The sequence below is a fragment of the Carya illinoinensis genome, chromosome 10 (assembly GCF_018687715.1).
Source record: "Carya illinoinensis cultivar Pawnee chromosome 10, C.illinoinensisPawnee_v1, whole genome shotgun sequence".
Classification (NCBI taxonomy): domain Eukaryota; kingdom Viridiplantae; phylum Streptophyta; class Magnoliopsida; order Fagales; family Juglandaceae; genus Carya; species Carya illinoinensis.
In genome coordinates, this window is record NC_056761.1 from 19,862,474 (window position 1) to 19,934,562 (window position 72,089).

General features: G+C 36.8%; 2 protein-coding genes across 6 annotated transcripts; both read right to left on the reverse strand.

Moving 5' to 3' along the window:
- Window positions 1-20,429: 20,429 nt before the first annotated feature.
- On the reverse strand, window positions 20,430-26,730 carry LOC122279114 (G-type lectin S-receptor-like serine/threonine-protein kinase At4g27290). The gene is made up of 7 exons (XM_043089459.1): window positions 25,230-26,730; window positions 24,260-24,394; window positions 22,018-22,175; window positions 21,669-21,879; window positions 21,281-21,518; window positions 21,048-21,198; window positions 20,430-20,931 (listed from the first exon to the last, which is right to left on the reverse strand). Exons 1-7 carry the CDS (start codon window positions 26,503-26,505, stop codon window positions 20,623-20,625), a joined length of 2,478 nt encoding a protein of 825 aa, XP_042945393.1. The 5' UTR covers window positions 26,506-26,730; the 3' UTR covers window positions 20,430-20,622.
- Window positions 26,731-28,900: 2,170 nt separating this feature from the next.
- Window positions 28,901-34,742, reverse strand: LOC122279113 (receptor-like serine/threonine-protein kinase SD1-7). Of its 5 annotated transcripts, none has more exons than XM_043089454.1 (7): window positions 33,240-34,741; window positions 30,564-30,737; window positions 30,274-30,464; window positions 29,980-30,190; window positions 29,657-29,894; window positions 29,411-29,561; window positions 28,901-29,321 (listed from the first exon to the last, which is right to left on the reverse strand). In XM_043089454.1, the coding sequence occupies exons 1-7, from the start codon at window positions 34,522-34,524 to the stop codon at window positions 29,010-29,012; spliced, it is 2,562 nt and encodes an 853-aa protein (XP_042945388.1). In that variant the 5' UTR covers window positions 34,525-34,741; the 3' UTR covers window positions 28,901-29,009. The 5 variants fall into 5 exon arrangements, with proteins under 5 accessions (XP_042945388.1, XP_042945390.1, XP_042945391.1 ...); XM_043089456.1 differs by lacking the exon at window positions 33,240-34,741 and adding an exon at window positions 31,248-31,439; XM_043089455.1 differs by lacking the exon at window positions 28,901-29,321 and having other exon boundaries at window positions 29,467-29,561; window positions 29,653-29,894; window positions 33,240-34,742.
- Window positions 34,743-72,089: the final 37,347 nt, after the last annotated feature.

The following is a 72,089-nucleotide window of genomic DNA, read 5'->3' on the forward strand; positions in this document are numbered from 1 at the left end:
TAACCCTACAAAATTACATGACAGCATCTAAAAGAACGCTAGATTGAACAAATTTTGACATGAATACCATGATTGCAACGTATCATCAATAAAATAAGCAAGTCAAGCCAGAATATTAGAAGCCTCATTCCCTTGACGAACAACATGGAGAACTTCAGATGAGTTGAAACAATAAAAAAAGTTTTTAATCTCAATGATCACAATCCCTTGTTTGGAAAAGTTAGCTTCATTTGAACAAATAGTTTCAACAATAATAAGCGAGTCACCTTCCAAAATCATATGCGAGAAACCCATATGAAATATTAACTACAGACTCCTCAAAGTTGCTAAAGCTTCAATATCATCAACTTCAAAAACCCCATACTCTTTACGACTTGCAGCCATCAAGACATTTCCATGATCATCTCGTAATATAACTTCAATACCAGCTGATGCAAAAGAGTGAAACAAAACTCCATCAAAATTAAGCTTCATCTTACCTTGAGCAGCAGCTTTCCTAGAGAGCACCTTTTCTTTATGCAACACTATATGATACTTCTTGACATGAAGATAACTCTCAACATACCCAATGCAATTATCAATTAATTCAAGAAGACAACAATCATCGTTCTGGAAAATTTTAGATTCGTATATTTCCAAACACCTCATGAAATGATAATAAATATAGGAACTAAATTAGAATCAGATTTCATCAATACCCATACCAACTCTGAAAAGCACCAACTTGATGTAGATGATGCAGAATCTGTGAGCAGTAGACTGCCCAAGCCCCATGTACTATCGGTCAACCACAAAGAGCATGAAAAACATCTTCCCCCCTCAACTTGCAATGAACACATAAAGCTGAACCAAGAATTCCTCGTCTCAACAAGTTGTGTCATGTAGGTAAACTATCCTTACATGCCCTCCAACTAAAATTCTTCACTTTACTAGGCAGCTTTAAATTAAATTCCAGAAGTTTCTCCGAAACCACTTAGGTTCTGCTTGGCCACTGAAATTTTTCATATAAGAATTTTGAGTTTTAAGATTAAATATTGAAATATTATATTTTAATATAATATTATATTTTAATATTATTATTGTATTAGAATTTGAAAAAGTTGAATTGTTTATTATATTTTCCATAGAAATTTGAAAAGATTATAATGATGAGATAACAATTTTATATTTAAGATGAGAATTTTATGTGACCAAACAATACCTTAATAGCTGCTGAATGAGAACTTTCAGGTCTAACATTTGAGAGAATAGGAACCTTCAATTTTGGTAAAATGTGTTTGGTCCTCTCTCCCCGTTCCCTTTCTCTCAAAAAAACCTAAACCTCCAGAGCTTTCGACGGGGTGGGGAGCTTCGGCTCCTCCGCGCCCCCCCCCCCCCCCACCACCCTCTTTCCCTTCCCCTTCCCCCCTCCTTTTATCTTTGGTCTCCTTTTTCTTGTTTTCGTTCTTCTATCTTCAGTTTCAGCTTTTTGTGTTCTCAGGCAAATAAAGGGGAGTTACTGACAGAGTCATTCCCAGCCACCGACTGTAACAGCCCGCTAGAAATTCAATTGTGAAATTTCTATTAACTTTAGGAATCTCGTGAAAAACCCATAAGTTTTCACGAATCCATTAATCGTATAGGTTTTTGTCTAACTACATAGTTAGTGTTATTATTTACTATGGTATCAGAAGTGTATTTTTGATTATTGGAGATAGTTAGAAGTGTCAAAATGTATTATGGTTTGTGCCATTAGACTCGGAGGGTTATTTAAAGTCTTATGGCGCAATAACATTTTTTTCATATTTTCGGACAAAACGTCTGTTCAAAACTGTAGATATTATTGGATAAAAAGAAATATCTTGAGGTAATTTTCGTGAATATTATTGGGTAAAAATATTTTGAGTTGATTTTTATAGATATTATTAGATAAAAATATCTTAAGTTGATTTTTGTAGATATTATTGGATAGAATATTATGAGATAATCTTTTATAGATATTTTGGGTAGGAGAAAACCACACTTAACTCTCAACTCTAGCCTTATCACCTCCCTTATCTCATCCATAAATGTGTCCAGCCAGCACCCATGAACTTATCTTCAATTACTCCTTCTAATAAAAGATTATCAAACACTCTCTCTCGGACAGATTTTAGGAGATCTTTTGCATGCCCATTTCGAAGTTGTTGTAAGTGTTTTATCATAAAGTCTCCTTCATATAAGTTGTTCCTTTTTGAGTCTAGTTTACATGGATATCTTATTTGCCCCATTTGAAGATCATTTGGTCAGTCAAATATTGTGTAAACTATAGAAAGGTCATTCTGGGAGATAAACTGGAGAATATGTTATAGTTTGGAGTTTTTGACCAAGCTAATGGATAGATATTGGTCCGAAATTTTTATGGAGTATTGTTAACATGTATATGTGACTATTGGTTGAGGATTTTTGCATGATTAAAGGTTTTGATGAAAGATGTTCTTAGATTTAGAAACTTAGAAACTGGAAGAGGAAAAACAGTTTCTGTTTTGAGAAAGTTTAACTCTTTGGTGGTCTAAACCTATTCTAATGACTTTGATAATTTTATTGGAGGATCCTAAACATCTTATATACATGTTATATTATTATTTTGAAGATATTTGATATTAGTTTCAAAGATATGAAATTTTATGCAAAGAGATATTCAAATAAGTCAAAGTGTGGATATTCTTGGCTAAATTTATGTTTTGGTTAATTTCTAACCATATGATCTTGAATTAGAAGCTTATATATGTTTTAGGACATCTTTTTAAACCATGTGATGGTTTGGTTTGAAGATCATATATTTATAAGTCATAGATCAAGAGATTTATCAAAACTAGTTGAGGGAAAAGTTTATGTTTTTGGACTAAGTGTAAAACCAAAAACTCCAAATGTTATTTTGTGATTTTGGTGACTTTAGTTTGATGATTTAAAGCATGGTTGATGTTAGGATGATATTATGAATATGTTAGAAGTAAGATTTGATTTTTTTGAAATTCTTGGAGATGTTTTGATTTAAGGTCAAAACTTGTGATTCAAGTGCTTGGATCTTTTTACAAAAAAGTTTGGTGTTGATTATTAGCTTTTTCTAAATGGATGTTTTTAAGTATGGTTTTGAACTTAGGATTGGAAGATGTTTGTTGCAAAATTTTGGTTTAAGCATGAGTTTTGAAGTTGGAAGGAATTGCAACAAAAATAAAGGGAAATGGCCTATGGATGTTTCGACCATAGTGTGTTCTTCATAGTTGTGTTTTGTTTTAAATTTTTCTGAGTTGATATTTAAATTTAGGACAAGATTTACATGAGGAATGTAAATTTTGGAAATTTTTAGAGTTAGTATGCAAAATCCTTAAGTTATGGGTAAAACGGTCATTTTCCCACATGTAGAGAGTAAAATGAAAATTTTACTCTTTAAGTTAGTATTTTCCATATTTCAAATTATTAGTGATTTAGTTCTAACTTTTAGAATCACTAATTACAGTTCCTCGTGATCGCACTTGAAGTTTTATAAGAAACGCGGAGATCGAAGTAAGTTAGCTTTTAACTTACTAGCAGTCTACTGTGTATGTGTGCTAAGTAAAAGAATTACAGTGTATGTATGTATGTTATCATATATGTCATGCCATACCAAGTTATCATGTAATTGTCTATTATACAGAATTTATTCTGTCATCAATTTTTTTTCTGTTACACAATATATTCTGTCATGTATTACTATACATTACAAATATGTCATGCTAAATATGTTGTTTGTTATATGTTATGCCATGTTACGAAATGTTATTATCTCAAGTTGGTTATGTATTTCAAATTATGTTCAAGTCACGTTATGTTACGTCAGGACTTCAGTCCTTTCATATTCCAGTCACGTTTCATCTTGAGTATATTCAGTTTATGTAGAATACATGGGGCCACAACAACTGTGGAGTATGTATTTAACTGCATAGTGATGTATAGAATACATGGGACCACAACAACTGTGGAGTATGTATTTAACTGCATAGTGATGTATAGAATACATGGGGCCACAACAACTGTGGAGTATGTATTTACACATAGAATACATGGGGCCACAACAACTGTGGAGTATGTATTTTTAATGTTAAGTCAAGTTTGTGTAGAATACATGGGGCCACAACAACTGTGGAGTATGTATTTACACGTAGAATACATGGGGCCACAACAACTGTGGAGTATGTATTTTTCATGTTAATTCAAGTTTCAGAACAAGTTCATGCTAAGTCAAGTTTCAGATCAAGTTCATGTCAAGTCAAGTTCAGTTCATGATTCAATTTAAGCTATGTCAATTATGCTATGTTGTACGCTAAGTTATGCTTTAATTACTTATAAATTTGATTATGCATTTATGCTTTTACTGTCATATATGCATCATTAGTCTGTATGGAAGTTTTTTGTTAACTTGCTGAGATTTATAATCAAATCTCACTGTGGTAGTCCCAACTACCATTCCCCCCGAATGGTAGATCTTGTTACAGGACCTGAAGGAGGATCATGAGCTGACCAACTAGACACAGTCGACTGAACGACGGTGCGTCGTTAATGTTAATATAGTAGTTAAATTACTACTTGTACGATGGAGTTGCATCTCCAGTACTTTTGGATCATAACTATTTTGGAATAGTGCTGTGATCTTAGTTATTCAATGGATCTTTATGTATGAAGTATGTTTTAAGTATTGGGATATTTTCAGTTTGGTGCATAGTATTGCTAAAGAAAAAAAAAAAAATTATCCGCTGCGAATATTGCATAATGTTAGATGCATGTTAGGATTATTGCATCTTATATGTCATGAACGGGGGCAGGTAACCTTGTGTTGCATGTCTCGACGCTTCAAATGTCCGTCCGATCCCAAACGGAATTTGGGGGCGTCACACCGACCGCCAACACGAGCCCCACACAGACGTTGGCCAGCCGCCGATCTTCAAGACCACCGAACGCGGCGCCAAACGGAGGGGAGCGTAGCCCGCACGCGCGGGATGGAGTCCCGGCCTGAACCAGATCGTGGGGGTCACGCGCCATCAGGGAGCCTCCTGCCGACTCAACATCTGGTTATTCCGGGACCTTAGATTCCGGGAAATCATCGACCGGCCGTCGGTTCTCCCCTAAGAGTGGTTTTTGCTCAGCGAGCACCACTGTTTGTGTTTTTTGTCCGTCGTTTCTCTGTTTTTTTTTTCAGTTGTTTGCATGGTTTTTTCTTTCTTTTTTCTAGTTTTTGGGTCTGTGTTCCATGTTCAAACCGAGCGGGGTTGCGAGCCTTTTGTTCGGACACAGCTTTGGGCTGGTGCTGGTGGAGCATGGCAGTCGACGTTACGGCCGGGGGACATATGGCCGACCTCTGCAGTGAAGGTAGTGTGGTCCGTACGCGAGCTGGGTACTCGTGCTGTTCTTGGACTCCTAATGCCGACGCCTGGGGTGGGTGTGCCGCCGAGCTCACGCCGGTGCTGGGTTTACGTGGCTTTGTTGTTTTGTTCATTGTTTTGCTATGTTGGTTTGTAGTTTATTAGTAGTTTTAGATGTTGGCTTTTGGACTTAGTGTTCAAAGCGGTGGTGTCCCTTATTCCACCTCCATGGGAGGATGGAGGGGCTGGATATTCTGTATTATACAGAATGCTCTCTCGTTTTAGAGAGGTTAGAAGTTGAGACAAAGTCCGTCACTTAGTGTGCGGGGATGCTCCAGTGCTGATGCATAGTTTGACTTATAGTTTGGATTTTTCTGTACTCATAAGTCACATATGTAACTTCGTTATGATGAATGAATGAATTCACATTTTCAAAAAAAACATTTGAGAGAATAAGTTTAAAGCTGAATGATACCCTAAATTTACAAAGTAGGCCCCATTCTTAGTTTCCGACCACATAATTCTATTATCAACCTGTTTGGACAACAAAGGAATGGAACATATAGAGCTGGCAGCCACATTAGCAAGAAAAATTGAAAGCACCAATTCCCTATTCCACAAAGATAAATTCTACATTAATAAATAATCAACAGTGGTATCGGGCTTAATAATATGCTAAGTAGATTGAGGCAGCAAATGAACATTCATGGGCAGCCATCTATCTAGCATGAGATGGACTTTGTCACTCTTACCAACATTCCATATACATCCAGCACACAAAATCTTCTTAGAAATAAAAATGCTCCTCCAAACATAGGATGGCTTTCTAGATAAACCAGCATACAAAAAATGCATATTAGGAAAATACTTGGCTTCAAATACCCATGATAACAAAGATTGTGGTTCTGTAACAACCTCCACCCTTGTTTAGCAAGTAGAGTCAAGTTAAGCACATTCAGATTTTTAAAACTTATCCCTCCTCTAAATTTCGAATCACACATTTGCTTCCAACTCAACCAATGCATCTTACGTTTTGAATTTCTTTTTCTCCACCCAAAATGAGCAAACATAGCTTCCAACTCACCACAAAGTCTCTTAGGTAACATAAAACATCTCATTTTTTATGTGGTAATGCTTGAACCATTGCTTAGATTAAAATTTCCCTTCCAACTTGAGGTAGTAACTATTCTTTCCACCCTTGAAGCTTACCCCACACCTTCTCTTTCAAATCTTGAAAAGTAATAGTTTTACACCTCCCAACAAATGAGGGAAGCCCCAAATACCAGGAATGATGCTATAATAAACAGACATTCCAAATTGCCATAATAGCTGAAATATCATCCTCGCTCACATTAGGGCTTAATAGCAACTTGGTTTTATCCAAGTTCAATTGTTAACCTGAAATAGATTCATAAGATGCCAATAGCATGAGTGGCTTTGCAAAATAATAAGATATCATCTGCACAAAAAAAAAAAAAAAAGGGACTAATAGCAGGTGCCCGAGAACAAACCTTAACACCATTAATCATCCAACAATTATTAGCATACATTAGTAGAGATGATAAAGCTTCAATGCATAACACAAACAAGTAAGATGACAAAGAATCACCTTGATGCTAACCATGGAAAGGAACAAAAGAAGAGGTAGGCACCCCATTCAACAAAACCTGATATGAAACCAAACTGATACACTACTTCACTAGACTCACCCAACAATGATGAAAATCAAGTTTCAGCAAAACTTGCTCTAAAAAATTACATTCTACCCTGTTGTATGCTTTACTCATGTCTAATTTCACAGACATCACTCCCTGACGACCGTCTTTTCTATTCTTTATAGCATGGATAGATTTATACGCTACCAACACATTATCTGTTATTAAACGTCCTGGCACAAAGGCACTTTGACAATCAGAGACCACCATCGGTAAAATAATTTTAAGCCTTTTAACAATGACTTTAGTAATTATCTTATAAACCACATTACATAAACTAATATGCCTAAAATCTTTCATAGTTTCATATTTCTTCTTCTTAGGAATAAGCACCACAAAAGTCTCATTAAGATTTGGAGAAACATACCAATTACACAAATAACATAAAACAGATTTAGTCACCAAGTTTCCAACTGTAGTCCAATATTTCTGAAAAAATAAAGGGGAAATACCATCAGGACCTGTGGCTTTCATGGGTTGCATCTAAAATAATGCAAATTCACCTCATCCTCCGTGTAAAGGCTTTAATAACTCCTCATTCATCACAGTAGTTACTTGTAGTGGAATTACATTAAGAATAGCTGCCATATCATAAGGGTTAGAAGTAGCAAACAACTCCTCAAAATAATTATTGACAACAGTTTCCATAGCTTACCCCTCATGCCAAACACCCTCATTATCGCATAACTCACTAATGTAATTTCTGGCCCTTCGTTGTGATACCTTTTTGTGAAAAAATTTTGAATTCCGATTACCAAAATCCAACCATAAAACACAAGAATGGTGCTTCCACATTAATTCATCCCTTTCCAATAACATGTTGATATCATGATGTAACAACTTAATTAAAGTCACAGAAGAACCAGAAGAAGAATCACCAACTGCTCGAGACAACTCCAATATTTTATTCTTCAATTGAGTGTTAATCTTACCGAACTGGACAACATTCCACACTTTCAAACCCCTTCAACTTGAAAGAAAAGTAGTACTTAAACCACTAACAACATCCCCACTATCTACCTCATGCCAAGCACTACTAATAGTTTCTGCACACCCCTTACTTCCAACCCACATTGCCTCAAATCTAAAAGGTTTATGCCTAGACCGCTCCAAAGAACCAATCGTATTCATAACCAATCAATGGTGATCAGAATATGAATGCAAAAAATTATTAACAGTAGCATACAGGAACATTGAAAACCAATCTGAATTAGTAAGACATCGATCTAGATGCTTCTCAATCAATACACCACCCTCTCTTAAATTACACTAAGTAAACAAAGGACTCTCAGAGTCAATCCCTTGCAATCCACAAAAATCTAACGCATTACAAAAACCATGCATCTGACTACTTGGCAGGGCCCTATCCCCTATTTTTTTTCATAATTAGAGATGATCTTATTGAAATCACCAAAACATATCTAAGGAGTAGGGGTCCCCATTGACAGATCCTTCAGCAAATTCCACACTAAACTTCTCTTACTAACATCAAGATGACCATACACAACAGTAATATGACTCTTCAATACTGTGACATTATCCACTACCAAGGCATCAAAATGATGTTTAGAGTAGGATAATAGAGTTAAATCCAAATCACTCTTCCAAAATAAAACCAACCCTCCACTACGCCCCGAACAATCCACCGTCAAAACCCCAGAGAAACCCAGAATGAATTTCAACCTTTCCATTGAGATAGCATCAAATTTGGTCTCCATAACAAAGACCAAATTGGGATCTTCTCTTCGAATGAAATCATGAAGAACACAAACTCCCATGGGTTCTTAAGCCCACGGGAGTTCCAACTCAGAAACTTCATGGTTGTCGATGGGGCTGACTGGCAACCTTCGTCGATACCACATGAAGATCATTCAAATAGACCGCATCTGAGAATTTAATTCTCTTACCATCTCCAATAGGTAACCCATACACATAACCCAAATCACCATCACTTTTAAGCAGTAAAATCTTTGAAGACGTACTTGGAAGAAGATCAAATGCCTTCATCCCCTGACATCAAGGTCTCCCCTTTCTCTTCACATCAATGTCCAGTGCCCTAGTCGACGAAGCCTCTGCATCACAAGCCCATGAGTTTCCTTCACAAGACACAGTAGAAACAAGGGCCAAATTAGAATCGTCATTAATGTCCTTCAGAAGACATGGGCCATTAACATTGATTGGCCCAGCAAATGGCCCAATCAAACCTGCAGCACCTGAAGACTTCAAGCCCGAAACAGATGGCCCAATAGTAATAGCTAGTTGTGAAATAAGCCCAAAGTCTAAGGTAACATCTTCGCCTGATCCATCTCCTGAAAAGTCCACATTGATCGTCTTCAACCTTGCCTGACAGTTACCATCAGTAGTAACTGTATTCTTCTGCAACATCTTTGTCAAACTGCCAACATTGGACTCCATGACTCGAGGCTCCTCATTAAGAATCTTCTACATTAGATCACCATCACCCAAACGACCACCCAGATCAATGTTTTCCTTAGGAACTGCATGTGACACCACTCCTGAAAAGGATTTACATAGTTAACCAAAGTGGGTACTTCCTTCTGCACATAGCCATGCTCCATATGGAAACTCATCCTTCTCAAATAAACTCCTCTTAGCCACCCATAACTCACAATCTCTATCAAAATGGACTAATTTCCCACAACAGTAACAAAAATTAGGCAGTTGTTCATATTTTAGATGGACCCTGAGCACCTCACTGGTCTTTGAACAAAGGGTGTTTAACACAGAGCAATGGTAGTCTAATATCAAGCTGAATTCATACCCTCAAAAACATTCCCCAATCAAGAGATTGGTCAAATCAACGTCTTCCGCATTGCCAATCGACTCCCCCACACTACAGACTATATCAAAATTCATCCCCATTAATGGTAAATCATACAATCTAACCCAAAAGAATGCAAAATGCATTTTAATTCGTAATGCTTGTAAATCACCAATATAGTCCATAAATAGAACCAATTGCTTATCAAAATATCATGGACTATTAAGAAAAACATTTTCTTTGTCATTCTTATCAGTAAATTAAGCAAGAAATACATTTTCCCCCAAATTGAAGAATTTTACCCCTTTCATTGCATTCCAGACAGTGCGCATCATAGACTTTAAAGCCTCCTTCTTGTAGAATTTACGAGTGAGTAAACTGAATATGAGGCAATAATTCTTATAATTAACAATGGACTCATGTAAAGAATCCTGAATAAAAACATCAGACACCTCAACTTCAGACAAAGAAAACCTCTACCACTTCTCAACCAAATCATCCTCCATCAGCTAAACAAAACACCCAGTTAGCCCCCAAAAGAAAAAACCATGTACAAAGACAAGGAGACAGACTCTCAAAACACAGCAAATAGCTGACAATGAGAGAAAAACCACAAAACCCACAAGGTGGTTACCAAAGTTCCATAATCACCACAGCAAACAACAGTTTATAAAATATTATGAAGAGCCGCTTGTTTATTGGAAGTACTTTTGATGATTTAATGAAATTACATATTGGATCCTGAGATGAGAGTAATCTGGTGAGATGCCAGACGTGTGCAAAGTTATTTTTTATTTATATTATGTGGAAGTCATTCATCAATTTTGGTATCAAGAGCCGAAGTTTTCCATTGTCGACACCATGAACACACAAAGTAACAAGCACCCCAACACCACCCATTTTATACTGTAACAACGCGACAACCTCCTACTAGAAGTGATTAATCAATTGGGTTCTTTTAACAAGAAAGTTGATGTAGTCTGGAACCATGTGTTTGATAAACTAGAAGGATCAAGTGCTAATAAACAGGAAGACACAAGTGAAAACAGGGGACCAAAATTACAAATAGAGGGGGACGACCATAACGAAGACCACTCACACACACCACCCTCCATGCCTTTCTAAGGATCCCGATGGATGCCGCAAACATATAACGGTGAAATAATTTTACAGCATGTGTGGAATCTATCATGAACCAAGTGGAATTTCTCAAAGCGCACCATGATGAAGCCACAAAATGAATTAGAGTGGATGTATCGGATGAGGGTGTCGACTACTCTGTTTTCAAATCCTGCTTTGTGTTTGAGAACAAAAGAGAATTGTTGAAGAAAATCTACCCAACGAGCATGCTTGGAATTCAAGTGCTTTTGAGATTGGAGGTGTCGGAGTGAATCATGATCCGTGTAAAGGAAAAATTCTCGGTGGATGAGGTAGTGTCTTCAGTGGCGTAATGATTGTACCAGTGCATAAAATTTCAAGTCATAGGCCCACTTTATAGCGTACAATATATTGTCGCTCCGTTTTAGAGACGCGGCTACGGATGCTTAGTTCATGAAATTTATTAGTATAATCATCTATTGAACTCACCCCCTGTCTCATTAATAGTAGCTCTTCAAATAACATCTCCTCATAATCGATGGGCAAGTACTTCTCTTGTAACTTTAGTTTCATCTCTTCCCAATCAGTAATGGAAGGCTGATGAAGTCTATGCAAATGTTCTTCTACACTCTACATCCAAACTCTTGCTTGCCCCTTTAACTTCATCCTCAGAAAGCGGACCTTGCGATCAGTTGTGTTGATGGCATGTTTCACAGGCTTAAGGGCAGGGTTCTTAACTATAAGGGTCTTCGCTCTCGTGGCTTGCAATCACAACATGGAGGTCGGCAGAGGGGGGCCCTAGGGTAGCTCGGGAAGCTTCTGATGCCTAAGTTAGTGATGATCTTCATATAATATTAGAAAGCGAGAGTTTAGCAAGCGAGTTCTAAGTAACGAATCCCCCCTTTACCTGATGGTTGGGGGTCCTTTTACACCTTACTTCAAGGGTCAAGGGGCCATGCCCAGCGGCCTAGGTGGAGGGATGTCCTCTTGGAGTCCCTCCCACCATGCCTCCTTTAATGTGGCATGGCCTTCTGGGTGAAGTAATTAATGCGTCGTGATTTCTTGGTGAGAGCTTTTAATGTAACGTGATCCCCTGATGTTGCTTTAATGTCCAGTCCCCTCCATCTAGCATGTTCACTTCCTTTTTTTGCTCTTGTAGCCATCTATGTTCCTTACGTAGCGTCCCATCTCCCAACTTGGATCTCTATGCTTGATCTACATGGCTCACAAGCCTCGGTCGGGTTGCTGAGGGGCTCTGTGGACCTAAGTATTGCTTTTCAGGCCCTTTGGGGTGTGGGGTGCCCCCTTAATGTTTGATATGAGCCGACTCTCATGCTAGAAAAAATCTCCCCAATAGTTACCGTGCCAATTCTTATTGAACCTGGCCAATGGGAATTTTTCTACTTCTGCCTAATATTGCCACTTGTCTTTCTTATCCGGCTGGCCCAAGTGAAAACATTTGTCTTTTGATCACTCCACGTGTCAGACCATAACCTTTATTTATCAATCTCGATGCAGTTCCCAGGGATCTGATCCCGGTACTTGATGACAATCATTCCCTCTTTTCTACAATGATAGTTGTTAGATGTTTTCTTTCTTTAGGTGCCATGTGCATGCGTGAGACTTGAACCGTTTTCACCTCCCATACTCCCTAGCGTATTGAGAGCTAATTGTCATGACTTCTATAACTTCTGTCATAGTCTTGCCTTTCCCATCTCATTTCATTTTTTCTTCCCTTGCTTCTCCCTATTCTTTATTTTTCACTGCGCTCTTACTCTCTAGATGGCCACCTGCAAATCTGTTGAACCTACGAGTTTTGGCAATCAGTGCAGTCCTCAGGTAGGTGTCTCGGAGCTGGATTATGCTGGCCACTTTTGGCTTTCAAAGGCTTCCTCCAGATTCCTTCAATCGTTGATCTCGACCTACCACATTCCTAATACGGTGACCTTCGAAGTCTCGGCGCCCCATGAAGGGGTTGTTGGCACTACGTCATGCATCGCTCTCTTCCCTAGCATGTTCTCCTGTGGGTTGAGACTGCCCTTCCCTCACCTAGTTTGTGAAGTCTTGCATTACCTTGTGTTGGCTCCTGCCCAACTCCATCTGAATGCATGGCAGATTTTGATTTGTTGTTGCATCCTATGGTGGCGAGCTTCATTGAAGTCTGACCCCAAGCACTTTGATTTAAATTTTAATGAGTTTCTCCTTACTGGCAACATGAAGAGAGGTGCTGGGACATCTGTAGTTTTAAGGGAATAAGCGCCCTCACAGTGTTAGAGTCACGGTACTATAAGGTCTCGGACTGGACCAGTAAGTTCCTTTTCGTGTCTGGCCACTAATGGGAGTTTCAGTTTGTCAGATTAGCCGTGCTGAGTTTTTGATCAGGGCTTCATGGGGTGTCATCCCCAGCGACAAGGTTGTGTATCTAGCCATGCATCCTAATGAGCTGCATCGCATCGCGATTGTTCAGAATTAGGCGACACAACATCCCATCCTTGTCCACTCAAAGGTTCTCCTTAGGGAGGATAACCTTTCTGTGTTCCTCCTTCGTATAGGTCACATTATTCCTTCTGCCTGGGGCATCTCCATTCTTTCGTTGTGATGATCCGACATAGTGAAGCATTGGACATGGAACATTTTCTTGCCTTAGTAATAGAGGGCCATAGTAATTTAAGGAAATAAGAGGCTTCGTAGGATTATTTATGGATTTTAGTCCTAAGAACTCTTAGTGTAATTCGACTATAAGGGAAAACCCAAGCCCACTTGGACTTTAGCCCAACATTGAAACCCTAATGGTATCTAGAGTTGATAATGGGCCAAGGGAGAGAGAAGAGTGTTAGAAAAGCCCAAGGGAAGGCTTGCACGCCTAACCCTAGTAGCATTGCCACTTGTCACCAATGTAAGGATGCTTCTAGAAGAATGAAATGCTAAGAGGCATTCGGCCAAGCCATCACACATGCCTAGCATCTTCTAGAAGGGCACCTTTTCAATTTTCAAAAGAAATATGCATAAGGAAATGGCACATGGGGAAGACCAAAGGGATTTCCAAGAAGGGTTTGTGAGGGAAAAACCAAAAGACAAGAAGGATGTTTCAGTTTCCTCCTACCACATGCCCACCCATGAGTTTTCATAGATCTTTGCCAAGTGTCAACCATGCAAAGAGTTTTTAGAAGGCAAAATGAAAGGACATTCGCACAAAAAGACCCTCTTAACCCTAACATCTCGGCCACCACACTCACATGCCACTTGTCAACTAAAGTTACAACAAAAGGCTTTGGGAAGTGGAAGGTCACCTAGGGAATGCGCATAGAAGAGGAAGGATCTCCATGGGGAAGAGAGAGAGCGAGAGAGAGAGGCGGCATCTAGAAGACTTCACACTCCTAAGCTATGTGGTATCAATGCAACATCTTGTTTTGAAAAGAGGAAGAGACTAGTGAGTAATTTTACCTAATTGCCCTAAGGTACATTGCACTTAGACACTTTTGAAAAGGACATTTGAGGTATTTGGCCAAGAGGCGAGGAACCCCACACGCCACCTCAAGCTTTGGTCTTTACCAAGGCAATCTCATGATGAAACTCAAGGGACATGGATGGCAAATGGGAAGGAATAAGGGCAATGTCATGTGTCCCTCATGCATTGGATTTCAAGTGACCAATAAAATTTTGTGGGGAAGTTCTATATAAAGGGGAGAGAGCTACACGCCCAAGGGTTTTCTTTTGCCATTTTTTGACTTCTCATGTTCTCACCTTCTTCATTCTCTCTCTCACAAGCACTCAAAGTATTTCTCACTTTCTCACACTTTTCTTCTAACCAAACAAAGGAAAACTACCTCCAAGAAGATATTTTGGCTTAGTAAGGAAGAAGCACGGTGAGATTTTCCTTCTTGATTCACGTACACACCCACACATAACACATTATCAATTCGTAGAGATGAAAATCTCTAGATAGTTTCAGTTTTGACCACACACTCACAATTTTACACTTGTTCTTAAGGAACCAACTAGGGTTTTCTAAGGTTTGGAATGAGCCAAATAATAAATAGTCCAAATCCTTAATGAATTTGGCCAACTACTTGTCTTCTCACCTTATTTTTGAGTTATGGAGAAGAACATAAGAAAAGGGGAGACTTCTTGACTCAAAACCCTAGAAATCGATTGACCTATTAGAGTTTAAACTCGAGTGGTAGCCATAAAATCACACACACACTTTAACCCTAAGGATTAGGGTTTTTAGAACCCTTATTCTAACTAGTTACACTTTGATTTATAGCTTGCTATTTATTAATCTCCGTGAATTTTTGTAAGTATACACTCAACTTACTTCTTGTTAATGACTTTTGTGTAAATCCTTGATTTGTTTCTATTACTTTGGTTACTATTCTTATTTGCTTGATTGAATACTCTAACATGAACTTAGAATATGATTATGGAATGTGAATCGGTTTATGATGAAAAATGGTGATAAGATTCCTTACATGTTTTGATTTTGAGGAAAATGATATTGATGTTTTAAGACTTGTGATGATTCGATTTTACCATACCTTAAGTGACTTGGATCTTGTTCAAATGACATGATTTCATGTCTTGTTTTACTATGACATGATTTCTAAGTATCTTGGATGAAGTTTGAAACGTGCTTAAATGATGATTTTCCATGTTCTTGTGCATGTATATTTCAGCCAAGGCTAGTTTACCTAGTTCCATGTTTGTCTCAATATCTTATGAGTTCTATGTTATCATGCCATGAATTAAACATGTATGCTTGGTTATTTTATGCATGGTATCTCATATGAAATATGTCAAATACTAGCACACATGTCTTAAGTATCATGTCACATGCATTTGGGAAAAATGATTTCAAAGAGAAGTGTTTTCAAAAAACAAAAAGGTTTTATTTTGGAAATGAAGTAGTTTTTAAAATTTTTTATCACAATCCCAAATGCTAGGGTAGGGGAATGTCTTAGTAGAACTCCTCTGTCCACTCTAGAGTGCTTAAGAATGGAGTGGTATCACCTAGGCCGACAAAGAACCGTTGACATGTCTCCGATGGATTCTTTTAAAAGAATGTCAGAGCGGGATAACGCCTAACGCTAGTGGGTGCACAAGGTATGTAACCCAATATAGTAATGTCGAGTTAATAAGTTAAGTTATGTTAAGACAGTCATCACGATGCACGAACTAGTGATGGTGCGGTAATTAGCAGGAACATGCGATGCATAGAGGAGTCGTGATGTGTCCACAAGTGTTATAAAAATAAGGCGATGTGCCAATATGATATGATATGAATCACATGATGTGAATCATGCAATATGATATGATATGTTCCAAATCACGTGATTAACTAAGATATGTATGATGACGAAAGTATGTTTTTCCAAAAATATTAGGTCTTTGTTACAAGTTTTAAGAATGGTCAAAGCATGAGTCTTAGCTCAATCTCAGTTATAAGTTATGTACATGCCCATGTATGCATTGCATGATATACCTATTGTATGCTTGTGTTAACTATGGTATATTGTGTTATTACTTACTAAGATTTCTCAAAATCTCACTGTTGCAATTTTCCACTATCATTAATTTTTTGGAATGGTAGAAGTAGTTACAGGTACACCCAATAACCCCGAAACATGAATCTAGACAGTACCATGATAGAAGACGAGTACACCATTTGGGGGTGTATACGCTTTGCAGCGGCTGCGTTGGATTGCACTATTCCATTTCTCCAAGAATGATTGAAGTGTTTTCATGACCCTAATTTTGATGTTTTGCTTTTGGATCCTTTATGGGTATTGAAGTTTTCATAGATTTTGGACAAAGTAACGCAACTTCTCAAGGAAGCTAGTGAAGCCTATGTGAATGGAATGGGGTTCATTATGGAAATAAGACTCCCATCGCCAGAAATGCAGAAGTCGGCGGGAGCTTGCTTAATTCTGTCTTCTAATGGATCCCTAATAGTGGAGAAACTGCATAATGAGAACTTAGAAAGGTTTAGGTGGCCTGCTCATTTCTAGAAAATGAATCTTTTGGTCCCATATTTTGGGAAATGCAAACTCTTACTATATTTTGAAAACTCTCTTTGTTATGGATGTTAATGATGGGACAAGGTTAGGGTAAAAGTTTTTTTTTTTTGTACCATGTAATTTGCAATTGCCAACGGCATTGCTTAGATTCTCTTTACATTTTTACTGTTTTACACTAAATATTTATTGCATACTGCTAGAATATTTAGGAGTATTGTATATTATATTTCATGTACGAGGGGTGTGTAGCCTTGTTTTGCACGTCCCAGCATCTCAGTCATTGCCAAATCCCAAGTGGGGGCTGGGGGCACCACATCCGTCCTCTGCATTATCAAGAAAATAGGCCTCGAGCCCTCCCCTCGAGGGTAAGGGGAAGAAGGTTTGCTCAGAAGTAGGCAGGGATGGGAACAACCCTGCTTTCCCATAGACTTTCACCCATGGGAAATTGGCACCGAGCATCTCAGCCCCTTAGTGCTTGCGTGACCTCTCGCTTCCTCCTTGCTTTTAGTAAAGCCAGCCTGGCGTCTTGGGGAGAGAGAGTTCCCCGATCTTGGTACAACCGCCATTCCCCCTTCTTCCATAGCATTAGTCGTCGAGCCCACTGCGATCTCTGACCCGGGGGCTCCTTTTGTGCTGCAAAGCAGTGGGACGAGTCCCAAAGGGGGAATTTGGTTCAGATGCACTTCTGGGGAGCTCTTCTGGACAAGGCACCTCACCAATGCCATGTGATTGAACCTCTTTTGGAGGTGAATGCAGAGTTTCCCCTTCTTTAGCGTCCACCATTCAATCCCTGGCTGAGGATCTCAAATCTGAGGAGGTTACGAGGGATCTTGCAGCGGAGTCGGAGTCTGCTTGGGAGGGCAGGTCGGTTCGGAGGTCCCCCCGAGGTGATCTCTGTGGGAACGTTTGAAATTTTTGGATCCCAAAGATGGCACTACAGTTAAAGGCTTGTTTCATAGGCCTAAGGGTCGGACTCTTAGCTGTATGGGTCTTCGCTCTCGTGGCCTACAATCACAAAAAAGAGGTCGGCAGAGGGGGCCCTAGGGTGACTCGGGAAGCGTCTGATACCTAAGTTAGCAATGATCTTCAGATAATATTGGAAAACAAGAGTTTAGCAAGCGAGTTCTCAATAATGAATCCCCCCTTACCTAATGGCTAGGGGTCCTTTTATACACGGCTTCAATGGTCAGTCGGCCTTGCCCTGCGGCCTAGGTGGAGGGGTATCCCCTGGATTCCCTCTTGCCATGCCGCATTTAATGCAGCGTAACCCTCTGGGTGAAGTAATTAATGGGGCATAATTTCCTTGTGAGTGCTTTTAATGTGGTGTGATCCCCTTATGTTGCTTTAGACTCTAGTCCCCTCCATCTGGCGTATTCATTTTCTCATGTTGTTGGTGTAGCCATTAGCATTCCCTACATAGCATCCCATCTCCCAAACTAGATCCCCATGCCCAACCTACATGGGTCGCTAGCCCCAGACGGGTCACTGAGGGGCTTTGCGGGGCCTAAGTCTTGCTTTTCGGGCCCTTTGGGGTGTGGGGAACCCTAATGTTTGATCTAGGTCGTTCCTTTGGGCATGAGGCCCTGGAAAAAGTCCCCCCAACAAGCCATCATCCTAAACCAATCAAAATAGTCCTCTAAAGTAGTAACCCAGTCTTGGAAGGCATAAGGATCTAGCTTCTCATGAAAATCAGGTACATCCATTCTAATCCGTCGCAATTCTCTTTTGTTCTCAAACACAAAGCAGGATCTTAAAACAGAGTAGCTGACGCAATTAGCTGCAAGATCACTCTACTTACCACCCTCACAACTACCACAACGGCGCTTGATTCCATTAAAAGTGGAATCAAGCAGAGTATAGCGCTAATCCCAAACTTGGTCCCATATATGCGAGTTTGCAAATAGAGCCCTCAGCATAGCATGCTGACTTTATCCATACCGATGAGTTCATTTTCTTCTGCAATTGACTATGTCTACCAAACACAAGCATTCGAGCCTTCATTACCCGTGAATTACATTTTGGAGGAATCATAGTCCACTTTGGCCGAGATAAAACCATCCAACTTGTTGAGGAAACATTTTGGTGGCCTAGCCTCAATTGAGATGTCCAACAAATAGTGCAATGTTGTCGAATATGCCAATTATCCAAGGGCTAGAGACAAAACACGGGGGTGTACACCCCTCTCCCGATACCAGCTCAAACATGGGAAGATATTAATATGGATTTTGTGCTCGGCCTTCCTCAGACCATATGAGGACACGACTTTATTTTTGTGGTCATCAATCGATTCTAAAAAATAGCCCATTTCCTCCCTTGTAGCAAAACGTATGATGCCTCTCAGGTTGCTACCATTTTTATTACCGAAATAGTATGTTTGCACGGACTACAAAAAACTATCACTTCAGACCATGATGTTAAATTTGTTAGTTACTTTTGGAAAACATTTGGGCAAAAACCAAGACGAAACTTTGGTTCCCTAGTGCCTTCCATCCCTAGACCAATGGGTAGACAGAGTCGGTCAACCAAAGTTTGGGCAACTTGTTACTTTGTCTCGTTACCGATCATGGTACCACTTCGGATCTTCTCGTTCCACACACAGAGTTTGCATACAATAACTCTATTAATCGCAGCATGGGTCACCCGCCATTTGAAGTAGTCACAGAACTTAAACCAAGAGCACCATTAGATCTTGTGTCAGTGCCCTTACCACACAAGGTAAGTGAAGGGGCTACTGATTTTTGTCGGCACCTTGAAAAAGTCCATCAGGAGGTACGTAGCCGTGTAGCATACAAGCAACACCTTGATTCCCATCGCAGGCACATTGAGTTTTCACCTGGAGATCTAGTGCTCACGCATGTTTCGCCTGAAAGATTTCCACAAGGAGCACTGACCAAGCTACATTCCTGCAAAGCTGGACTCTTCAAAATCTTGCGTCATTTGGGTCCAAATGCTTATCTACTAGAGCTACTCACAGACGTGCATTTTAGCCCCATGTTTAACTTGGAAGGCTTGACTGCATACCCAGGAGATGATACCATGACAGCTGAAGATACTACCACTACCATGCTACCTAGGACTACTGAGCCTCAAGAAGCCATCGAGGCCATCTTGAATGATCAAATAGTGTCCACTCGGCGAGGAGGATTCCAGAAGTGCGCAATTTGGTGAGAAGCAGAAATGTGCAAGTTCTATTTTATTTATATTGTGTACGTAGGGATTGCGTCACTTATATTAAAAGATTAGTTTATAAATTCATTTTTGAAAAACTTTTGTCCACTTTCTTTAAATAAAATATGCAAGACTGTAAATATAATTTTTTTTTTTTTTTTTTTTTTTTTAAGACGTGCATTCTAGTCTACAATTGCCTATGCCTTCTCACAAAAAAGGAAATCACGTCCATAAAAAAAATATAATAATAATAATAATAATAAAGCAGAAATTGTCAAACAATTTAAACAAATAAACTATAAACACACTGACACCAATATATTTTATTAAATCTTGGAAATTTTACCAAATAGATTTAAAGTAATTCCTTTGTGGATATCTTGAGTGTTCAATATATACAAACTACGGATCTTTCTAAACTATTGTAAACAAAACTTGGTAATTACCAATATATATATTTTGAAAGAGGTTAAAATCCGCTTGTTCTATCGTCCATCTAACATTGTGACAGTCAGCTCATTAGCTGTATGAGGATTTTTCCCGCTCGATGATGTATCCATTCCCTTAGAGGAACCTTCTATACAAAAACCAGGTTCTTTGGGTTGAGGCACAATTGCATTCTCATTTGACAACATTAGCAACACAGACGACATCGTTGGCCTGTCTTCCACACGTTTCTGTACGCACAAAAGACCAACTTGTATGCATCTGACAACTTCATTTACAGAGTATGGCTCCTCCATCACTGCATCCACCAGTTCCAATGGAATCCCTTCATTCCACAATTTCCATGCCTGAAGCAATTTTTAATAACTGAATTTGTCAAAGTAGAAACCTGAAGTCCATACCAATGAAATATGCAACTTATTTAGCAAGAGAACTTGGAAATTACTTGGTTTTATATTCTTACATGTCCAAGCAGGTTGAGGTCATGGTCAGGGTGCCAAAATCCCCAGTTTTTCTTCCCGCTTATCATCTCCAACACTAACACACCAAAGCTGAAGACATCTGATTTCACTGAAAAGTGTCCGCTCATCGCATATTCTGGTGACATGTAGCCGCTGCATACAAATACGTACAAGAGTTTCAGCATTATTTGTAAGACAACAGAATGCATTTTCAGAATATTCTTAGGAAACATACTATGTTCCAATTACTCTCTTGGTCATTTGCTGCGTCTGTTCTGCTCCAAAAATTCTTGCTATTCCAAAGTCTGAGATCTTGGCATTCATCTCACTATCTAGTAATATGTTGCTTGCTTTGAGATCCCTATGGATGATTCTTAGCCTGGAGTCTTGGTGAAGATAAAGCAGTCCTCGTGCGATTCCCAAAATAATGTGAAAGCGCTGGTTCCAGGCCAGTAATTTCTTTCCAGTTTGATCTGGAAGAAGCATGTATTCAAGAACATTCAGCCTCTTTTTTTTTTTTTTTTTGTTAAATATTAACTGTCACTTATTGAGCAGCATGCATATAAACAAAACATGCACTCCATTAAGTAGGATGAAACATATCAAGTGTAAGATGCTCGAACCAAAGAGAAAGCAGTCCAAGCTTTTGTTGGGAAGGTACTCATAGACTAGCATCCTTTCTTCTTCATGAATGCAGCATCCTAAAAACTTGACAAGATTCCGGTGTTGAAGTTTTGCAATCAAAATAACTTCGTTCTTAAACTCTCTAAGACCTTGTCCTGAATCCTGAGAAAGCCTCTTCACTGCAATTTCTTGTCTGTTTGGTAGCAATCCCTATGAGAATGTCATGTCAAAACTTAGCAAACCTATGAGACAAAAGGAAATACATAGCTTCATCCTCCCAAATTTGATATTTTCAGTTCCTTTTGTTTCTACATTATAATAGTTCCAGTACTCTCATGATGAAATTACCTTGTAGACAGGCCCAAAGCCGCCCTGTCCAATCTTATTTCTAAAAGAGAACTCATCGGTAGCAGTTGACAGAGTCTCCAGACTAAAAAGAGGCAGCTCAAGGTCTTCCTCCTGAGTTTCTTCTATGAAATCTCTATAGGGATTGTTTAAGCTTTCTCCTGTTACAATACAAATTGATCAGCCGAAGGAAGATAAATTTATTACACTTTTTGTTGTAGCATACTTGAGCAATCCCACCATAAATATATGCAAGGTAACTCAATCAGTCAAAGTAAATAAGGATGCGAAACACTTCCAACTCATAGAGTTCCAGAATTACACTAAATAGCTCAAATTCAGATAATTTAACAGCAGATACAAAATTTGACAACAGATTTCTGGCACTAGACAAATTCTGAAACCTGGCTTTACACAAAACAATTATTGGTGAAAGAATGGTCAATCTTGAATACTAACAATCATAGGTGAAAGCCAGGTTTTTATAAAATAATAACAATAAAGGGAAATTACATTTTTTTCACTCTCGAACTACCACTATTTTTTTAATTTTCTCCTTAAACTATCAAAACTGGCAATTGACATCCTAAACTACCAAATTTGAAAATTTAGACCATTACTTAAGAGTTGACCTTTACAATGGTGCCACATGTCCTCTTTTTCGTTGATTATAGTGGTTAGGTCTTAACCAATTGTACAAAGTCCCAAAATTTGGTAGTTTAGTGTCATTTATTAGTTTGGTAGTTTAGGGTACAAATTGGAAAAGGATTGTCGCTTATGCTGCAAAGAATGATTCTCCACAATAAATAACAGCATCTCTCTTTCAGCACAGTGCTATCAAAACTAGCAATTCACATCCTAAACTTCCAAGTTTGGCAGTTTGCACTCTTACTTGATAGTTGACCCTTATAACTGTGCCACAAGTCCTCTTTTTTGTTGATTATAATAATCAGATCCCCTTAAGTTCTTGCCCGAACTTGAGAGCCTCAAGTGGGAGAGGAACATATAAAGTGAGTCCTACAACATGTTGCCCACATAAACATTTTGGACTGAATTAAATGAGCAATAAATGTTGTACGGTCCACTTTATGCTTCTCTCCTCTCCCACTTTAGGCCCTCAAGTTTGGGCAAGAACTTGAAGCCCTTGAGTCGGGCCTTGATACCAGATCTTAACTAGTAGTACAAATTTCCCATATTTGGTAGTTTAGTGTGTTAATTATAAGCTTTGATAGTTCAGGTACAAACTGAGAAAACGAATGGTCATTCATGGTTGCAACAATAACAAATTACTGCATTCCCTTTCAGTACAGTGCAACAAAACATCTGGTAGAAGCAGGGGAAATCTGCAGCGACAAACCTGATTATCAAATAGAAATTTCTATAGGTAAGCTCAAAACATTTGAGACATGACTCAAGCCAATACTGTGAGTTGACTGAACATATACGGATAAACATTCAAGGAATTCTAAATTGACATTTTCCCGACAAGTTATTCATTCTTTTATCAACAGCCTCTACCACAACATCCACGTTTCTCCTCATGGACAAGCCTTTATCAAGTGTCATACACCACGATTAAGAGCCAAAAGCTCATAATTATAAGAGCTCACCCTATCATGCAAGCCATATGCTCCTATTTACACTCCACAAAAGGTAAGAATGGTCAAGAGTCAAGACTCAAGAGTCAGGGCCCCTTGTGGCCACCACATAATCATTGCTTATGACATTCATTCTGCCAAACTATTGTCTCTGATACCACTTTTAGTGATGAAACACTTTGGAGAGTTTCCAGTGAGGCCATGATGTACATGTTGAGACACCAACATAAAACTACAATTTGAAGACAACGGATTGAGGTCTAACTGTATTATAAAAACTATCACATGTAAACTTAATAGTTCTCTATAACAAAATCATTCTATGGTTAATGTGCCATACACACATTTTGCTAGGAACAAGGGGCATCCAAATAAAAGTAGCTTCTTTATATTATTAAGTGTGTTCCACTCAAAATTCCTTGTGTGAACCAAAGACTCCTCGTATGCATACGTAACAGTGGGAATGTATTAAGATAGGAGCAAAAGTAAGCAAACAAAGAGCTTCAATCAATATCTGAACATCTATCTGCCAAGAGAAAAAAGATCTTAACATTTTAGTGGTCAAGTAGGGTCAAAATTTGTGATATTTTATCAACCACTTCCACAAAAATGACAATACCATGACAGTTTATTAGCTGCTGTTTTACCTCTTCTCTTGGCTCTTATCATTCGAAAAGTACACCAGCCAATGCCACCAAATAGAAGCATCCCAGTAATTGCGCATATGACAATGATGATAATCATCTTCACTCGTTTATTCCTCTTAGCATCAGCAATTGACTCTGGACATCAAAGAAGTTGACAGCGTAAGCATTTTGCAAAATGACGAACACATTGTCAGCAGCATCAAAATTTCTTGAAGTTTTAACTGACTTGGGTCATATTCTCAAAACTTATGCTAGCATAACAGACTAGCACAAGGTGCTGCATTTTGTGGCTTTAGATGTACAACCTTCCATATAAAAGACGCATACAAAAATTAAGGCAAATACTAAGGAGCCAAACACCCCTGGAATAAAAGAAAAGGCTGGATTGAAAACAGTCTGGTTAAGCCAATGTTGGCCCTTCATTATAAAGTCTCAGGGACCAGTGGCTCCTTATCCACTATCTAGTTCATCAGAGCAAAAAGACTTTTACAATGTGCCATGCAGATTCTCTGGGAAAAAAGAATGATGCAATAAGATGATTAAAAGCAATGCGTCCGCTAATTTTATACACAACTACAGGAGAATGTCAATAGCCATGAAGACCATATCCTGATATCACAACTTTGATTGTTATTTTGAGGAATAAATTATATCTTTTCCTCTATGTACCATCGCCTCTGTGTCACCTTCCCTCTCAATCTTCAACCAGACAAACTCCACCTCCATTTATTAAAAGTAGTAACTTCAATTTGCCCCTCCCTTAGAATTAAACACTGTTTCGGATGGAGGGGACAAATTGACATTGAAACGTCAAAATAAGGTCCGTTTAGTTGAAGTTTGTGGGTAAGAAAAGTGATCTTCACCTTCATTTTGTCCCTAAAACCTGATCTTTGCAGGTTGATCCGTATGCATATGTGAACTATTCTAGTGCAAGAACTATCACAAAATATCTTTTATGAAAGTTACATACCTATTTCCTTTTTGGCCATTCGAATATAGAGATCATCCCCACCACTGGGGAAGTTTCTCATATCAACCAAATCAGCAAACCACATCACACAGTCTCCCCCATTTCCATGGATATCTATCAGAGTAAAAGCCATACACGAACAATTCCTCGAGCACTCGGCCTCGCATTCCTTAAGGCTCAAATTCCTACTAGCCGACAAATGTGAATAATCAGGCAACTTCATTCCTCCATACTTGACAAACCCATCTCCATTTTCACATTCCAAGTCCCAGTTCCTCACACAGCCACCTGACCAATCAATCCTTGACCAGTCTTCCGGCGACTTTGGCGTAAAACCTTTCAAGCATTTACAGCTAGGGCCATCATTGTAACAATTACCATAGGGCCCACACGTCCCATACCTATCACAACTGTCCCTCTGAAGGTTCACCACGGCCACCCACTCATTGGTACTCTTACTCCATGTTAGGTACTGAATCAAGCCGTCTTGAGTCACCACAAACCTTGACAAAAGCGACGCCTGATCTACAACCTCGAATGTGTAATAAACTTCTTCACGGCTTGAATTGAATATGGGTAAGAAGACAGGGTTGGACCTCAGCTCATTGCTGCCACTGAACCTGACTCCATCCCAAGGACCCCACCTGTACTGCTTCTGGGTCCCTTTGCTGAGCACAAGCTGAGGTGTCTCAGGTGAGTCTAGGCTGAAACTGAAGTCTCCGGCAGATGGATCATTCGCGGACAACCATGATGTCATATTCCGGTACAGGCCGGTTTTCAGGTTCCAACCTAGCTTCATACCTGGCAACAAGGTGTCGGTTATGTTATCAAAACTTTGCCAGACATACCCCTCTGGATCATGATTGTTTTCCTCTCTCAAAACAAGATTGCCATTGTCCAAGAGCTGCAAAATGGGGCTCTCTAGCACCCTGGTGGAATTCACAGACCAAATGGTCTCTGAATTATTAGCCAAAAGTGAAAATCCATTTGAGCCCATTGACAGTGATCCTGATAGGTCGGTTATTGAGTTATTTCTGTTGCCGACCCAGACCACGGTGATAGTGATATTCTTGTACCAAATGCCCAAGTACCTATGGCTAGAACTTCCCGGGCTAAAGAACCCAACCTCAAAGCGCTGCCCAGAGGAGACCAAGGTTTGGCCATCTTTAAGCACCTGATTCTTCGTCAAGCTGTCCGAAACTGTTGCTGCTATTGAAGGGTGAGAGGCCGAAAATAGCCAGAAGCACCACCATGAGAGAAACAGCAAAAAACTCATTTTTAATTATGGGAAAATGGAGGACTTCCCGGTAGAGAATAACCATAACATAATCATGGTGCACGAGTCGGCCCTGGGTTCTGCGGCGTCTCATTCTAGAGCTCGAAAAGTCAAAGATAAACGAAGACCGGTTGACAAATTGGGCAGCTAACTGCCCATCCCACAGCCAATTTGTCATAATATATATAAAATCACCGGGGGAAAATCTCCACGCCATGTGATCGCCCATGGTTGCGTGGCGGCACAAGTCCCGCAATCAGTTTTGACTAATGTACCCGTTGACATAATGTTCACCTTCCCAGCTCCTACCTTCCATTAACGATAATTTGTCAATCCAATTAATTGCCTAGATTGATTTTCTGTCTCGACGATAATTTATTTATTTTTTGAGAATTTTTTTGTATGGAAAATGATAGTGGAGTTCATATATTTTAATTTTTTTTTATTTTTACGTAATAATTAAAGAAATAATTATTAGTAAAATTATATATATATATTAAAAAAAAATATTTATAGTAACGGTACGCCTAGGATAAGTGCTGACCGGCTAGCGCCATCCTTTTCATAAAAATACTTAGCTTGTCCATATTTTTACTGTTTTAACTTTGATTAAATTAATCCTTATACTTTTAATTTTGTTTGATTTATTTTGTAAAGATAGATTAGTCCCTAAATTTTAATTTTAGTTTTTTTACTTTTTATATATTCAACTTTGATTGAAGTAATCATTCTGTCACTATCCCGTCACTCAGCTGTTAAAAACATGAGTAAGCACTAATAAATATTTGATGAACGTGCACCATATTTTTTAAAACTAAAATAAAAAAAATAAAAAAAAACATAGAAACAAAATAAAACCATAAAGTCCTTTCAAAATAAAAATAGAATCTTTTAAAAAAAATAATGTTAAATATAGTTATAGATTGTGTAAATACCGTATTTTTTTTTTTAAAAGAGTAGTGTTTAACATTAAAAAATTTAATTTTTCATATGAATATCATATTTATTCACATTTTCTAAACTAAGTACGTGGAACTTACATATTCTATAATAGTAAATATAATTTCACATACTTAAAAATAATATTCATTTTAAATTGAAGTTCTTTTTTTTTTTTCCAAATGGTATTTTTAATATTTTTTGAGTTTTAAAATATGATGTACACGTGTCAAATACTCATTGGTGTTGACATACTTCTTTTTTTCTCAAGAAAAATGAGAGGTGGGGGGCTACCAACGTGGCAACCCTCCCTGATTATAGGAGCTCTTTCTTGCTGCGAAATATCTAGTTTGAGCCATAATTACTGCACCAAAGGCAAACCTGTTACCACAGCACCCCTAAAGTATCCAGTTGGTCCAAAGCTTATTTCATAGCCTAAAGATAAGGCTTTATTATTACAAGTGATTTCAACTTACATCCTGATTCGAACTCGTGACTTCGAAATCATGAAATACCAACTCGTACCAACTAGGCTACCACCTTGGCCGTGGTGTTGACATACTTCTAACAAACAACTTTTTGTTTTACATATTTACTGGTATTCTAAACGTTTAAATCATGGGAAATTCAACTAAATTATGTTATTATTTTAGTCGGTACATGAAAGCACAAGTGGAGACAAATACTAGCTATTCAGACAGCCCAAAATATATTAAAACAGCAGCCTTGTTTATTAATAGATAGCAAAACTACAATAACTAATATAATAATTGTAAACTACTTTATAACCAAGTCTTTATCAAATAATAACTAAGATAATGAACTAATCGTGTTGGACTTGGCCTTTGATAGGATGATCCTAGACGAATATGAGAGGGTGATTGAATTATTTCTTTTTCTGAGGAGTATTTGGGTAAAAGATTTGAACATAATAACTATAATATACATGATTACATGGTTCTATCTACCATTTGTTTGATTGAGTGTTCTGAGGAAACTAGAACTAGCCATGCACTATCCATTCTTGACTTTGAAGTTGTTCTAATTATTAAATCTTGTGATGTCCCAGAAGTTCATGATTCTGCAGAAAAACTCGTACCCCTTTGGTGATCCTCACGCTTTTTTTTTTTTTATAATTTATTTATTTATTTTGTCAACGTTTGAGCAAATTCGAGGATCTTAAGTGGAAGAGAGATGTGAACCATTTTGCATTTCTATGATGTCTTTCCCATTTGAGGCTTGAAATCTTAATCCTCTTTGTCATTGCATCATGGAAAATTGCTTGAAATTTCAATTTTGGGGTTGGCAACGGTCGGTCCTGCGGGGAACATTTGACTAACATGACTTGGACATGAAAGTTCTGCTTTTGCTTGCAGATACCGAAACACCACCTCCAAGAGATTGTGACTGAACGTATGTGACCTTCATTTTTCTATTACAATTTTTATGGAATGAATTTCAAGAGAAATTGATGTAAGGTGTATTCACTGATATGGATTAACAGGGTTATACCTTACAAGAGGTTCAAAAATATAGAGACATCCTAGATTGAGCCTCAGCTCTGACTACCTGGCTTCTAGCATTGTAACTGTGACATTGTTCACAGTGCATGATTCTTCTTGTTTACTAGATGAAGAAGTAGTTTCAACAGGATTCCTTCCTAGGCAGAAGCCAGGCTGTTTCGGCTGGGGCAATGTCGCAGTTTCACTGCTCAACATCAACACCACAGATGACATGGTAGGCCTGTCTTCCGCACGCTCCTGGACACACAGCAGGCCGACCTGTATGCATCTCATCACTTCAGATGGGGAGTATAAATCACCCAAGGATTGATCAATCAACTCCAAACCATTTCCTCCTCTCCAAAGCTTCCATGCCTGCAGCAATGTGATTTTAAATTTTTAGTTAGTGATACAGTTCGGTGAAAGATATGTGATTAGATTGACGCAATGTTTTCTTCACTTACATGTCCCAGAAGGTTTAGTTCATTGTTTGCATAATAAAAGCCTCGGTTCTTTTTTCCACTTATAATCTCCAACACTAGAACTCCAAAGCTAAAAACATCAGATTTCACAGAAAAATGTCCATCCATTGCGTACTCTGGAGACATATAGCCACTGCACAAAATATATATTTATAGGAATGATGAGAATTGTGAAGAAGTTGGAGTTTGGTCCAAGAAAGGCTAGAGAGATCTTGTTATCGTACTCACTATGTTCCAACAACTCTCCTTGTGTTAGCTTCTGTCTGATCCTTGCCAAAAATTCTGGCCATGCCAAAGTCTGATATTTTTGGGTTCATTTCTCCATCTAGTAAAATGTTACTTGCCTTGAGATCCCTATGGATAATTCTAAACCTAGAATCTTGATGAAGATAAAGAAGCCCTCGAGCAGTACCGCATATGATATTAAATCGCCTTGGCCAATCCAGTAAAGAGCGTTTTGCTTTATCTGGAAACCATTGGGTATTACAAATAGGTAAAACAAGGAGAGCACAAACAAAGATAAACTCATACAATGCCAAACAGCGACTTACCGAATAAGACATAATCCAGACTTTTGTTCTCCATGTACTCATAAATGAGTATCTTCTCATCTATATCAACGCAGCAACCCAGCAATCTAACAAGATTTCTGTGCTGAAGCCTTGCAATCAATCTAACCTCATTTTTGAATTCTTCAATCCCTTGTCCAGAGCTTTTTGAGAGCCTCTTTACTGCTATTTCGTGATCTTCTACCAACCTACCCTGACAAAGCCACATAACTATTGTCAACATTACATTTTGAGAGCCTTTGTGATTTCAATCCAGGGGAAGGATGAATTAATTACCTTGTAAACAGAGCCAAAACCGCCTTGTCCCAGTTTATTTTCATCAGAAAAATTGTTTGTCGCCATTGCTAGAGTACTAAAATCAAACAGCGGCAATTCTAGGTCATCTATGTTGCTCTCACTCGAGTACTCCTTCTTACTTGAAATGACAACTTCATTTAACAACAAATCCTGGCTTCTTTCACGAGGACCTGGTTTAGAGAATGTAAGAAGAACATTTAAGAAAAGGTAGTGACTTCATTTCACTCTCATTTTGCTCGCAAAAGATTATAAACTATAGATTTCTATACCCTTTCTTCGCTCTGTCTTTTCTTTCCATATCATTTGCAATCCCTTCCTCTTCCGCACAAAGAAGACTGTCAATCCTGACAGTAAAATGACAATGCTGACCGTAATACCTATTACCATGATTATTTGTTTCGTCTTGTCAGAGCCATGCCCAGAGTCTGCACTTCCGCTATAAGCTGAAACAAACAGATTTGTGTGAGTCGCAATAAATGTATAAAAAGGCTTCTTATTGTTTTTTTATGCGTTCTTCATCACGTCATAGCGTTAAAGGGTTTTCACAAGTTTGTATGGAAATGTGCAGATAATTAGCACCGCATTAAGAGAAAGCAATGGCATAATTACAACCAGAAAAATCTCACAGTACCGTTATAGCTAGTTGTATTTTTCAGACAAAACAATGAACAATCTTAGTTAACTTGCATTATTCCAGTTGCACCCAACACCATAAGATATGAGAAGATGGATAACAGTTTTCAAGTACAAGAATCATTCGAAGAGTCAAAGAACTTTATGAAAACAATCCAATAAACAACTCTACACCCAGTACTTGAGGCATCACTTTCGATTGAACAGTCATACAGAATATGATTATTAAAGACAACAGAAGCCATGCAAAAACGATAAGAATCCATGAGAAATTGTCCGATCAGGCGACTTTAGAAACACATTTCCAAAGTAGCAGATACCTAACTCACTGGCAAAAGGGCCATACAGTTTCAAAGACATATCACATCATCGGGTCAAATTCTAATTCTTTCCTTTGACATGGGACAATTACTATGCCCATGTGCCAAAAAATTTCCACTCTGGGTGCTGGAAATGACCAAAAGGAAGAAGAAAGCAAAAGGCCAAAGAGCCACTAGAGACTAATATGACATGGTTTGCTGCTACAGAGTTAACAACAAACAAATATAGAGACTTTAATACACAGGACAAACAGTGTGGGGCATTATTGATGTAAGTTAAGATGGCGTGTAGCTGCATGGGCATATTTGGCAATAAAAAACTTCACTTTTCTTGGAAACAAAAATCACCCACAATTTCAAACTCTTTTTAAAGGATAAATAATTTTTCACTTTCTCTAAGATATATTTCATCCAATTGTTGCACTAACTGTCCAAATTCAACCAAAAAAAAAAAAACACAAAAATGGAGACTTTACACCCTCAAACTACCAAACCCTTGACATATCGTGTCTACCATCAACTATTTTTCATCTACTTTAATGCTCAGAATTGAATGAGAAATTGAGAATACAAAATTTAAATTTTTTTATAGTTAAATCGTGTAATAATTTGAAAAATAACGGTAAGGAGTGGTGGGTGCTGCGGGACAGCAACCTCTAAAGTCAAAAGGGACGGCCCAAAGAGCGTCAGGATTTGGACTCCAAAGGGCCGAAAGCGTTAATGAAATGTGGGGCCCTAAGTAGTAGTTGTAATCTGTGTAACTCTCTTCGTGGGTCTACCTATCTGCTTTTTTTGTTGTGTCGACCAAAATAGAATTAAAGAAATACTTTGTTTGTATTACACAACCAATCAAGGTGAAAAGTAAAATTTATCTTTTAAATGGAGGGGAGACAGCCACTATATGCCATCGAACACACGCACCTTAATCACCGGTAGATATTAGATTTCCTTTAAGAAAGCATGTCCCAAATTTCAAATCGTGTTTGAAATTCAGATAGAATAATCTTTGATATAATTTTGGATGTGTAAGTGGGCGTACGCCTTTTAAAAAGAAGTATGAAACTTGCACACTTCTATAAATATTTTCCTACAAAATGAGCATATCTAGTACTTCAAATTAATGAATAGTAGGACTCCTTGTGCATAACATGCATGTGACTTTAGCAGAACTCTTGTTGATGTTGGGGTGAACATTGCTTGCTGTGACCTCTGCGGTCTAGCTAGCCTATAAATTGGATCTAGGACCATCAAAATGGTGGGTTTGGTTTCAGATCTAAACAGACGGTAGCTTTAAAACCTTCTGGCGGAATGCAAAATAAATACTTACTAAAGAATTTATGCCATCTGTCTCCGACTCTCCGGTTATTATCAATCATAAATTCTACTTTTATTATTGTCCTTTCAAATCTCCCTGCCTTATGTTTCAATCCGCATGAGAAGAATCATTCTCGGTACAATAGAAAACAAGTAACCCCTCAAATTTATGTCTGCAAATGTTAAATTTTTAAAAAGAAGATATATAAAGAATTGAGGTTTTTTATTAAATATTTAATATTATTTTAAAAAAATTAAACCAACAGTAAAAAAAATTCTGATTCATAATATTATTTTTACTTACTCTTTAAATGTTAATTACATATTATGTAATTGACTAAAATAAAAATTTTATATTAAAAAAAATAAATAATCAATTATATTAATAGAGTGAATACATAAAATTAACTATACATAAAATTTTTAATAAAAAAATATTATAAGTAGTAATATTTTTCGGATCTATTTCTTCAGACTGAAATTCTAAAATTTTGAGGAAAACTTGATTGGTACATTATGCCCATATTGAAAAATAATCTAAAAGGTTTAATAGGCTAATAGCAGAACCGGTGCAGCATCTAACTCAGTATTAAACGAAATTAAATTAAGGCATAGGACAGAAAATATAACACATAAGAGTAAGAAAAAGATTAGGAACAAAGGCAGATCCGAACATACCAATTTCAGATGCTGCCAATCGAACGTAGAGATCTTGGCCACTGCCCTCTGTGTAGGCTCTCATGTCTACGAGCTCACTGGTCCACGTCACACACCCAATTCCTCCATCGTTGATCCTGTAGTTAGCATAAGCAGTGCAGGAACAATTCTTGAGACACATTTCTTCACAATCCTTGAGACTCATGGTCTTGTCCACAAAAGCTGTCGTTGTCTCCGGTAGTTTCATGTTTTTCAACTGCAAGAATCGGTCACTCCGACAACCCAATGTCGTGTTCCTCACACACCCTTCAGACCCATCTCTCAGATTCCACGCCTGCAAATTCTTGGGAGAAAACCCTTTCATGCATCTGCAGACAGGCGACGCGTTCGTGTCGCAGATGCCATATGGGCCGCACTCTTTGTAGTTATCGCATTGATCTTTAGGGGCTTCCCAATATAAATTCCACTCCTGGCTGCTCTCGATCCACGTAAATCGTTGGAGATAACCGGTTGAATTCATAATCAACCGGGAAATTAGAAACGCATTTGTTATGGAAAATGAGTAAGTTACCTCGTGTTCGTCCATTACAAAGCTGAATTTGAGACCGTTCAAAGGCGCCATTTCCGGTACCCCACTGAACCTTATGCCGTTCCAAGGCCCGCTTCGGTACTTTGGTTCTTGATTCTTGAGCAAGAAAATTTCCGGAAATCCATGGACATCTAACTTGAATGAGTAGTCTCCCGTTGAAGGGTCCTCCGAGCTCTTCCAAGAAGTCAGGTTCCAGTCGAAACCAGAGTCGAAGTTCAACCCCATCTTCATATCCGGTAACAGAGTGTCTGTAGGATAATCGAAGCTCTGCCATAGATGCTTTTCGGGGTCGATTTCGCTCGTTTCTCGGACCACAAGATTTCCTGAATCTAAAAGCTGTACAACTGGATTAACAACTTCCTGGGTTTGCTTGGACGACCAAAGTACGCTCCCAACACTGTCGACGACAACGATGTTTCCACGGTCACTGATCTTGAAGGTGCCGGAGGATGAGTTTGAAAGTGGGTTGTCTTTGTTTGCAACCCAAACAATTGTTTTAACAGGGATTTTCTTGTACCATATTCCCAGGTACCACTTTGAGTTGCCTGGATCGAAGAATCCCAGCTCAAAAACCTGGCCGGGGGAGACAAGGGTCTGTTCATTTGTGAGTGATTGAGTTGCATTTAGGGAGCCCAGAGTGAGAGAGATGACTACTTTGGGGAAGAAAGTGAGGCATAAAATGGTAAAAAAATGGATCAGCTTGGCGATATCTTTCATAGTTCACTCGGAGGGTTCTCTTCTCTCTGAAACTGAGAGCGTTTGATTTTGGGGGAGATTTCGTTTTCTTCTATGTTGTTGAAGCCATCTGGTTTTCTTTGATAGGTAGAGAGGAAAGAGCTGTGTTACACAGAGCATGCTGGCCTTGGCCTTGTTTATTTTCTTGGTCCTCCTTGTGCCTTCTTTGAATTTTCTTGGTCCTCCTTGTGTCTTCTTTGAATAAGAATTTTGGGAATACGACGGCGGAAATTAAAAGAGTCTTTTGTCTGTATCATGGGCTCCAAAAATAACTTGGGCTTGCAAACTAATTCCACAGTTCATGCTGACTCAGAAAGATTCCAAATTTAAATAATTTGATCTTATTTTTATATTTTTATTTTTTTTTATGAAGAACTACGAAGACTGGTAAAGCAACACGTTTTCTCATCCGGGTAAACTACAAATTTTGGTAGAGCAGTGCTGCATCCGAGGATGTAGCACGAGGTCGGTCAGGAGATGACGATTTTTTTTTTTTTTAATTTTTTTATATTTTTAAATATTTTTTAAAAAATAAAAAATTCATAATATCATTAAAAAAAATTTTAATCATTAAATAAAAAAAATCGAGACGGAAATTTGGATCCCACATACGGTAGATATAGCATTTGTGGTCTTGGTAACATACTCCCATTACACGGATAAAATAAACAAGAACGTACCTCTTTTATAGGTAGGATGCAATTTTGTAAAACTTTAATATTTAGAGGAGCATATTAGCAGGATCATGATTCTTGTCTCATGTTATTGATGTAAAATACAGGCTTATGGAAAAAACACCTCTCCCTCTTTCTCTCTATGAAGGGAGTTTGTCCTCTCTTCCACTCTTCTTTTTTTTTTTTTTTTAATTATTGTACTTATTAATGCATAATTTACATAACAAATAGGAATGGAAGAAAGTATCATCGCAGTCCCACGATGGAGATTCAAACGTTCATACGATACTCTGGGCATTTATCTATAAAATAAATAGTAAATAAGCAAATAAAAGATAAATAAAGAGAGATATACCGATTTACGTAATTCGGTATAAAATCTATGCCCCCGAGTCGTTTGGGTATGAAATCCACTATAATAGAGGATTTTATAATCCCTCATGGCGTCACGTATTTCTCAATGCAATAGAAGAATTTAGGATTTCAGGAGGTGAAGATTATGCCTCCCTTTAGAGAAGATCATTTGGAGTCACTGTGTATGGTGGAGGCAATATGTACAAAAGTCGTTGATAGTCTGTAGCTTTTACCTTTTTGTATTTGAGTCAACCTCTTTTGGCTTGTCTCTTCCTTGCCTTATCTTTTAACCTTATCTTTTCACTTGTTATTAGTGATAGGTTTTCAATGAGCTAGACCAGTCAACGTTATCACTAAGAGATGCCCGCGATTCTTATAGTTGATTTGCTCAATAAAAAGATCTTGAGAATCTTCAAATCAAGCCGTGATAGAGATATTTTGAAAAATTATAGAAAAATTATGGAAACATGTCCCTAGTTTTCCGTTGTATACATTGGTGGTCCTCGAGGAGAATCCTTGAAATTTATATTAAGGGCCTTCGAGGATGGGCCTCTAGGAAGTGTATTTATAAGAACGTTTGCCTGATAATCAAGTGCACTAATGATTTTAGGTAATTGTTTATCGTTAGCAAAGAGCATGTATTTCTATATTTGATGGGCCCCAAGGTGGACCAAGTCGTAAAGATCATTTGCAAGTTTCAGATGGGTTAATTACAAGATCAAGAGTTAGGAAGATCAAGGAAGCTATGCATGGATGGGGGTGCAATCCACTTGAGACATGTTTAGCAAGAGCCCAACATTCAAGATGGGCTTGAGAGGAGGAGATCTAGTTTTCATCCATGTGATATGCTACGAAAGACACGACTTGGGCTTATTGTTATTGAAGACCTTGGACTTATTTATTTCAATAAAAGAGCTTATTTTATTAGTTTAGAATAAGTGGGCTTGAGGATGTCAGCCCACACATATATCTCATATTTGTACTGAAATAGAATTTTTGGGAAGACCTTATATTTTGGCCAATGACATATTTGAAAAGTTATTATTTAAAGTGAACTAGGGTTTTAGAAGTACTATAACCCGGGCACTGTTCACGCTACAGTACCCGCGGCTCACTTAGGGTTTTGGAAATTGTTATTTAAACCACTTGTAGCCTCATTTGAGAAGGAAGACATTTTTTATTGAATTTTCATTGTAAGTGAGTTTTCTCCTCTTGTTCTTAATTGAACTCTTGAATTTATCAAAGGTAAATCACAACCTTTGTGGCGTTCCTACTTGTAATTTGGGTTCTTGAGATGGGATTTCATTGGGTCTAGATTTTAATATAATCTAGATTCTTGAAACGAGATCTCAACGGGTCTAAATTCTCCATCCATAGACTTGAGTTTGGCGTTCTTGGGTTTGTTTTTTCAATATTATTGTTGGGTCTCAAAGCAAGTCGATTGGGGTTCACATCATTTGGTAATCAGAGCAAGGTTTCCAATCAGGTCTGATTCTATTTTTATTTATTGTATCGTTAATTCTAGAGCTTCATTGTTCTAAGGTTGCACAAAAAAAAAAGTGCAGAAATTCGAATTTCTTAGGGCTGCCAAATTATTTTATCTTTTGGGTTTTATGTTCATCATCATATGGTGGCTAAATTTCTTGTTTGAGAGCTGCCAAAATTTGCACCATTTAGGGTTTGAAATTTCTATGGTTTCATTGATTCCCTTCTATTTCCTTGTCAATTTGTATGTGTTTGAATTCAATTGTTTGATTATCACAATTGAATATTTCTGTTTGTGGTTGAATTGTTGAGAAAAGAAAAGGAAAAAAAAAAGAAAGGAAAAGAAAAGAAAAGAAAAGAAAGGAAAAGAAAAGAAAAAAAAATCGAAAAAAAAGGCAAAAAAATCCAAAAAAAAAAAAAAAAAAAAAGAAGAAGAAGAAGAGAAAGAAAATGATTTTGGGTATAGCTGTTTGAAATACTTTGCCATATGAAATTGAGTGGTTTGGCATTGATTGAGCGTTATCTTTAAAGGGGCTGAATACATTTTTTCTAGTTGGTGTCTTGTTTTGTAATTACTCTTTCCCTCGTATAATTTCCTTGATTCTCGTGTCATTGTTGTTCCGTCCGTGTGTCTCTTGTTCTTGTTTCTTGGATCTAATTACTAGTTGGGATTAAACAAGGTTGCTTTATCTTGATTGAGTTCAATTAATTTTGAAAGAACTTGAGTGGGAAAACTCTTGAAGTAAAAAGCAAGAGAGTGTGAGATCATTATCGGGAAAAAGTCAATTTAGAGTGATACAGGAGTGGAGTGTCATTATTTGAGTGTAAACACGTAAGGGAGAGCGTGTGAGGTCTTTTTTCACTAACATTCTTTTTGTGCAGCACATACAAGGTCTCATTAAAGTGACTCATAACCAAAGGAGATGTCAAATAATTCATTTGTGTTGCAAGTCATGCAACAACAACTTAAGCGGTTAAATTTGAGGTTGGGGAAAGTGAGGAATAGGATGGATCAACAAGGTGCATTGATTAAAAATCTGCAAAGTAGGGGAGATAGGAGGAGACATAAACCTAGTATTGAACATGAATATAAGAATGAGGAATATGGTGAGTCTCTTGTTGTCAGGTGTGCTGTCAATACACATAGTAAGATGGATGATACAGAGAAGCAGAGAGAGAAGAACATTTTTCACACTAGATGCCACATCAACAACAAGGTATGTAGTATGATCATTGATGGGGAAGTTGTACTAATGTTGCTAGCACTACCTTAGTTGAGAAATTGAATTTACCTATTTTGAAACACCTTAAACCATACAAGTTGCAGTGGTTAAATGATTGTGGGGAGGTTAGGATAAATAAGCAAGTGTTAGTATCTTTTTCAATTGGGAGGTACAAGGATGAGGTACTTTGTGATGTAGTGCCTATGCATGCTGGCCATATTTTGTTGGGGAGGCCGTGGCAATGTGATAGGAGATTGATCTATGATGGGTTTAGGAACATGTACAGTTTTGAAAATGATGGAAAAATAATCAAACTTGCTCCTTTAACTCCAACACAGGTCCATGAGAACCAACTGAAGTTGAAATGTGAGGTTGATCAAAAAAGAAAGAGAGATCAAAAAAGAAAGGGAGAAAGTGAGATTGATCAAAAAAGAAAAAGTGAAAGTGAGATTAAGAAAAAAAAGAAAAAGTGAATGTGAAATTGAGAAAAAAAGAAATAGTGAGACCAAAACCTCAAGAGAATGAGAGAGTGAAAAGAATAAAGAGAGTGAAGAAACAATAGAGAATGAAAAGAAAACAAAGAGTGAAAAGAAAAAAGAGAGTGAAAAGGAAAAAGAGAGTGAAAGAAAAAAAAAAGAGTGAAAAGAAAAATAAGAGTGAAAAAAAAAACAGGAGTGAAGAAATTGAAAGAAAAACAAAGAGAGAAGTGAGTTTTTATGCTAAGGAAAATTTTACCACTAACGGATTTAATGAATCTTTGCCTAGTATTGTTATGTCTTTGTTGCAGGGATATAAGGTTGTAATTCATAGCGGAGTGTTTAGTGAATTGCCACCTATTAGAGAGATAGAGCATTACATTGATTTTATACCAGGTGCGACAATCCTTACCTGACCTTTCTTTGAAGAACATAAGTTCTTGACGCACTTAAAGGGACAAGATAAGTTGAATAGAATTCATGCCAAGTGGGTTCAATTCATTGAGACCTTTCCTCATGTCATTCAGTACATACATGGTAAGAAAAATTTTGTGTTTGATGCTTTAGCAAGAAGGTATGTCCTTGTCATCATTTTAGATACAAAATTATTGAGACTTGAATATGATAAGAAATTGTATGTTATTGATAATGGCTTGGCTAGTGCGTATAGAGTATTCGAGAAAACATCGTTTGGTGAGTTCTATAGACTAGATTGGTACTTGTTTAGAGATAAAAGACTTTGTGTGCCTACTAGTCTTATGCATGAGTTGCTTGTGCATGGATGTGGTCTGTTGGGAAATTTTGATATAAAAATGATTTTAGACGTGTGGTATGACCATTGGTGGCAATTCATTAAGTTTGCATATAGTTGGAGTGGTCACTTTGGTATAAAGAATATTTTAGGCATATTGCATGAACATTGGTGGGAGTATTGTTTCCAATTCATTGAGTTTGCATATAGTTGGAGTGGTCATTTTGGTGTAAAGAAGAGTTTAGGCGTACTGCATGAACACTTTTGGGAGTACGGTTTACCATTCATTGAGGTCGCATATAATTTGAGTGATCATTTTGGTGTAAGAAAGACTTTAGATGTGTTTCATGAACGTTTGTGCGAGTTTCATTTTCCATTCATTGAATTGTTGCATAAACGTTTGCGAGAGTATCATTTGTTATTATTAGAGTTCTCATATAATAAGACCATGCATACTACTATCTCTCATTTATCTTTTGAAGTTGTTTTTGGCTTTAATCTACTTATTCCTTTTGATTTAATGCCTTCACCTGTTGATGACAGAAGTAGCTTGGATGGACATTTCCAAATTCTTGATAAAATTAATGATACTTCATATCTAGTGGATCTTCCAGGTAAGTATTATGTGTTTACTATTTTCAATGTAACTGATATTTTTCCCTTTGATCCAGGTGGGGATTCGAGGACGAATCCTTTTGAGGAGAGGGGGAATGATGGGCCCCAAGGTGGACCAAGTCGTAAAAATCTTTTACAAGTTTCAAATGGGTTAATTACAAGATCAAGAGCTAGGAAGATCAAGGAAGCTATGCATAGATGGGGGTGCAATCCACTTGAGACATGTTTAGCAAGAGCCCAACATTCAAGATGGGCTTAAGAGGAGGAGATGCAGTTTTCATCCACGTGATATGCTACGAAAGACACGACTTGGGCTTATTGTTATTGAAGACCTTGGACTTATTTATTTCAATAAAAGAGCTTATTTTATTAGTTTAGAATAAGTGGGTTTGAGGATGTCAGCCCACACATATATGTCATATTTCTACTAAATTAGGATTTTTGGGAAGGCCTTGTATTTTGGCCAAGGGCATATTTGGAAAGTTATTATTTAAAGTGAACTAGGGTTTTAGAAGTACTGTAGCCAAGGCACTGTTCACGCTACAGTACCGCGGCTCACTTAAGGTTTTGGAAATTGTTATTTAAACCACTTGTAGCCTCATTTGAGAAGGAATACATTTTTTTATTGAATTTTCATTGTGAGTGAATTTTCTCCTCTTGTTCTTAATTGAACTCATGAATTTATCAAAGGTAAATCACAACTTTTGTAGCGTTCCTACTTGTAATTTGGGTTCTTGAGACGGGATTTCATTAGGCTAGATTTTAATATAATCTAGGTTCTTGAAACGAGATCTCAACGGGTCTAAATTTTCCATCCATAGACTTGAGTTTGGCGTTCTTGGATTTGTTTTTCTAATATTGTTGTTTGGTCTTAAAGCAAGTCAATTGGGGTTCACATCAATATTTAGCAACTAATTTTGTTTTTGATGGCATTAGTGGATTCTTTTCCACATCGAGACAATTTTCTATGGACGTTCCCAATTTGGTATTGATGTTAAAGTTTGTTTGTTGTAACCTATGCTAAGTGGTCGGTCAGGGAGCCCATCAACCCCCTAGGTCCATCTCAGACAACTATTGAGCTTGTTGACTCATTCCTGAAGGTAACCCTTGTAAGGCAGTTGTTGGAGAAGATGAGCTGGTGTTGATGGCCAAGTGCGACCATGAGAACACTCGGCTTTGGAGACTAGGCAGGAGATGGGCTTGACCGTGTTAGGTTGCAAGGAGGGAAACACTTAATGAACCTGTTTCCTCCTTTGGTCACTGGTCCCAGTGCAAAAATTGACTTTGGTGCTGGGTAGGAGATGAGTTTGATCACGTCAAGTGGCAATGAGTGAAACACTTAAGGAATCTGTTTCCTCCCTTGGTTGCCGGTGCAAGTATGGAACTTAGCTTTAGGGCTAGGTGGGAGATTAGCTCAACTGTGCTAGGTGGCAAAGAGAGAAACACTTAAGGAAGTTTTTTCATCCTTTGGTCGCTAGTGCGAGTAAGGACACTCGGCTTTGCTAAAGGAGATGCTCGACCGCATTAAAGGGTAACCCATGTGCTCAAGTGGGGTTTGACCCAATAGGAGAGATGCTTGACCGCGTTGAGGGAGGCTAACCCGACTGCTCAAGTGTGGTTGAACCAAGCGGGAGGGATTCTTGATTGTGTTGAGGGGTAACACATGTGCTCGAGTGGGGTTAGACTCGGCATGAGAGATGCTTGACAACATTGAGGGCCAACTCGTGTACTCAAGTAGGGATAGACCCGGAGGGAGAGATGCTCAACTACTTTGAGGGAGGCTAACCTGATTGCTCAAGTGTGGTTGAACCCAGTAGGAGAGATGCTCGACCGAGCTAAGGAGCAACTTGTGTGCTCGAGTGGGGTTAGACCTAGCAAGAGAGATGCTTGATTGCGTTGAGGGAGGATAACCTGTGTGACGCCCCCAAATTCTGTTTGGGATTGGACGGACATTTGAAGCGTCGAGACATGCAACACAAGGTTACCTGCCCCCGTTCATGACATATAAGATGCAATGTTCCTAACATGCATCTAACATTATGCAATATTCGCAGCGGATAATTTTTTTTTCTTTAGCAATACTATGCACCAAATTGAAAATATTCCAAATGCTTAAAACATACTTCATACATAAAGACCCATTGAATAGATCACAACACTAGTCCAAAATGGTTATGATCCAAAAAGTACTAAAGATGCAACTCCATTGTACAAGTAGTAATTTACGTTAACTACTATATTAACATTGACGTCGCACCGTCGCTTAGTCAACTGTGTCTAGTTGATCAGCTCTTGATTCTCCTTCAGGTCCTGTAACAAGATCTACCATTCGGGGGGAATGGTAGTTGTGACTACCAAAGTGAGATTTGATTACAAATCTCAGTAAGTTAACAAAAAACTTCCACACAAGCTAATGATGCATGCATGACAGTAAAAGCATAAATGCATAATCAAATTCATAAGTAATTAAAGCAAAACTTGGCGTACAACATAGCATAATTGACATAACTTAAATTGAAACATGAACTGAACTTGACTTGACATGAACTTGATCTGAAACTTGACTTATCATGAACTTGTTCTGAAACTTGACTTAACATGAAAAATACATACTCCACAGTTGTTGTGGCCCTATGTATTCTACACAAACTTGACTTAACATGAAAAGTACATACTCCACAGTTGTTGTGGCCCCATGTATTCTACACAAACTTGACTTAACATGAAAAATACATACTCCATAGTTGTTGTGGCTCCATGTATTCTACGTGTAAATACATACTCCAAAGTTGTTATGGCCCCATGTATTATACGGAAACTTATTCTTTAACTGCTTAAATACATACTCCACAATTGTTGTGGCCCCATGTATTCTACGTGTCATAATTGTTGTGTCTCACGTAGTGTATGCGTCACAATTGCTGTGACCCCATACATAAGTAATCAAGATGAAACGTGACTGGAATACGTGATGACTTGGAATGGCATGAAATATATTATAACACACATACATAAACTGTAGTTCCTTTACTTAGCACACATACATAGTAGACTGCTAGTAAGTTAAAAGCTAATTTACCTCGATCTCCGCGTTTCTTATAAAACCTTAAGCGCGATCACGAGGAACTGTAATTAGTGATTTTAAAAGTTAGCACTAAATCACTAATAAATTGAAATATGGAAAATACTAACTTAAAGAGTAAAATTTCTATTTTACTCTCTGCATGTAGGAAAATGACCGTTTTACCCATAACTTAAGGATTTTGCATACTAATTCCAAAAGTTTCCAAAATTTACATTCCTCATGTAAATTTTGTCCTAAACTTAAATATCAACTCAGAAAAATTTAAAACAAAACACAACTATGAAGAACACACTATGGCTGAAACATCCATAGGTCATTTCCCTTGATTTTTGTTGCAATTCCTTCCAACTTCAAAACTCATGCTTAAACCAAAATTTTGCAACAAACATCTTCCAATCCTAAGTTCAAAACCATACTTAAAACATCCATTTAGAAAAAGCTAATAATTAACACCAAACCTTTTTGTAAAAAGATCCAAGCACTTGAATCACAAGTTTTGACCTTAAATCAAAACATCTCCAAGAATTTCAAAAATCAAATCTTACTTCTAAGATATTCATAATATCATCCTAACATCAACCATGCTTTAAATCATCAAACTAAAGTCACCAAAATCACAAAATAACATTTGGAGTTTTTGGTTTTACACTTAGTCCAAAAACAGAAACTTTTTCCTCAACTAGTTTTGATAAATCTCTTGATCTATGACTTATAAATATATGATCTTCAAACCAAACCATCACATGGTTTAAAAAGATGTCCTAAAACATATATAAGCTTCTAATTCAAGATCACATGGTTAGAAATTAACCAAAACATAAATTTAGCCAAGAATATCCACACTTTGGCTCATTTGAATATCTCTTTGTATAAAATTTCATATCTTTGAAACTAACATCAAATATCTTCAAAATAATAATATAACATGTATATAAGATACTTAGGATCCTCCAATAAAATTATTAAAGTCATTAGAATAGGTTTAGACCACCAAAGAGTTAAACTTTCTCAAAATAGAAACTGTTTTTCTTCTTCCAGTTTCTAAGTTTCTAAATCTAAGAAAATATTTCATCAAAACCTTTAATCATGCAAAAATACTCAACCAATAGTCACATATATATGTTAACAATACTTCATAAAACTTTCGGACCAATATCTATCCATTAGCTTGGTCAAAAACTCCAAACTATAACATATTCTCTAGTTTATCTCTCAGAATGACCTTTCTATAGTTTACACAATATTTGACTGACCAAATGATATTCAAATGGGGCAAATAAGATATACATGTAAACTAGACTCAAAAAGGAACAACTTATATGAAGGAGACTTTATGATAAAACACTTACAAAAGCTTCGAAATGGGTGTGCAAAAGACCTCCTAAAAGCTGTCTGAGAGAGAGTGTTTGATAATCTTTCAATGGAAAGTGTAAATGAAGATAATTTCGTGGGGAGAGGTGGCTAGAGATACTTATGGATGAGATATAGAAGAGATGAGGCTGGAGTTGAGAGTTGAGTGTAGTTTGCTCCTACCCAAAATATCTATAAAAGATTATCTCATAATATTCTATCCAATAGTATCTACAAACAATCAACTTAAGATATTTTTATCTAATAATATCTATAAAAATCAACTCAAAATATTTTTACCCAATAATATTCATGAAAATTATCTCAAGATATTTCTTTTTATCCAATAATATCTACAGTTTTGAACAGACGTTTTGTCCGAAAATATGAAAAAATGTTATTGCGCCATAAGATTTTAAATAACCCTCCGAGTCTAATGGCACAAACCATAATACATTTTGACACTTCTAACTATCTCCAATAATTAAAAACACACTTCTGATACCATAGTAAATAATAACACTAACTATGTAGTTAGACAAAAACCTATACGATTAATGGATTCTTGAAAACTTATGGGGTTTTCACGAAGTTCCTAAAGTTAATAGAAATTTCACAATTGAATTTCTAGCGGGCTGTTACAATCTCCCCTCCTAAAAAAAAGATTTCGTCCTCGAAATCGAAGTAAGTAAGAAATAACAAGTTAAGGAATATGTGTTGCTTACCAACTTGGTGTCTATTCCGTATATGTTTGCCTTTGAGATTATGTCATTCCTTAACTCTCTTATTTTAATCAACAATTATATTATACTTCTTTCCACAAGGTTGGCCAAGTTGTATCGACACACTCTCCAAACCTAAAATTTCAAGTAAATAATCTTCCGAAACTCTTCTTTAGAAAAACATAGGCGATATACTTTAAGTGTTCTTGTAAATACCAAAGTTAGTAGAGAATTCATCAAAATTAAGCTGTTATCCTCTCTCTCTCTCTGTTTTTTTTTTTAAAACGGTGGCCCTCTGTTTTAGACCAGACAACTCTGATGCGCATGATTTTTATAGGTCTTCTGTAGTTGTCAGGCGCCGCATAGCTATGACACTACTTTGTTCTTTTGTAATTGTCGGGCATCGCATCTATGATACTACATTGCTCTTGTTTCTTGTAGAGAAATGATTCACGAGAGATGATTCGTCATAATTTTCTCTATAAAAGAATTATTCAGTTCATTTTCTTTCTCATCTCATCTTCTTTACTTTTCTGAAATTAGTCTGCATTCTTACTCTGCAATCTCTTTCTGCTTACTCACTTTGCAATGGCTTAGCAATCTTCTCATTACCAAAACATGAGGTATTCTGCACCTCGTTCACCAGTTGTTTATACTTCTTCCGTAAGTGCTATAATGCAATCCAATAATGATCTGACTAATAAGTCTGATAATGAACTTATCTACGAGCTTGTGAGTCTCGGTACTCGATACTCATCAGACATTGTCGCATATTCTCAGCGACTGCAATCCAGGACTGGTGGGGTTGACAAACTCCACGAGAAAATTTCTATCCTTCAGAGGCTTCTTATGGAATCCAACATGAAGATAGAAGCAGTAAAGCGAGAGAACAGAGATTTAAAATCTTTGCTTAACTCTTCTTTTCGAGTGGCTACTCCTTTAGATAGAAAAGGCATGCAGATTTTTGAATAGCAAGAGCGTTTAAAGATTGAGGCAAAGAGCCTCAAATTTCTGTAATTTTGCTTTATGATAATAAAATAATACTTCAAAAATATTCATATTTGTGTTTCTATCTTCTGGTAGATGTTTTATGTACTCCATTTTATTTCTTTCAGGGATTTTCATATATATGACATGATCCAATGACTCATATAAATATGCATTTAATCATGCATATCCAAACTTTCAGTAATCTTCAAGTTAATAAAAATCTCAAGGAGTTCTACTGGTTTAGGACTAACTTACTTCTTTATAATCGCAACAATCAACCATCTTCCTAGGTGGTACTTCGATAACTGACCAGTTAATAACTTAAACTTGAGACTTTTTCTCTTATGATTGTCATAACTCTTCTATCCATCATGAGTTATCAATTATTCTAAATCTAAATGATTTGTTCTTAATGTTCATATAAATCCTCAAGACCAAGATTTTACTCCCCATATAATAGTCTTCAAAAGAAGATCGATCTATGTATCCATAAAGATAGTGCTTTGCCAGAAATCATTTATTGGCGGCATGGTAATACTATTATCATAAATGAATCCTACTAAGGTTAAACCTTCTCCTAATCAAATTACTCTTCCAAACACAATTTCTATCGTATTCTCATAATCAAAACAATCCTCCAAATATGTGGAATACCATTCATCAATCCTACATATCCTTTCTCATATTACTAAAAGGTATTCTATGTCTACATTGGTATGAACAATAATACTTCTAATGAAAATTGTTATTCTTACCACTAGGGTAACAATTTAGCTTCCAAGCTGAATTCTCAAGCACTACCACAATTAATAGAAACAATGACTCGTTTGAATCAAACAATGTACAATTTACCAACCCCAAAGACTTGACCTACTCCAAAATAACAATAATGCAATACTACCATCAATTGCAATCAGATCAACGTTAACTATGTTTACCTCAACTAATCCTTCATCCATCGGGAAATTCTGATCCTCTTGATTGTTATCTCCCTTAGGATTCCGAGGTATTCTATCACGAGTCATGTGTCCCTTCTTGAAACACACGAGTATATGTATTAAAACCACATACTACCTTTCATACCTTAAGAAATTCAAGCCTACTGACGACTAAAATTTCAAGCCTAATGTTTGGTGCATTTCCTAAGTACATGTGGATTTACTGCCCAGAGACGTATTGCTCTGATACCACCCTGTGACGCCCCCAAATTCCATTTGGGATTGGACGAACATTTGAAGCGTCGAGACATGCAACACAAGGTTACCTGCCCCCGTTCATGACATATAAGATGCAATGTTCCTAATATGCATATAACATTATGCAATATTCGCAGCGGATAATTTTTTTTTTTTTAGCAATACTATGCACCAAATTGAAAATATCCCAAATGCTTAAAACATACTTCATACATAAAGACCCATTAAATAGATCACAACACTAGTCCAAAATGGTTATGATCCAAAAAGTACTAAAGATGCAACTCCATTGTACAAGTAGTAATTTGCGTTAACTACTATATTAACATTGACGTCGCACCGTCGCTTAGTCAACTGTGTCTAGTTGATCAGCTCCTGATTCTCCTTCAGGTCCTGTAACAAAATCTACCATTCGGGGGGAATGGTAGTTGGGACTACCAGCCTGAGATTTGATTACAAATCTCAGTAAGTTAACAAAAAACTTCCACACAAGCTAATGATGCATGCATGACAGTAAAAGTATAAATGCATAATCAAATTCATAAGTAATTAAAGCATAACTTGGCGTACAACGTAGCATAATTGACATAACTTAAATTGAAACATGAACTGAACGACTTGACATGAACTTGATCTGAAACTTGACTTATCATGAACTTGTTCTGAAACTTGACTTAACATGAAAAATACATACTCCACAGTTGTTGTGGCTCCATGTATTCTACACAAACTTGACTTAACATGAAAAGTACATACTCCACAGTTGTTGTGGCCCCATGTATTCTACGTATAAATACATACTCCACAGTTGTTGTGGCCCCATGTATTCTACACAAACTTGACTTAACATAAAAAATACATACTCCACAGTTGTTGTGGCCCCATGTATTCTACGTGTAAATACATACTCCAAAGTTGTTGTGGCCCCATGTATTATACGGAAACTTATTCTTTAACTGCTTAAATACATACTCCACAGTTGTTGTGGCCCCATGTATTCTACGTGTCACAATTGCTGTGTCTCACGTAGTGTATGCGTCACAATTGCTATGACCCCATACATAAGTAATCAAGATGAAACGTGACTGGAATACGAAAGGACTGGAGCCCTGACGTAACATAACGTGATTTGAACATAACTTAAAATACATGACCAACTTGAGATAGAAACATTTTGTAACATGGTATAACATGTAATAGACAACATATTTAACATGACATACTTGTAATGTACGGTAATACATGACATAATATATTATGTAACAGATAAAAATTGATGATAGAATAAATTCTGTATAACAAACAATTACGTGATGACTTGGAATGGCATGACATATATTATAACACACATACATAAATTGTAGTTCCTTTACTTAGCACACATACACAGTAGACTGCTAGTAAGTTAAAAGCTAACTTACCTCGATCTCCGCGTTTCTTATAAAACCTTAAGCGCGATCACGAGGAACTGTAATTAGTGATTATAAAAGTTAGCACTAAATCACTAATAAATTGAAATATGGAAAATACTAACTTAAAGAGTAAAATTTCTATTTTACTCTCTGCATGTAGGAAAATGACCGTTTTACCCATAACTTAAGGATTTTGCATACTAATTCCAAAAGTTTCCAAAATTTACATTCCTCATGTAAATTTTGTCCTAAACTTAAATATCAATTCAGAAAAATTTAAAACAAAACACAACTATGAAGAACACACTATGGCTGAAACATCCATAGGTCATTTCCCTTGATTTTTGTTGCAATTCCTTCCAACTTCAAAACTCATGCTTAAACCAAAATTTTGCAACAAACATCTTCCAATCCTAAGTTCAAAACAATACTTAAAACATCCATTTAGAAAAAGCTAATAATTAACACCAAACTTTTTTGTAAAAAGATCCAAGCACTTGAATCACAAGTTTTGACCTTAAATCAAAACATCTCCAAGAATTTCAAAAATCAAATCTTACTTCTAAGATATTCATAATATCATCCTAACATCAACCATGCTTTAAATCATCAAACTAAAGTCACCAAAATCATAAAATAACATTTAGAGTTTTTAGTTTTACACTTAGTCCAAAAACAAAAACTTTTTCCTCAACTAGTTTTGATAAATCTCTTGATCTATGACTTATAAATATATGATCTTCAAACCAAACCATCACATGGTTTAAAAAGATGTCCTAAAACATATATAAGCTTCTAATTCAAGATCACATGGTTAGAAATTAACCAAAACATAAATTTAGCCAAGAATATCCACACTTTGGCTCATTTGAATATCTCTTTGTATAAAATTTCATATCTTTGAAACTAACATAAAATATCTTCAAAATAATAATATAACATGTATATAAGATACTTAGGATCCTCCAATAAAATTATTAAAGTCATTAGAATAGGTTTAGACCACCAAAGAGTTAAACTTTCTCAAAACAAAAACTGTTTTTCTTCTTCCAGTTTCTAAGTTTCTAAATCTAAGAAAATCTTTCATCAAAACCTTTAATCATGCAAAAATCCTCAGCCAATAGTCACATATACATGTTAACAATACTCCATAAAAATTTCGGACCAATATCTATCCATTAGCTTGGTCAAAAACTCCAAACTATAACATATTCTCCAGTTTATCTCTCAGAATGACCTTTCTATAGTTTATACAATATTTGACTGACCAAATGATATTCAAATGGGGAAAATAAGATATACATGTAAACTAGACTCAAAAAGGAACAACTTATATGAAGGAGACTTTATGATAAAACACTTACAAAAGCTTCGAAATGGGTGTGCAAAAGACCTCCTAAAAGCTGTCTGAGAGAGAGTGTTTGATAATCTTTCAATGGAAAGTGTAAATGAAGATAATTTCGTGGGGAGAGGTGGCTGGAGATACTTATGGATGAGATATAGAAGAGATGAGGCTAGAGTTGAGAGTTGAGTGTAGTTTTCTCCTACCCAAAATATCTATAAAAGATTATCTCATAATATTCTATCCAATAGTATCTACAAAAAATCAACTTAAGATATTTTTATCTAATAATATCGATAAAAATCAACTCAAAATATTTTTACCCAATAATATTCATGAAAATTACCTCAAGATATTTCTTTTTTATCCAATAATATCTACAGTTTTGAACAGACGTTTTGTCCGAAAATATGAAAAAATGTTATTGTGCCATAAGATTTTAAATAACCCTCCGAGTCTAATGGCACAAACCATAATACATTTTGACACTTCTAACTATCTCCAATAATCAAAAACACACTTCTGATACCATAGTAAATAATAACACTAACTATGTAGTTAGACAAAAACCTATACGATTAATGGTTTCGTGAAAATTTATGGGGTTTTCACGAGGTTCCTAAAGTTAATAGAAATTTCACAATTTAATTTTTAGCGGGCTATTACAACCTGACTACTTGAGTTTGGTTTAATCCAATGGGAGAGATGCTCGATCGCATTGAGGGGCAACCCGTGTGCTTGAGTAGGCTTAGACTTGGCAGGAGAGATGCTTGACAGTATTGACGGAGGCTAACTCAACTATTCGAGCTTGGTTGAACCCTGTGTGAGAGATGCTCGACCGCATTAAGGAAGGCTAACCTAATTACTTAAGTGTAATTGAACCTGGTAGGAGAGATGCTCAACCATGTTGATGGGCAACCCGTGTGCTCAAGTGGGGTAGTCCTTACTGGAGAGATGCTTGACTACTTTGAGGGAAGCTAACCCAATTGCTCGAGTGTGGTTGAACCCAACAGAAGAGAGCTTGACTGCATTGTTTTTGTGGTAGCTATACTCGACCACTTTGTTGTGGCAGGAGGCAGAGCTCAATTGCTCTACTGTAGGGGGCGATGCTTTACCATTCTGCTATGGTAGGAGACACACTCAGATGCACTAATAGGTTTTCACCATAGACCATATATGTTAGTGCAAATAATCCAAGTTACAAGTTTGAGACTTGCAAACCTAAGTCAAGTGTGTGTGATCTCCAGTGGGCATTCGATTCTAGTAGTACTCAAGTGAGGCCCAAGGTGGCCAGGTGCGTTGAGAGCTGCATGGTCCTTTTGTGGCTCAAAGTGAGCTTCTACACTTTTGGGGATAAGGAATTGAAAAGCCCGAGCATTGCTTGAGGGTGACTCTACAATTGGCGTTTTAGGTTTCCAAGCTTTTTTTTGGTGGAATTGATTTTGATTGGGCACTCTCTTATTCTGTTTATTCACCCTGGGACTCTTGTTTGGGATATGGATCGTTTGAACTTACTTTTTGGTTAAGACTAGCAAGTAAAGTGCATTTATGCTTATTCATCCATCGGGATTCTTATGGAATCCTGAGGTGAGTTGTGGGAAAAATCTCCAAAAATCAAATTTGTTAGTGAAATTAAAATAGTGAGCTCAAGGGAGGAAAACCAGGGCCATTTAGCTGTTGCTTTCAATTCTTCCTTGATGGAATTGTTTGTTGTTGAAAGATTTTTGCATAAGGGAGGTTATTCGTCCTTGAGCATTTTTTGGTAGTGATAGATATTGTTTTTCTCCGGGCCAAGATAAAAAGTTTGAGATGAATAAACCCGAGTCAAGTAGCTCAATTTTTATGTTATCTTTCGAGTTTCGACTACCAAACTGTATTGGCATGCAAATTTTACTATTCACATGTCCTCCTAGTTAGTTTCCTTTGTGTTTTGTGAAATGAGGTCAACAAGATTTATGATCGTCTTTGAGGTTGGACTGACAGGCTCCTAGGCCTTGGTTGTTGTTCAAGTATAGTAGCACTTATGGCAAGCACCATGCCCTCTCTTACTTTCAAGTGGTTAGCAGGTTAATGACATCCAACTCTGTACTTCATTTGCATGTGATTTGGTGCCATGCGACTTGTGCAGTAAGGAACTTATTGTGCTAACAACTATCATGGGCTAACAAATCCTACGAGCCTGAAGGGTGGTAAGCAAACTTAGTGGAACTCAAGTAAGGCTAGCAAACCAAGTGTGACTGAAGTCTTGTGGCAAGCAAACGTGGTGGGCAATGGCCTTCCACCAATCAAGCTCACGGTGGCATTCAATCTCCTATGGTAATTAATGTGATAGTGACGACCAAGGCCAAAGCAGTGAGCTCCTCTAGGGTGAGCAAAGGTGGCAGCCAATATCCCATAGCGAAGAATCCAAGCGGAAGTGAAGTTTCTAGGGTGAGCCAACATGGCGGGCAAAGATTTTGTGGCAGGTAAACCTAGCAAGTGACTAATTGTTCTAGGAAACGCGGTGGAGCAACTATAGTGCATTGGTGCAACCGTGAATGGCATTCAGAGCAGTTGAACAATTATGATGTAGTGGTATAGCCGTGAATGGTAGTCTAAGCATTGCATGTGGGGACTTTTTGATGGATGCTCAACTGGATAGTGGCGATGGGCACATGAGGACTTCTCAAGGTGGCACTTAGGGTAGAGCTAGGTAGGCTGGATGTGGTGGTAGTTGTGATTTCATAGTGGAGGTGCATAGTAGTTGAGAGTGCTACTTTTTTGTTATCATAAAATAGGGGATTACTGTGGTTCACTTTGGCTCTCTGTCCCTCATGAAAGACTAGGGGACGTAACATGGTGCCAAGGATGCTAGCCAACTAGTCAATACCTAGAAGAATGGTCAGGCGTGTAGTAATCCAAAGGAAAGTAAACATGTATGGAATTGGTTCAATCACAACAAAAATATAAACGGGACACACTGAGTTATCAAGATAATCAAGTATGTATGTACCAAAATCTAGACTTCATAAAAGGGGCTTCTCACCTTTCATATCTTCAAAACATTACATTGTTCAATAATACATAGGGTTAGTCACCATAGGTCGAGGCGGTGGACTAAGTTACAAACGAGCGCTCGACTCAGTTATGAACATCCTTCAAAGGATACAAAGTAGCTACAACGAATACTGGTGCTAAGATGGTCCTAGTCTTCTTGGTCAAGACTTAAACGGGATTGACTCCTCTTTCTTAGGCATCATACTAGAATCTAAACCTGCACATAGTCTATGGTCCCGAGATGAAATTATAGATAAGTTAGACAGTTATGAGCGTTAATGAAAGAAAATGCTATCAGAGATGCAATGAAAATATTTCATGTAAATACTGAAAGTACGCGTAAGTGCATGGGGAGGTATCAACCTTGTAGATTCGTGTATTATTTATATATATAGGAACGATGAGGAATCATTCTCTAGGGATGTAGCCCTCTTTTTAAGCAAAATAGATGAAAACTCACTAAGGGCCTATTTGGGGTTGCGGTAGGAGTCTTAAAAAGTGTTTAAATATTTTTAAAAGCTCTTTAATGAAAAAATTAGGTTGTTGGGTGTTACATATTAAAATACTTTTAATCTCAAATAAGCTAAAAAGTATGTTTGAGGAAAAACATCATTTTGATGCTTTTTCTCAAACGTGTTCTTTCGTATAATGCGGAACTTAATTCAAATTTTAAAAAGACAGTCAATGGACGAAAATATTCATACAACTTTAAAATAATTATAACTTTCAAACTTTTAAGGATATGATCATAATTTTTAAAAATTCAAATAATCGTCATTTCTACCTCAAAAAGTACTTTTTAAATTTGTTTCTAACAAACCTAACATGTTTGAAAGTGTTTTAAACATATGGTTACCAAACAATAAATAACTTTTTAATAGTAGAACTTATTACGTAAGTTATAAGCTATAAGTCCTAAAGCTATAAGTTATATTTTCCACTAATACTATTATGGCAAATAATTCCCAAACAAGCACTAACACTATTATGGAAAATAGTTACCCATCTCTATATAATAGAAAACCTGTAAAAATCAGCATTAGATCAAGTATCATTATATGCTCATAACCATTGCTCGTAAGCACATAGTTACTCAAAGGCATATAGTTACTCATAGGCACAATATTGCTTGTAGGCATCAACTGACTCAAAAAAACATCAACACGTGATACGTCGTGAGAGCCACATCGTAGCTATCAAGTGAGGCTAAGTATGACATCGTTTCAACCCTCTCCCCATGAGGCATTCTCCTTTTCATGTGATGTACGTGGTAACTCTTCATGGAATGGTCTCGGAAAATTCTCCATCCCATACCATGATGATAGACTCTCTTTGACTCCACACACACACACACACACGCACACACACAAATACAAGTATCTAGTCTCCCACAAGATATGATCATTAGTAGCAAAAAATAGTTAGAAGCACCGAAAAAGTTAAAAGCATAAAAAATAAATGAGTAAATATAATTAGAGACATTATGCTGGAAATATTTATTTATGCTTGTAGAAACAAGAAACTAAGACTATAGAGATGATACAATGAGTCTCACAAACAACATTCACCCACCATTATCCAGCATTGTTTTAGAAGCTAACTTACCTTCCTATATTGAAAGTCTCCTTGCTCTTTGCTTTTCCCCAGCACTCGCCTTCTTGAGCTCTTTCAGTGAGTACGGTCTCAAAAGTGAAATCTTGTCCTATCTCCAAATCCTTTAAACAAAGTGAGAATGTCATATATCCTTTCTAATGTATCTCTGACTCTATATATGCTCAGATAGGAGTCTTTCATCCTTGTCTTGTCATACTATAGAATGACAAAGACAGGTGACCAGAATATGGTTTGCACACCCATATGGTCTGCCAACTCCTCCATCCCTCCTTGAACAAGGGTTCTCTACGTGGTATTGGGTCATGCTTCTGCATCCAGTTGACATGACTTGTTGTGCCTTTACCTTTAATTGTAGACCCACTCCTGATGAGACCCTTCGAATGGGGTACGACTCTTAGTACAATACTAACACCCTTATGAATTCTTCCATGCTATCTCAAAAGTTTTCATGACTGGTTGCGTCAATAGTTGTTTATAGCTCCTCTTTGGCGAGTAACTCTTTCTCGCCTTGGGCGGTTAGTGCACAACTTGCCTAAGCTCGTCTGTCCTTCTAATTTCTGGTTCTCATCCTCACAGTAGGCAGCTTTTCTTGCTTGCCTACCATGGTTGAGTTCATCATCTCTACCTTGCTCTGGGACATATTAGCTGGATCCCTACATGGTGCCTATTCACTCAGATGCTGGACTAGTTGCACTCAGTGTCTCTTGTTGCTGGTTCTTAAGATTATTAGAGTACTTTGTGTCTTTGCCTTTCCTTCAACTCCACAAGTAGTTTGTCCCCTTTCGTGTTAGGTAGGACCCTCACACTCACGTTTGGCACTATATAGAGGGTTGTGGCAGTCTCATGTTGGCACAATCATGACGGTTGGTTCTTGACCATGGCTAAGAGAGGACTGTGGAGGAGGCATTGAGGTTGAGCCTTGTGAAGTGCAGCAACTTGCATGGCACAAGGATGGTGGCTCGTGTCGTATGCTTCTTTGTGGTTTTCTGTTATTGGGTGGAAGTTGAGTTGTTTTCACTTCTATTGCCTTGACCGGGTGTTGCTGTGGAGGAGGATGGGCGTGCGGGGACCAAACTAGTTTGTTTGGTGATTGCTTCCAACAATGTGTTTGGGGGCTTTAGTGCTTGTTTGGCTTGTTAGACAGCCGGTTGACGAAGTGGTGTGGCTAGGTGAGCGAGTGCTACTATGGCTTTTAGTGGAGAGGATCATGGAGTTGCGACACAAACCCTAGCAACTAGCCGAAGAAGACAACTCGCATGGCTTCACCATTTATCCAACGTGCATGTTGGCTGTGAAATTTTCATGTCAGCCATGCTAAACTTGCTCGCCAATATTCCCTAGCCCAATAGAACCATATCGGTCCCACTGAGGCTCAATAAATCTATATGATATATATTAATTCAATCAAGTATATATATATATATATATATATATATATAATATGGGTGTAATTTGGTTTGGTCCAGGGGTCACGGATCGAAAATTTCGGTCCACGCTTTTTCAGATTGGACTGGACCAATTGCCCCTAAGGACTTGACCGGAATGTTAGCTATCGGTCTGGTTAGTCCGATTTGGTCCATAGGAGTTTGGAATATTTTTTCCTCTTTTTTTTTTTTTTGGTAGATAAATTAATACAAAAAATTAATTACATTTATAAAATTAAAATTAAGTGAGCTCTTTAATGGAGATAATATAACTAACTCATTTAAAAAATAATTAGTTATAATTATATTTATGATATTAATAGTTACTAACTTATTACTTTAGTATTCATAATGGTCTATATTAAAATTATAACATTTTATATATGGGTAATCAATATTAAATAATTTAATTATCCATAGATTATTTATGCTTGCTTGCAACTTAGGTATTTTAAAAAAATTACCTAATTACTTTAATTAGGTGTAAATAGTGGAGTATGTATTTATATATAATAAATATATTATTATATGATTTACCGTATGATATATTAGTTAATTGATAGTATATATTATTTTACATTTTATATGGTCAATGGTAATAGATTACATGAAAATTACATAATTAACTTATACAACTACTATAGAAAATAATATATTATATATTTAAAAAATATTTTAAATATATATAAGTTATTAGGTCAGTTTCGGTTCGGTTCGGTTCAGGCCGAAAAAATTTCACCCCTATATATATATTATTTTAAATGATGCGATGTGCCTTGTTTGTCAATGTCCAAGATTCACACAAAAGTGAAATTTATAAGTTCTACGAAGGCAAAATACTTTTGGTGAGATAAAGGGTGGCATTACTTATTTGATTTTTTGGAGACATCCTCTTTGAGTCAAACAATGTTTCACTCGGAGATCAATAAATTGTATCTCATAGACAGCATCATCTATTAATATTGCATAAATTCACACGATAGGTTGGAATGGAGGAAATTTATAAGTTCTGCAAAGGCAAAATACTTTTGGCGAGATAAAGGGTGGTGTGACTTATTTGGTTTTATGGAGACGTCCTTTTGGAGTCAGACAATTTTTTGCTCGGAGATAAATAAATCTTATCCCATATACATTGTCATCTATTAATATTGCATAAATGCACACAATAGACTTGAATGGAGGAAAGAGTTGTCCCAACCAATAATGATGATTCAAGCATCGATATAGTGCTATAGGCTTTCATACATAAAAATAAATAATAAATAAGCAAATAAATGATAAATAGAGAGAGATAAAGAGATTTACGAAGTTTCGTATAAAGCCTACATCCATGGATTGTTGAGGGTGAAATCCAGTATAATAGGTAATTTTATAATCTCTCATTGCCTCACATGTTTTTTAATATATTGGAGGAATTTAAGATTTTGGGAGGTTAAGATGATGCCTCCCTTGAGAGAAGATCATTTTGTGTTGCTGGGTGTAGTGGAGGTTATACGTAGAGAAGTTGTAGAGAGTCTGCAAATTAGTAGAGATTTTCTCCTTTTATAGTGGTCTATTTTCTATTTTGGAGCAGTTGTATCCTACTTGCGTTATGTCACTTTCACCTTTTTGCATTTGAGTCAACCTCTTTTGGCTTATCTATTCCTTATCTTATCTATTGGTTTTATCTCTTCTCTTATTATCAATGATAGATTTTTAATGGGCTGTAAAAACAAGAAGCAGCGAAGCTAGAAAAAACAGAGGGGAATGAAAATATACAAGGCAAAGGGGATCATTGCTGGTGGAACAAAATGGTAATCCGTTAAGCCAAGCGTGATTCTAGATGAAAGAAGCTTCCAATCACAAAACCTAAGGAATGCAAAAGCAGAGAACAAATATAAAACAAATCATATGTTCTAGCAAAGGAGGAACCTAATTGATCAATCATGGTGTACGAGTAGTGCAAGAAATATGCAAATAAGACATAAACATAGATAATAGACAAGAATGAAGGTACCTAAAGGGGAAATCAAGGCACATATATAATGTAATTGGATCCTTACTAATTTTACTTACAAAAACGTACAAGATTCATTTTATCGGTTTTCTTTTAAAATTTAAATTTTGAATTTAAAATTTCATAATTTAAATTTCATTTTATCGGTTTTTTTTTATAAACTTTTCTTAAATATAATTGGCATTTCTTGTTTAAAATTGAAGCATTAATATATATAACATAAAAAACATACTTACAATAACAACATCAAGCTCAAGGGTGTTCATCCAGTCTGGATTTTTCCTAACCAGGTTAGAAATTCGGATAATCGGGTTCTGTTATGGGTTTTTGCCCGGGTGCGATCGGACCCGCATATTTAAATTTGGGCTATCCAGTCTAAATGCTGTTTTGACATCTTAAAATCCAGTACCCAAGTTTAATAGAAATAAAATGTCTTATTTGCATATTTCTTATCATAAAATAATAAAGTACGTAGCCAAAGAATGCACAAGTGGGGTCATAAGATCTTATCATCGCTTACAATTCAAAACTTTCTGCCCACCATTTTCAAACATCTAAGTGCGGTCAGTTTTCTTATCGTAAAAGGTCTTGCACATGATCCTTGGCTGGCCATTCAATGTGCTCGATCTCATCAATCTTTGGCATTTCTTTGATAAAAGAAGTACCTCTGCTTTTATTTTGTCCTGATTATCAATATTTATAAGTAAACTTGAAACGTTTCCCGAGTGAACTCTTGGTGGATATAAAGTCTTTCAGAGATAAAAAGTAGCTTTGAAATTAAGCATGAATGAAGTCTGATTCAAACAGCTTAGGAAAAAAAAAAAAAAAAACTTTGATACAAACAAATTGAGGCTCTGGACGACATATATGAAGTCATCTCATATCAAATTATATTAGTTTATGAGTTTATTTTATAAATAGGCGACCCGAAGTTTATAATAGGTAAGAAAAATAAAATAAAAAGTAAAACATCTTATACAGTCCTAGAATGTGTGCAACTGATATGATTAGTTGGATTAATTTTTTTTTAATACACAATCAATCATATCTTTAGAGTGCACAAAAGAGTCTATAAAAGTGACTGCGTATAGAATTTTTGTTTCAGATATAACCTAGGAAATTTTGAGCTCGGTACCCGCCTCATGTTTCCGTACCCACCTCAAACAATCATATAAAGCTACTAAAATAAAGTAATTGTTAAGGTTGTCTTGCTGGTGACAACCCAAAAAAACTTTCCACCGCTTGATAATCTTCTAGAAGTGATTTCTATCTATTATCACGTGAACTAGTGTCCTCCATCAGAAGTTTCCTCTTCTATGTCCTTCCCTGCTTTTTTGCTTTTCCTGTCAAAACAATTCAAATACACGAGGTTTTAATTTGTTGGGACTTGGGTACGTACGTAGCCAGTGGCCACGAGCAAGAGAAAATGAATCTTCTTTAGTGTTGTTTTCAAATGAGGTTGAATATTATTTAATCTTTTGAAAACAACAAATAAAAGAGAATGTTGAAAATGTTGAAATTATTTAAAATTTTTGAATAAATATACTTTTTAAAAAAGTGTCGTGTTGGAATTTATAAAGAAGTGTTATGGGATTGCAAGAAAGATGAAGATCTCAAAGAATTTCTATTCAAAATTATTATGGATTCTACAACATGGACGGCTATGTAATGAATCTCTATAGTAGAATTAATGCACAGTAATTTTATGATTTGAAAAAGAATAATGTTATATATAGTTATGGAGTCTGTAAATACTCATGCGTAGTTATTTTAAAAAAAATAAAATCTATTAATAAAATATTATTATTTTTTATGCGGTCCCATATTATAAAAAATATGTAACATTTGTTAGGAAAATAAATAGTTGGGAATTTCCTCCATCCCGTGTCAAATCTGCCTACAAACAGGACTCCTCTAACCACTTCTCATCTCCCCACCCCTACCAGTGTCACCAACCGAGTGGAACCATATGTGGATTAATAAAGTTGCAATAATATATATATAATAAAAATGATAGTTACAGTTATGTGTATGTAAGCAATGTATAATTATTTTAAAAAAATAAATAAATATAAAATTTATATAAAAAATTAATTTTTTAATAATAAATTTATTACTTTCTAAAATAAATACATGATATTTTATCTACTACACGACTATACATAACACTATTCTATATATAAAGTACTTCTCCTACGAAAAACCCCTGCATGCACTATTCTACGTCCTACATGAATTAAGGCATCCTTGAGCAGCTCTACATCAGTGAGAATGAATCCTACAAAAATCTTTACATGTGTGATGTCTACTTACATGCATCCTTTGACTTTAAAGCCCTCGGCCATCAACTGGTCAGTTGATAGCCGAAAGTAGTAGTTAAATTGGCAATTTATTATCTACAATAATGTGGCGGTATTTTGTTGTGGCTTTATATTCATTTGCTGCAAATTAAATGGTATTTGCTGTAAAAACTTTTGGCGGCAATTGTATGTATTTGTTGTAGTGTGGCCATCAGAATTCATAAGATATCCCACCGTCCAACTATGACAAGTAACAACTCACAAAGACCATTCCATTGATGAGCGGCCTTTCGCAGTTACACCAAAGGAATCAATCATTCTTTCACACTTGGAGACAGAAATGGCTGTCCATTATCCCACAAAAGTCGAAGCTATGTATATCTCTGCCTCATTAAATTCCAAAGAAGACAAAAATCTCAACCTCGGGAGGGTCGTTGCGCAAGACCTATATCTTAGACTCAATCCACAACAATCTAGTCTTCGTAGCATGCATGCATTCCCATATCCCCTGATTCCACGACATGGGAAAGACACCATATCATCATAGTCATTAGTTGTATGTTTTTTACCTGCTATTTCTTTTCATATTTGCCGACAAAAATACTATATATATCTCGATTTAACTGCTCTATTTATTCTTTGTACTCAAACCACATTCCATTATCAATTTTTCCAGTTCATTGATCACGAGTAATTACAATTTCTTTGAAAAGGAAATCATGGTTTCGAATTTTAATAAATTAAATAAAAATACGGAAATGGCCCAACCGTCAATTTTTAGTGAAGTTGTTTAAAATTATGATTATGCTCCGAAGATTTCATTTATTAAAAATAAATGTCAAAAGGAAAAGCAATTAAAAGTTGGTCGATGAAAGACCAACCTCTTTGATTTTTGTACAAACAAAAAAACAAGTAATTAGTTCGGTCCATACACGTACGTACGAAGCATGCAAATTAGCAATATCATGTGTCTATTAAGAATTATTGCACCAACCCATTATTTATTGATATATAGCAGACAGTTTCAGAGGGAGAAACAGTACTAATTGCCTTGAAATATAGCTTTTCTACATGCATGCCAATATAATTAACGATCACTATGTCGCTTGTGGCCGCCTGGTATTCATGAGTTTCGAAGATGAACATATGTTGCTAGCTAGCTATTCAGGAATGTTAAAATGGATAACTCAATACCAAGATTATTAGTTGAAACATCTTCTCAAGCCCTTTCTTTACGGACAAATTAACCGAACTGTTGCTGTTTAATGTCGGAGAAATCTACCTAATATATTGAATGATACCTTAATATTCCGTTTGGATGTTAAGTTAAGTTCTTGTTTGGATGTTAAGTTAAATTGAGATAAATTGAATTCTTTATAAATAATAGTGAATTGAGATAGTTGAATATTTTATGGAATCTACTTAAGATAAATTTAGATATATTTAAATATTAAGATGAATTTAAATGTATTTGTGTAAAATTAAAAAAAATTCTAGATCCTGCATGTAAAAAGATGTTAAATTAAAAAGGATTATAAATTTTACGTATAAAAAAATTTTAAATGTAGATGAATTTAATAATTTAAAAATTAAATATTTAAATATTAAATTTAATTAAAAATTAAAATAAATTAAATTGATATCAATTGAATGAGTTGCGGAGCTAAATCAGCCTAGCTATCTTAATCTTAAAGAGCTCTCCCATACCAATCTAGCACAGTTTCTGGTGCAACTTTTTTCGCTATGATCCAAAAATTTGTCCCGGATGCATTCAATGCATAGAATTAAGTTCAAAACTAATGATGTGATGATGAAAAATTACATTAAAAACTCCTACTTTTGACTTCAAAGCAACCCAATAAATTCCAAAGAAACTATTTTGTTGCCTTGTCGGTCTGCAGCCATTGACATAATGGCCACATTTATGGGGCAATATGATTTGAAAGATCATTGGAAAGTAAATCTGTATGCTTTTTTGGTTGTGAAATATCTATTTTCTACTTGGAATAAGATCACTTAGAGATCACATTGTCGGGCTATCTGCGGCCTGGTCTTTAACCACAAAGAAGCTGCCAGGCCAAGAGATATATGGTTGTTTGCGAAGAGACTCATGACAGTTTTTCACTGAAAATTTATTGCCGTACGGTAAATTGGATGCTGATGTTGCGTCACAAATACACTTACTTATGGCAATAGAAAATGGTCATGATTTTTTTTTCTTCGCAAATGAATCATCGGTACGGGAATTAATGGGGCCACCGTCAGCCCATCTGATGTCATGCAAACATTGAGGTCTCCACTTGCCATCTCTTCCGTTAAACTCACTAGTACCATAGAAGGGTCCAATACTCAAGTTAAGCCCACTTTCTCGTACAATCAGACCTGAAACCCCAAAAAATTATCCATTCAGCTCAGAACCTCTCGACAAAAGTTTCAGATACCATTCTCAATCCAACCCCCACCTTTCAAAATTCCAAAAATGCCACCCCAAACCAACTCTAGGAATTGAAGAGGGAAATAACTCACTCCGAGTATGAGGTTCCACCGAAGGAGAGAGCTGCAAATCTCTAAGCATGTACCAACAATAAAAAGCCCACACTTCAAAGCTTGGATCACTCAGTTAGAGAGGAAGAAATACAGGCTGATGAGGATAAACCACTGCAACAATCATCAAGGCCAAAGGAAACCACTAAAAATCCTTAGTGGCCAAGAAGATAAAGAAGATGTGTCTCTCATCACAAGCCGATGCTATTTAGAATAATCTCAAAGAGGCCCCTGTTGGTAACACTACTCAGTCTCAATACCAAATTTCTTTTGCTGAAATGGCCAAGGTGGTAGAGCCTAATCTGCCACCAACCCAAAAACGAGATTGATATGCTGGAATTGTATAGGAATTGCCCGACCCTCTGCAATGTGATCTCTGAAGTCTCAAATCAGGTCTCACCAACCTGATATAGTTTTCCTTGAGGAAACAATTTTGTTTGATGTATGATGGGAACCAAGGCGGGCCTACTCTTAAAGATCATTTTCAAGTTCCTGATAGGCCAATTACGAGATCGAGAGTCAAGAAGATCAAGGAAGCAATGCAAGGATTAGTACAAACCACTTAGGAAGAAGCTAGTAAGAGCCCAACACTCAAGATAGACTTGAAAGAAGAAGAACCAGTTTTGATTCACTTGATCCAAGTCGTGGAAAACTTGACTTAGAAATATGGCCTTTAGATATTAAGGCTTTCAATTTGTTGAAAAGATTTTTCTTATTAGTTTTGAATAAGTGGGCTTGAGGATGTTTAGTTCATATATGTCTTATTTATTTGAACTAGGGTTTAGAAGTATTGTAACATAACATTGTTCACGCTACAGTACTCGTGGCTAATGTTCATTAAGGGCATTTTTGAGAGAAAATGTCTCAAATTTTAGTCTAGCGTTTTATCATGTTTTGGGGAGGGTATTTAAAGGATGTAACCAACCATTTCAAGGAAGATATTTTATTTCAAATTTTAATTGTGAGTGAGTTTTCTCCTCTTGTTCTTAATTGAACTCTTGAACTTATCAAAGGTAAATCAGAACCTTTATGGTGTTTCTCATCGTAATTTAGGTTCTTGAGACAGGATTTCAACGGGTCTAGATTTTGATATAATCTAAGTTCTTGAAATGAGTTCTCAACGGGTCTAAATTCTCCATTCATAGACTTGAGTTTGGCGTTCTTGGGTGAGTTTTCAAATTGATTGTGGGTTCAAGGGTTTCTCTTCCTGCGGGTTCACATCATTTGGTATTCAGAGTAAAGTTTCCATTCAGGCCTGATTCTATCTTTTATTTGTTACATCTTTAATTCTAGAGCTTCATTGTTCTAGGCTTCCCCCCCCCCCCCCCCCCCCCCACCCCCCCCCGCAAAAAAAAAGGGTGCAGAAATTTGTTTTTCCTAGGGCTGCGAAAATTTGCACCATTTAGGGTTGAAATTTCTAGGGTTTCATTGATTTCTTTCTATTTTCTTGTTAATTTTTATGTGTTTGAATTCAATTATCCCAATTGAATATTTTTGTTTGTGGTTGAATTGTTGAGAAAAGAAGAGAAAAGAAAAGAAGGGAAAAGAAAAGAAAAGAAAAGAAAGGAAGAGAAAAGAAAAAAAAAATTGTCCAAAAAAAAAAAAAAAAAAAAAAAGAAGAAAAAAAGAAGTGTAGAAAAATCCAAAAATTTTTCTTGAGCCTTTCATCATAGGGGTTGTGCATCCTTCGTTATAGTTGGTATCTTGTGTTATAATCACTCTTCTATTCGTATAATTTCCATGATTCTCGTGTCATTCCTTTCCTTCCGTGTTTCTCTTGTTTTTGTTTCTTGGATCTAATTGCTAGTTGGGATTAAACAAGGTTGTTTTGTCTTGATTGAGTTCAATTAGTTCTGAAAGAACTTGAGTGGGAAAACTTGAGGTAAAAGGCAAGAGAGTGTAAGATTATTATTGGGAAAAAAAAAGTCAATTCAGAGTGAAACACGAGTGTAGTGCCATCATTTGAGTAAACACGTAAGGAAGAGCGTGTGAGGTCCTTTCTTTTTCTGCTAACATTTTCTTTTTGCTACATATTACAATGTCTCACAACAGTGGCTCATCACCCAAGGGGATAGCAGATAACTCATTTGTGTTGTAAGCCATGCAACAACAGTTTGAGCGGATGAACATGCTATTGGGGCAAATGGAGAATAGGATGAATCAACAACAAGTAGAGATTAGAAATTTGCAAGGTGGGAGAAATCGGAGGCGACGTGAGCCTAGGGTTGAAAATGAAAATGAGAATGAAGGAGACGATGAGGATGAGGAAGACTTAACATTTGAAATTGGGTTGGGTAGACATAGAGGAGTTAGGCGTGAAAGAGGATTTGAGGGGAACCTAAGGGGTCGGGATGGTGTCGATAGAGACTTGGGGAGAATCAAAATGACAATACCATCTTTCTAAGGTAGAACTAACCCAGAGGTTTATCTAGAGTGGGAGAAAAAAATAGATTTGGTATTTGATTGTCATAATTACTCTGAAGAGAAGAAAGTAAAGTTTGTAGTAATTGAATTCACTGATTATGCTATTATTTGGTGGGATCAATTAGTGACCACTAAGAGGAGGAATCATGAGAGGCCTGAGGCCTGTAGAGATATGGGGAGAGTTGAAAGCTCTCATGAGGCAGAGATTTGTACCTAGTCACTACTATATGGACCTTTATCAAAAACTCCAAAATCTTACACAGGGGTCTAGGAGTGTGGAGGATTACCATAAGGAGATGGGGGTGGCTATGATTCGAGCTAATATAGAGGAGGACCGGGAGGCCACCGTGGCTAGATTTTTGAGTGGTTTGAATAGAGACATAGCCAATGTGGTTGAATTGCAACATTATGTGGAGATAGAGGACATGGTGCACATGGCTATGAAGGTGGAGAGGCAATTAAAGAGAAAAGGGACAGCAAGGTACACTTTGGTTTCTAGCACTACTTGAAAATCAAAGTGGGATAGGAATGATCTTGCTGAAGCAAAGAGAAAGATCGAACCACCTAAGGGCAAAGATGAGAGACCTAGCAGCAAAGCCAAGGTAGAATCTCAACTTTCAAGGAATAGAGATATTAAATGTTTTAAGTGTTTGGGTTCAGGGCACATTGCTTCTCAATGTCCAAATAGGCAATTGATGATTATGCGTGACAATTGGGAGGTGATGACTGAGAGTGGGGATGATCGTGATGGGGTGCTTGAGTTGGTTGATGCTAGTGATGAGGAAGGAGTAATTTATGCTGTGAGTAAGTCTTTTGTTGCCAGGCGTACTCTCAACACACACATTAAGGTAGATGATGCCGAGCAATAGAGAGAGAACATTTTCCATACTAGATGCCACGCAAAGTATGTAGTATGATCATTGATGGAGCGAGTTGTACTAATGTTGCTAGCACTACTTTGATTGAGAAATTGAATTTACCAACCTTAAAACACTCTAGACCATATAAAATGTAGTGGTTGAATGATTGTGGGGAAGTTAGGGTGGATAGACAAGTGTTAGTTCCTTTTTCAATTGGGAGGTATCAGGATGAGGTGCTTTGTGGTATTGTGTCTATGCATGCTAGCCATATTTTGTTGGGGAGACCGTAGTAGTATGATAGGAGGGTGACACATGATGGGTTCAAAAACATGTACAGTTTTGTAAAGGAGGGTAAAACAATCAAACTTGCTCCTTTAACTCCAAGCCAGGTCTATGAAGACCAACTAAAACTGAGAAGTGAGGTTGCTCATAAAAGAAAGAGTGAAAATGAGAGTGATCAAAAAAGAAAGAATGAAAATGAGAGTGATAAAAAAAGAATGAGTGAAAAAGAGATTGAGCAGAAAAGAAAGAGTGATAGTGAAAATGAGCACAACCAAAAAAGTGAAAAAGAAAGTAGAGATGTGGCTGAGAGTAGAGAAAAAAGAATAGAGCCACGAGAGAAAAAAGATAGAGAGTCTGCAAAGAGGAAAGGAAAGATAAAAGTGAGCTTCTATGCTAGAGAGAGTGAGGTTAAGAGGGCTTTCTTCGCAAATTGCCCTATGATTTTTCTTGTCTATAAAGAGTCTTATCTTACTCTTGATGACACTCACTAGTCTTTTCCTAGTTTGGCTATTTCCTTGTTGTAGGAGTTTGATGATGTATTCCCAGAGGAGACGCCTAATGAGTTGCCACCCATTATAGGCATTGAGCATCAGATTGATTTTATACATGGAGTTGCTATTCCAAACCGACCAGCCTATAGGAGTAATCCAGATGAGACAAAGGAACTTCAGAGGCAAGTTGAGGACTTGATGAGCAAGGGGTACGTGAGGGAGAGCATGAGCCCATGTGCAGTACTAGTACTATTAGTGCCAAAGAAGGATGGGACGTGGAGAATGTGTGTTGATTGCAAGGCGGTCAACAATATTACGGTAAAGTATCGGCATCCCATTCCTAAATGAGATGATATGTTTGATGAATTGCATGGCTCATGTATTTTTAGTAAAATTGATCTTAAAAGTGGGTACCATCAAATTAGAATGAAAGATGGTGATGAATGGAAAATTACTTTTAAGACTAAGTATGACCTTTATGAATGGTTGGTTATGCCATTTGGACTTACAAATACGCCCAATACTTTCATGAGATTGATGAACCATGTCCTACATGCATTCATTGGCAAGTTTGTGGTTGTGTATTTTGATGATATCCTAGTGTACAACAAGGACTTAAATGATCATATTGAGCATTTGAGATATGTGTTTGATTTGTTGAAATGTGAAAAGTTGTATACTAATTTCAAGAAATATACCTTTTGCATGGAAAGAGTTGTTTTTCTTGGATATGTTGTTAGTACAAAAGGTATTGAGGTGGATGAAGAGAAAGTCAAGACCATCAAGGAGTAGCCAATGCCAAAGAGCATCACTGATGTAAGAAACTTTCATGGCTTAGCTAGCTTATATCGGCGGTTTGTTAAAGACTTTAGCACCATTGTCACACCACTCACTGAAGTCATTAAAAAGAATGTTAGATTTCATTGGGGGCTACTCAAGAGAATGCTTTTGCCACCATTAAAGAAAAGTTGTGTAACAGCCCGCTAGAAATTCAATTGTAAAATTTCTATTGGTTTTAGGAACCTCGTGAAGACCCCATAAGTTTTCACGAATCCATTAATCGTATAGGTTTTAGTCTAACCACATAATTAGTGTTATTACTCAATATGGTATCAGAAGTGTGAAATGTCCAAATTAAGTTAGAAAAGTTTTAATTGGACACCTTAGCATTGATTTTGGCCAAGTAATTTCATCCCCCTACATGGCTAATCAGATGTCGTCAAGAGGATCTAGAAGGTTCTAGAAGGAAAAAAATCAAAGAGCTATTTCACTCTTCCAAGTCTATACTCTACCATTTGGTGGTTTAAACCTATTCCAATGGCTTTGATAATTTTATTGGAGGATCCTAAGCCTCTTATATACATATTAGAATATTATTTTGAAAATATTTGATGTTAGTTTCAAAGATATGAAATATTATGCAAATAGATGTTCGGATAGGCCAAAGTGTGGATGTTCTTGGCTCAATTTATGTTTTGGTTAATGTTTAACCATGTGATCTTGAATTAGAAGCTTATATATATTTTAAAACATCTTTTTAAATAATGTGACAGTTTGGTTTGAATATCACATCTTTATAAGTCATAGATCAAAAGGTTAATCATAACAAGTTAGAAACAAAAAATAAATGTAAATAGCATATGGGAATTTTGGTCCTATGGAATTTTAATAGTTGTGATTAGTTTTAAATTTTTCTAAATTTATATTTGAGTTTAGGGCAAAATTTACATGAGGCATGTAAATTTTGGTGACTTTTAGAGCTAGCATGCAAAATCCTTCGGTTAGGGGTAAAATGGTCATTTTCCTACATGTAGAGGGTAAAATAGAAATTTTACTATTTAAGTTAGTATTTTTCCATATTTCAAATTATTAGTGATTTAGTTCTAACTTTTAGAATCACTAATTATAGTTCATCGTGATCACACTTGAGCTTTTATAAGAAATGCGGAGATCGAGGTAAGTTAGTTTTTAACTTACTAGCAATTTACTGTGTATGTGTGCTAAGTAAAGGAACTACAGTGTATGTATGTGTGTTATCATATATGACATGCCATGACAAGTTATTACATATTTGTCTGTTATACAGAATTTATTCTATCATGAGTTTTCATCTTTTACACAAGATATTATGTCGCTTATTACTATACATTGTAAGTACATTATGTTAAATATGTCATCTATTACATGCATGTCAAGTAATGTAATATCCACTGTTTTAAGTATGTCATGTTAAATAGGTTGTCTATTACATGTTATGACATGTTACGAAATGTTTCTATCTCAAGTACGTCATGTCTTTCGAGTTACGTTCAAGTTTGTTATATCTAGGATACTCGTGATGAAATCATTATGATTGTCCGAGCATCTCTTTTTGTAATTCACATGAGGTACTTTTGGCTAAATCATTTTTGATTGTCAGAACTTAGTTCAAGTTCAGTTATGCTTTAATTACTATGTATGGGGTCATAGCAATTGTGACGCATTCACTACATGAGACACAACAATTGTGACATGTATAATACATGGGGCCACAACAATTGTGTAGTATGTATTTAAGCAGTTAAAGAATAAGTTTTACGCACATGAAGTATGGGGTCACAGCAATTGTGAATCATACACTACGTGAGACATAACAATTGTGATACGTAGAATACATGGGGCCACAACAATTGTGGAGTATGTATTTAAGCAGTTAAACAATAAGTTTCAGATCAAGTTTTATGTTATGTCATGTGATGTTCACATACATATTATGTTCATATTCAAGTTCATGTCAAGTCAAGTTTAGTTCACGTTTCAATTATGTCAGTTATGTTATTTCATACGTCAAGTTATGCTTTGATTACTTATGTATGAGGTCACAGTAATTGTGACGTATACACTACGTGAGACACAGCAATTGTAATACGTAGAATACATGAGGCCACAACAACTATGGAGTATGTATTTAAGCAATTAAAGAATAAGTTTCAGATCACGTTCATGTTAAGTCAAGTTTCAGAGCAAGTTCATGTTAAGTCAAGTTTCAGATCAAGTTCATGTCAAGTCAAGTTCAGTTCACGTTTCAATTTAAGTTATGTCAGTTATGCTATGTTGTATGTAAAGTTATGCTTTAATTACTTATGAATTTGATTATGCATTCATGTTTTTACTGTCATCCATGCATCATTAGCCTGTGTGGATGTTTTTTGTTAACTTACTGAGATTTGTAATTAAATCTCACTTTGGTAGTCTCAACTACCATTCCCCCCGAATGGTAGATCTTGTTATAGGACCTGAACGAGAATCAGAAGTTGACAAATTAGACACAGTTGACTGAGCGACGGTGCAACGTCAATGTTAATATAGTAGTTAACATAAATTACTACTTGTACTATGGAGTTGTATCTCTAGTACTTTTTGGATCGTAACCATTTTGAACTAGTGTTGTGATCTTAGTTGTTCAATGGGTCTTTATGTATGAAGTATGTTTTAAGCATTTGGGATATTTTCAATTTGGTGCATAGTATTGCTAAAGAAAAAAATTTATCCGCTTCAAATATTGCATAATGTTAGAAACATTGCATTTTATATGTCATGAATGGAGGCAAGTAACCTTGTGTTGCATGGCTCGATATTTCAAATGTCTGTCAGATCCCAAATGGAATTTGGAGGCGTCACAGGGTGGTATCAGAGCAATACGTCTCTGGGCAGTAAATCCACATGTCTTTAGGAAATGCATCAAATAATATGCTTGAAATTTTAGTCATCATTAGGCTTGGATTTCTTAAAAGTATGAAAGGCAGTATGTGATTGTAATATGTGTACTCTGTGTTTCAAGAAGGGACAAATGACTCGCGGTAGAATACCTCGAAACCCTGAGAGAGACTTCAATCAGGAGAATCAAAATTTCCCGATGGATGGAGGATTAGCTGAAGTTGTATATATACTGACTGACGTGCTTAGACATCAGCAACAGTAACAAGTGCACGTACCTAGACCCGAAGTTAGGGGTTGTCCATATGAGAAGTTTTTGATTCACCGTTACCCGAATTTTTTTTGGTAATGAAGGGTCACTGAGAGCCAAGAAATGGATTATAGATCGCGAGAGAACGTACGAGATTTGTGGATGTCTTGAGGACCAAAAGGTTCTATATGCTAGATACCTATTCCAAGGAGAAGCTGGAATATGGTGGGATACACGTAGGCAACTTCTAGTTAGGGAACTAGGAAGTGTGGCTGCATTGTCTTGGGAGAGGTTCAAGGAAGAGTTTGACAACAGATTCTTCCTAGACTCTATCAAACAACTGAAGGCCCTGGAGTTCGCATCCTTAACACAAGGCAGTTCAACTGTAGAGCAGTATGCAGCTAAGTTCATGGCGTTGGGAAGGTTTGCACCACACTTAATTTCTACTCAAAGGATGCAGGCACAGAAGTTTCAAGTAGGACTTCAGCCTAGGATCCAAAGTCAAGTAGCTTGCCTTAGAATAGAAAATTACCAAGAGATGGTAAACATTGTTACCATAGCAGAGGTAGAGTAGAAGAGCTTGACCGCCTCAGTCATTTCAGAAAGAAAGAGGACTTCACTGTATGCTAGTGAAGAGGGTTCAGAAAGGAAGAAGATGTTTACTAGACCATATAAAGAAAAAAAAAAGGCATTGAGACTGGGAGCTCAATGCCAATTGCATTTCCACCTTGTGGAGAGTGCGGTAAACACCATGGAGGCAAGTGTAGAATTGTGTTGGGAACTTGTTTCAGATGCGGTCAACTGGGTCATATGATCAAAGACTACCCTAGTGTTGCTTTGAGGAATGCTAGAAATGGGGTTTCGCTCAACAGAGATTCCAAACCAAAGGCACGACCTCTAGTGCCAGCTCGAGTGTATTTAGTCACTCCTGGAGAGACAGACACTGATGCCCCAA

What these genes read in the sequence shown, in the direction of transcription:
- LOC122279114 (XM_043089459.1), bottom strand. Translation starts at nt 26,505, where the DNA reads ATGAGTTTTTTGCTGTTTCTCTCATGGTGGTGCTTCTGGCTATTTTCG. An exon ending in AAGAGAGTAATTGGAACATA is followed by an intron (nt 21,199 to 21,280) that starts GTATGTTTCCTA and finishes ATTTGTATGCAG; the next exon opens with CGGCTACATGTCACCAGAAT. An exon ending in ACCTCAACCTGCTTGGACAT is followed by an intron (nt 20,932 to 21,047) that starts GTAAGAATATAA and finishes AAATTGCTTCAG; the next exon opens with GCATGGAAATTGTGGAATGA.
- LOC122279113 (XM_043089454.1), bottom strand. Translation starts at nt 34,524, where the DNA reads ATGAAAGATATCGCCAAGCTGATCCATTTTTTTACCATTTTATGCCTC. An exon ending in TCTGGATTATGTCTTATTCG is followed by an intron (nt 29,895 to 29,979) that starts GTAAGTCGCTGT and finishes AATGGTTTCCAG; the next exon opens with ATAAAGCAAAACGCTCTTTA. An exon ending in AGGAGAGTTGTTGGAACATA is followed by an intron (nt 29,562 to 29,656) that starts GTGAGTACGATA and finishes TATTTTGTGCAG; the next exon opens with TGGCTATATGTCTCCAGAGT.